Here is a 72,089-nt window from a genome sequence, read left to right as displayed (position 1 = left end):
ACTAGGAGCCAGTGCAGTTTTTTTAGGCTGGGTATAGAGGCAGACCTCGGTGGTAGTCCCAGTACCAACCGGGCTGCCGCATTCTGTAATATTTGGAGTTTAGTAAGCACACATTCATTGATTGACACAAACATGGCATTTCCATAATCTAGACGGCTGATAATAAGCCCCTGAACCAGAGGTTTTCTTGCCTCTAGAGGAAGCCATTTAATGATTTTACGCAGTTGTTTAAGTATACCATAACATATGCCTGATACTTGGTTAATATGTGCTTTCATCGAAAGAGTGCTGTCTAGCATAATGCCCAAGTCACGTACCACTTCTTTTGGCTCTGGGCAGGGTCCAAGTTCGTGAGGCCACCACTCCTGGGACCAAATAGTTTTGGCTGAGCCAAATAGCAAGATTTCGGTTTTGCTATAATTGAGCTGGAGCTTATTATCACTCATCCATCTGCTAATGTGAACCATGCACTGCTTGAACCTTATACATGTGTCCAGACACTGAGAATTGCAGGTGATTAATACCTGCGTATCATCGGCATAGGATACTGTGGAGAAGCCATAAGATTTTATGATATTGGCCAGTGGGGTCACATATAGATTGAACAGTAGGGGGCTAAGAATCGACCCCTGAGGTACCCCCACAGTGAGAGGCCTATTTCCAGACACATGGGTGTCCATTTTGAGATAGGTATAGCGGCCGGTGAGATAGTCTTCGAACCAGGCTAAGGCATTGCCCCTGACACCAATCTCCCACAGTCGATGTTTCAGAATGCTGTGGGAGATGGTGTCAAAGGCCGCCGATAGATCCAACAGGATCAGAATGGCTGACACCTCTATCCAGGGAGAGCCGAATGTTGTCCACTATCTCAATGACTGCGGTCTCCGTACCATGAGCGGCACGAAACCCTGACTGTGAAGGATCAAACAAAGCATGTGTCTCAATATAGGTGGTAAGTCGTTTATTCACCAGATGTTCCAGTACTTTCCCAAAGAATGGTAAGAGGGATATAGGCCTATAATTGGATAGGGTGGAGGGGTCACTGTTGGGCTTTTTGAGAATAGGCTTGACCTGGGCTAACTTCCAGCTGCTAGGAATGGAGGCACTTTCAAAGGAGTGGTTATAGATGTTAGTCAACGTGCCAGCCAAAAGCGGGAATATCCCACTACATCTAAGAGGAGGTAATAAATCGGCGGGGGAACCTGATTTAATTTTTTTTAGGGCTTCTAACACTTCATCCGAAGTGGTAGGCTCAAATTCAGTTAGAGACGGAGGGTAAGTGATGTCAGTGAAAGCCATGTTCTCTTGAGATACTGTGCCTGACATGGGCATATCCTGATTAGCTGCTGGGAAAGAGGAGTAGATTGACTTGATTTTGTTGTCAAAAGCACTTCAGCACCAATAACACTAGCGGAGATAGAAAAAGAAACCAAGGAAGAGGCCACGCTACAAATGGCCAAGGAAACAATGAGACAACAAAGGTGGAGACATGTCAACAACAACTGCACATGGAGAAGGGGAGTGAACAAAGAAGAGATGCTTGCACTGCAGAAGATAAGCGAAGAACTGTCAGAGACACATCAAGGAATAATAATGCGAGGCACCAGGATAGTGGTACCAAATTCACCACGGCGCCAAGTGGTCAACATTGCGCATGAATCACACAGAGGCATTGTTGCAACCAAAAAGTTGCTGAGAGAGAAAGTATGGTTCCCTGGGCTAGATCATCTAGTTGAAGACACTATCACGTCATGTCACCTCTGTCAAGTGACAGGACAGCCAGCAAGGCGAGAACCACTGCACATGTCGGAACTACCAAGAGCGGTGTGGACAACATTAGCAGCTGACTTCTTTGGACCGCTGGACACAGGAAACTATCTACTGGTGATTATTGATGAGTATTCCAGATTCCCCATCGTGAGGCCAGTCTCATCAACGTCAACGTCAGCAACAGCCACACTACCGATTTTGGATGACATATTTGCAGCCTGGGGTTGACCAGAAACTTTGAATACAGACAATGGTCCCCCGTTCTCGGGGATGAATTTCGCAGATTCATGGCCTACCTCGGAATACAACACAAGAAAATAACACCGCTGTGGCCACAGGCAAATGGCATTGTTGAACGATTCATGGGAAATATCAAGAAGACGGTTCACAGGGCGAAGATGTCACAGATCTCACTGGGCCAAGCAATGTGCCAGGTGCTACGAGACTACAGGAACACACCACACGGCTCCACAGGAAAATGCCCAGCAGAGCTAGTATTTGGGAGGACAAGCCGGACAAGACTCCCACAAGGAGAAGCAACAACACCGTCAGGGCATGGAAGCATAGCAGAAAAAGATAAGGAGGCCAAAGAGAGAATGAAAGAGTATGCGGACAGAAGACGACATGCCACCACGTCACAACTACAAGAAGGAGACACCGTGATAGTGCGACAGCGACAGCACCGGAAGTCTGACTGCATGTTCTCACAGGATCCGCTGACAATCACAAAGATGAAGGGAACAATGATCACTGCAGAGTCAGAACGCCAAAGTATCACACGAAACAGCTCACACTTCAAAGGACTGAAAGAGAAGGTTAAAGAAGAGCGAACACCAGGCACCAGGAAGGGACAGCCGAGCTGGAGCGAAATGAAAAGGAAACAGAAGATGACAAGGGGCCAGCCGTAGGCCAGGACACTGAGGCATGACCAAGAAGAGCGACAACGAGACCGAAAAGACGAATAGAAGAAATGTGATACCCCTCTCCATGTATCTATCTATTGTTCCATCTTTGCTTCTATCACTCCATCTCTGACTTCTGACTGTGTGTTTCTCATCACGTCTTTGTGACAAAGTGGGGGAAACAAACTTATTACTGCTGGTGCCAGCGCCTACCATTGGGCTCTTGTTTGCTGCGTGGGCAAGGGATTCTCCTGCTGGTCCTGGTCTGCGCCGCTGGGGTTGTCGTCGCTGCATCCGGTCTCTCCCTGCCGCCGCAGCCTTCCATCCAGAGCGTGGCTGCAGTGGGAGGAGGGGGAGGACCGAGGGCAGCCGGAAACTACATCTCCCAAGCTCCCTTACGGCCCTGCTTCCGGAGAATACGCGTCAGGAGGCGCTTTAAATTTCACGTCACCCCCGGTGGAGCAGGGGAAACAAATTTATTACTGCTGGTGCCAGGCACCTACCTTTGGGCTCTTGTTTGCTGCGTGGGCTAGGGATTCTCCTGCTGGTCCTGGTCTGCGCCCGCTGGGGTTGTCGTCGCTGCATCCGGTCTCTCCCTGCCGCCGCAGCCTTCCATCTAGAGCGCGGCCGCAGTGGGGGGGACTGAGGGGAGCCGGAAACTACATCTCCCAAGCTCCCTTGCGGCCCTGCTGCCGGAGAATACGCGCCAGGAGGCGCTTTAAATTCCACGTCACCCCCCGCGTCACGGGAGCGCGCGGGCAGCGGCGGGCGAAGCCCCGGCCCGTTTAAGCCCGTTCAAGACCGGGAAAGGACGGGACGGGCCACCCCTCTGACACCTGCCACAGCAATATTAAGGTCAGTGTCGCTCTGTAAAGATTCTTAAGCCATTCATTCACCATTCGTCACTGATACGAGTATCACGCAAGGTATAGAAAGGATGGCTACCTCACCAGATGCTGGTCCTAGCTGCAGGAAATCAACTGGTGGTTCACTATTGGGAACCCTTGATAATTTCCTTATAAGGGTATCAACTGCACTTGCCAAGGATATAGAACTTACCGAGGAAAGACTATCGTTGGACACATAGTTTGATAAAAGGTCGTCCCTGGGCCCTCTGTCACATGCCAGATCACCGACCCACTTACAACCTGACCCACAGGGTTCGCTTCCTCCAACAGGAGTGGTGACTACTTCTTCACCCCAATTAGTAACTATTATGAACATAAGTGACAATTCTCCAAGAGTAGGAGTGCCCAGTAGCGACACGGTCAGAAGCCCATCCCCTAAAATTAAGACTCGATCTGCTGGCCAAGTAAAAGCTATTATGGTCCAGCCTAAGGGGAGGGAGCAAGCAAAAAGGAAACGCCCTGGACCACAAACGAATGCTGGAGGGAAGAAAGCAAGATCTTGTAAAAGTAATGCTCCACCTGAAGATGCAGCAGCGATGCCATCAATCGCCCCCTTACAAGTGGATAGGGCAGATAGAAGTGGTCAGGGAAGCCATTTGGACAATAGGGGGGAGGATCCATACTTGGAGTTGGGTCCTTCTTTCTGGAAAAGACTGGAGGGTACCTTTAAGAAAATGTGTCACTCATTGCACGAACGGCTGGACTCCATTGAAAATAGACTGGTGTGCCTTGAACTTTCATTGGTATCAGTCCAGAAACAGGCAGGACCAAGTCGCAGTGCTCTTACTGCAAGGCCAATAAATTCTGAAGACAATGGCCCATCTAATTCTAATAGTGGTACCAGGCCAAGCCAGATAGCAAGGCCTATTCTGGCTGTTGACAAGGGGCAAATTACTAATTCACAACCTGCGGCTCAGATAGGAGTGGGAAATACACATCAAGCTAGTGGGACGCCACAAAGTACTCTGTCGCGGACAGATGCTCCCCCGGTACTTAATCATACAGGAGTGGGAGCAAACCCATTGAGTAAAGAGAGAAACCTGGGTGATGGAACTAAGTTGAATGATAAACAGCTAAGTCTACCCACATTAACCAGGGCTCATAGCGAGCCTCCCCTGCCTTACATTGACCTCCCTCCCCAATCAGCCCCCTTTGTTGTAGTCTTGATAGGGGTCCCCCCACTAGCTCGTGGGAAATGAGAATCATACCCAGACTTCAAGCATAAGTGTATCTTCTGGCTAAACAAGTACCGCCCATTGCCAGCTAATATGCGAGGTGAAATTATGGGTGCCAGGAGAGTCAGCTGGATAGGCAAGGGATGCAAGACGGTAGCAGGAGACTGTATCATTATTAATTTTAGAAACCAGTCATGTGTTAACTTTATCTGTAACTGTCCTCAAAATGATTTGTCCAATGGCATACAAGCTCTGCCCTTAGCTTACTTCTATGGCCCCCCAACTCCGTTTTCCTTTGAGAGGGATTTGTTTTCTCAGGGAACTGTATCTAACTTTTGCCCCTTAGGAAATATAAGGTTGTTCAACAGATTTCAGGCCCTATTGGAGTTGGGGGACTGCGATTGACAGTCTGAACTACAAAAGTCCATCCTGGGTAGTAGGGGATGGAAGAGAGGGGATGGAGACTGGGAAAAGGATTGTGCCCGTTCAGAGCAGTAATGACGAAGGGTTGGTTGAGGCTGGCCAAAGTAACTCACGTGATATCATTTTTGAGGTACCAGAGGTAGATCAGTCGTTGAATAGGCAGTATAACACACAGTATGTCCCAGGGGGATGTCCCGTGCCGGGCAAATTGGGCACAACATTAGATGGACCGCTATCTCAGACATCTCTGGTCTCTTGGAATGTGGCAGGTTTGGGGTTGAAACTTAAATTGCAGGCTTGGGCAGATTTCATTGACCACTTCGACATTTGTTTATTTCAAGAAGCTTGGGCGGTAGAACCAATGTTTAGAGTGGGCTATTTGAATTTTTTTTGTCCCTGCTGTAAAAAAACTAAAGGGCGACCTATGGGAGGTTTAGTGATATGGGTTAAGCAGCCCCTAAAATGTAACATCCAGTTGCTCCCTATTGTATGTGATGATATTCTTGGTGTTAGAATTAGATTCCATGCTAATTTAGAAATCGACATTTTTAATGTTTATGCTAGGGGGCTTCAAGGTGCTAAGAAATCGGAAGTAGTAGCTAAACTTGATACATTATTACAGGCTACCCCAAATAATATAATGTCATTGAGTGCCGGTGACTTTAACACCACTTTTGATCCCCTTGGTTTGGACGATATACATTTAACAGAGGAGGAGGACGCCAGGTGGGGAGTTCCTCAGCTCGGTACTAAACCCATAAGAAAATGGACTGAGGCTGTTATCCAGTTAAAGGGCTTCTGTATGGAAAACGAGCTGAGGGCTGCCAACGGGCGCACATTGTCAGATAAAATGGGGAAGGAAACTTTTGACAATGGTGCTAGGGCAAGCAACATTGATTACCTACTCGTCCCTCTCAAGATGTGGTCTACTCTCCTTGACATGGAGGTTGTGACTCGCATTAAAAGTGACCATAACCCTTTGAGTGCAAAGTTTAATCTGGGTATTCACATAGAGGCTGATCCTCATGTAGGGCATACTCATCGGATTTGGTCATGGCAAATGATGAGCGCCACCTTAAATGGTGTCAAGTCGCAGAGCATCAGGAAATAATTAGCAATATTGAGGGAGACCTGGAAGGGGCCCTAAAGGCTATGGAAGAAGTCACCCGGAACGGATCTCCCCCTTATCTTTTACTAGAGGCACACAATAGGCTCTTTGTAAAACTGAAAACTTACTTCTGTAAACCTAGCTTAGGAAAAAGAAGAACTCAAATTAAAAAACCAGAGAGCTGGTATGATGGCTCCTGTCGCCAAGCTAGGAGAGAGTTGGGTTTAGCCCTAAAGTCCAAAGATATGGGCACAATAAGACTGGCTCGTGCGAACTATAGGCTCAAGCAACATACTGCTAAAAGGGATTGGGAAGAGGGCCTGTGGCAGGACTTGAAAATGGCGTGCTCCGCTAAGAATCCCAAACTTTTCTGGGACATTTTTAAATGGGATAGGGGAGGACATCGAGAGAGCCCCCATGATAATGTTGACCGTAATTCCTGGGTTGACTACTTTAAGCCCCAATATGCTGCTATTGCTACTGGTGTTAGCGAAGGAGTTTCTGTTCATACTGTGTATATGGATCTTCTCTCTGAGTATCTTCTCTCTGAGTGAAGTGGATAGGGCATTGGACCACGTTACGGAGGGTCGTGCTACCGGCATGGATTGTGTCCCCGCAGATTTATTTCTGAACAACAGAGAGCATTGGGAATTATATATTTTGTATGTGGCAAATGCCATAGCCCAAGGGATGGAAGTACCCACCTCATGGAAAGGGGCAGAAATAGTGCCAGTGTATAAAAAGGGTGACAAGTCGCTTGCAGCCAATTATAGACCAATAAGTCTAATTGACTGCTTACAAAAAATCATGGGACGGCTGGTTTTGGGCAGAATCCAGACCTGGATCGACAATGACAATATTTTGAGTCACCTACAGGCTGGTTTCCGCCCAAAAACAAGTACCATAGACCAGGTTTTCCGGTTTATTATGTTATACTGGCGTACCGTGGTCCTGGAAAAGGGTACTTTGTATGCCGTTTTTGTTGACTTAAAAGTGGCTTTCGACCTGGTCCCTCGCAATATACTATGGAAAGTCCTAGCGAAGCTGGGGATGGCACCTGAACTGCTGAGCTTGATTGTCCGCCTGTATGAGGACACCTTCGCTCGGGTCCGGTGGGGTTGCCAGGGGGAGGTTACGGAGCCCTTTCCGGTGGAGCGAGGCAAGGTTGCGTCATGGCGCCAACCTTATTCTCGCTCTTCGTGAATGGGATTGCGGATTTCCTCTCCCTGGTCCCGACTGATGCCCTTGCGATGTCTGGCGAGCGGGTCCCGATCCTCATGTTCGCGGACGACACCCTAATCATTTAAAAGACTCCGAGTGGACTCCAGCAAGCATTGAAGCGGTTTGAAGATTTTTTTTTTGATTAGGGGCCTAGAAATAAATACGACAAAAAACAAGTATATGGTCCTGACCGGCCGTAAAACGTGCGGGTCAAATAGACCCTTCAGAGGACTGATCAATATGAATGGTTCCCCGCTGGAGCGGGTAGACGCCTTCACCTACCTGGGTGTTACCCTTCAGAGAGACTTGGGGTGGTCTAGTCAATTGGACATTGCGGTGCTAAAACTCCTCCAGCAGGCAGGTATCCTTTTGAAAAAATTCACCTCTTCAACAACCAAGCCTATTAGCTCCTTATTGGAAGTATACGGGATGGAGGTCCTAGGCTCGGCCCTTTATGGAGCCGCACTTTGGAGTTTTGAAGATTTAAGAAAGCTAACGCTAGCAGAAAAATGAATTTCTGCGAAAAGCTACTAGCGTTCCCATAAGTACCCCGTTAATACCGCTAATGTGGGACCTTGGAAAAAAGGTGGTCCAGGATCTTGCCTTTTTGCGGCCATTACTTTATTGGCGCCGTTTATGGACCACAGAAGAATTACAGCACTATGCCCAGGGACTAAGGGAGATAATGGCTAAGGACCCGTGCCATAGAATACATTGGCTGAAGGCAATTAGATCGATACTCTTCAAACTGGGAATGAGGGAACTATAGGAGGACCCGGAAAATGCCCAATTCCCCTCTAAAAAATCACTAAAAGAAAAGTATTGGGAGATGGTGATTGCAGAAGAGAGGCCAGAGGGTCTCTCCTCGCACTTAACTGGTCGTTTCATGGATATTAAAGCCCAACCACAACTGGAACAATATTGGGACATTATTGGTAAACAACAGGACCGGAAGCTTTATTTCCAGCTTAGGGTAGGATCACTACCAGTAAGATCTTTTACAGCAAAATTGGCAGACAAAAATGGTAACGACATATGTCCAAAGTGTGGGGAGGAACAAGAGTCATTAAGCCACTTTTTATTCTTTTGTCCTCTGTATATTGCCCCCAAAACGATGTGGATCAAGCCTATATAAACTGCTTGGGATACATAGGTATGGTGAGGCCCTGAGAATTTTATCTACAGACCCGACGCCTAGAATTGCTGTTGCCGTGGCTAAATTCTTGAGATGGGCTTGGGTAATCCGCACAAAACATACAGCGGTAAGTATATGAAGATTAAGCTGTTTTTGCCTATGTATACTAGGGTTAACTCTCGTGAATTTCTGTGCAATTCTCCTCTAGACAAATGTATATTGATGAAATGATTTGAAGACCTTTTTAAATTGAAATTCGGTAATAGTCTATTGTAGTTTAATACTCTTTTAAATATTTATTGTATGGCTTTTTAAATGATTTTTTTAACTAACATTTGTGTATTTTATGTATACTTTTATGACTTAATTGTCGAATAAAGTTTATGAAACGACAAAGTGGGGAGATGTAGTGTCCTGGAGTGGGCACTAGGACCCCGAGCTCGACAAGGGGCAAGGAGGTCACCGGACACCACATCCGGTCAGGGTGTGGGCAGAACGAAGGAAGTGGGCAGCAGGAGCAGACGTGTATCCAAGCACAGCGAGCAGAATAAATATTATTTGCACCCTACCTGTGTGGCGGCGTTATTCGTGGCAGCACGACACGACATATCCCAACCTGTGGGAGAAATGTGCCCCTCTTATGGCACTTCCATAGAGGCTTGCCTACTCCTTCGGGCAGAGTGCATGGTGCAGGCTGGTGTCCATACTCCGGTGGTCCCTAACAGTAGTGACATCCTGGGCTGAAGGATAAATGTGCACATGATATGACACTTCCTTAGAGCCCCGCCTACACCTCTTGGTAAAGTGCTCAGAGCAGGCTGGTAGACAAGATTATTATTTCATCAAATGGGTAATAGGCCAAAGGCTTCAGTCAGGAGAAGTTCAAATGATACCTTCGGTTTAAAACATCAACAATATTTCAGGGTTGTACCACGAATATTGGGAATGAAGATCTAAAAATCATATTGAACTTTGCCTGTTTGCTATTGTTTTGACACCCATGGATGCATATGCGTCTCTGGCTATATAAATCTCACGTTCACCATATTTAATCACTCCACTGTCTGCGCTATTGTCTAGTAATCATTGTATAATGGAGATTGAACAATACTGAACCCTTTCATTAACACAAAGAGGGTCTTGGGAGCATCTACACACTTTATTTAAATTGAAGATTAATTCCCACAAGGGAGATTTATGCATTACACCTGTGTGAAGAACTCCCCCCCGAACCACTGCGATTTGCTCCTGATATAAAAATCTGCCTTTTCTTTTCCTTGCAGTGCAGACTCCGCATCGAAATTATAGCACCAGCACGCAAAATAGTGCCATACATTAAACAAGCAAGGGGCCTTTTTGCTGTCAAAAAGCTGTAATACGTAGTAGTTCATTAGGTGGGCCATAGATGTAAGTGATGTAGGGAATAATAATGTATTTATTAGAACAGCTTAATGGATCAGAAACCGGCATAGACAGAACAACCTATTTACTGGGTTTTCTGCAGGAGACTAGTGGTAGCATCTGGAGATCATACCCGTGGTAATTTGCAGCAGTATATGTGTAAGAAGGTGCACCTACAACCGACCGTCTTATTAATAAGAGCAGAAATTATGTTTTGCTGTGGGAGAGAGCTGTGCCGCTGCAATAAAATTACATATGACATCTTAGAGTTTTAACTTGGGATTTCTAAAATAATTTTCTTTAGGAATGCTTTCCAAATATTGAATCTTTTCTCCTTTTATCTCGACTTCTTTGCTATTTAGATGCAGTGGAACAGCAACGCATCTAATGTGTCCCTTGCTCCTGATCTGGGAATTGAAAAGAAAATCAAGTGGCACTTTAAAGCATTCCACCACGTTGTCAATCTGCAGTAGAATTATTTTTCTTTTGTCTTTAAACCGCAATAGCTTTAGGGCCCCATTTGAACAAGAAATCTGCTTCACTTGCTGAGAATTTCTATTGCTTTTACTAAGAAAAAAAAACGAGACAGCATATAAAATGAGTGCCATCTGCAGTTTTCTTTCATCAAAGCACTCTTTACCTTCTTAACAAACAGCAACCATAGCATGCCTCAAAGCCCAAGGGATGTGAATTTCCAGCCGAACACAGACGCATCCTGGCCTTAATTCTGCAAAGTAATTCTTTTTCATGTGCATAAATACCTACTCTTTTGTCTAGGAGAGCAAGTGCTTTACGTAATTGCGCACGCACACGTTTTAATTTCGTACTTAAAATTAATATACTTTAGACCAAAACTTTTGGAATTGATTATCCTACAAACAAGGTAGCGTTTTGCCTTCAAGTGGAAATTACACAGACTGTTGCGAATCAACAACACAGCTTGAGAAAATAACAATGGATATTGACATTTTTTATCAATAATCAGAGACGTATTATGACATGGGCTATTGACCTGGGCCCCCACCTTCTAACATTCCTCTAAGAAAGATGTTTTTCTCTGCCTCACATCTGTCCATTTCATTGTGTCAATCTTTAACATATGTCAACATTGTTCGCATCGCGGGTTTGAATTAAAAAACTGGTGATAAAATAAAAAAAATTTTGCGCACGGGGGCTCCAAAATGTTTCTTGCCCGGGGCCCAGTAAATCTTTAAGAAAACACTCCATCAATGGCCAATGATGCTGGCATACGCATGATATCTATTCTGGTTTGACCTCGAGAGCCAGTACTACCCCTGGCTTCTTTTTCGGTACCCAGTACAGTGCCATTCCTATTCTGCTTTCAGGGGTCATAAAGGCAGTCTGAGGAAAATAAAGAAAGCAGTGCTCAACAACTATTTTTACTTTCTGTGTAGTCACAAGCTGTTGTGACGTTTTCTCAGACCCTCAGCCTGCTGGGAGTAAAAGGCAGGCCAGATAAAGAGTCAGCGAGCCGGGGTGCAGCTCAGCAGTGGAATATATGGCTGAACAGAGGTCTCACTCTCAATTAAAGATCCGCTCCTTGCAGAGTTGCCAGGCGTTTTCCAGTTCCTGGAGATGTTTTCTAACCCTCCAATTTTCCGACCTCAGTAATGTGGAGTTAGGGACTCTGTTCCTCTCCCCCTTGTAAGGAACTTTCTCTCTCAGTGGCCTGTGTCTTCCGCCATTTTTGTCTTTCTATGGCCCCCAGGAAAACAGGGCAGGGTTGCGATTGTGTTTTGAAAAGCTGCAGTAGAGTCCAGAGACCTAAGGCCATATCAGGAACGTGGGAATTTGTATGCATGAGAGAGACCGGAGTGGCCTTGCCCTGCAAAACAAATCTGCCTCCCTGTCGAGGACTGGACATTCGGAAGGTCTGCTAAGTTTTTCCATTGACTGCCCGAGGATATGGCAACCTCTACAAGTAGCCATGGTGCTACCCTGTACAGAATAGTTCATGTGAAAAATGTTGCATCTCCTTAAGAGGGCCAAGTAATGAGGAAAACAACACTAATGAGAAAAAGCCTCCTTGGCAATGCTGTACATCTAGATTGAAAATGAAGTTTAATGCAGAAGTCAGTAGAAAGAAACTAATCTCTCTCTAACATCGAAGAAAGAGCGAAGCAAAGACAACCAGTAGACGATAAAAAGTAAATTCCAAATGTAGTGAGCAAAAATACCAGGAACAGTGTTGGACTTGAACCTTTTTGCATCGTCATCCCTAAACTTTATGTCTTCCTCCTAGTTATTTTTTCTAACATGATGTTAGTGGTTTTAGGACTCTGGGCAATTTAGCACTGTTTAACAGTGTAAAGTGTGTGTGCTCTCTGCCCTCCATAAGCTAACATTAGGAAACCCCCCCTCATGGGATAACTCCTAAATGTACCAAGAAAAGTATGTCATGTTTGGTATGTTTGAAATTGGAAATATAGATGCTGCGCAATGGTGTGCGAGGATTTACTATCACTATTTTAGGAATGCAACTTTTAGAAGTGAGACTTTTTGTGTGCTATGTGTCTGCCTGCCTGATGTGTATTGCATGTCTGGTTCTAGCAGTGACCGGGGCTGGTGAGGTGTGGGTTCCTCCAGGGAGGGCAGAGTGAGTCAGCAATAGGCTGAATAGAAGAGCTGCCATTAGACTAGTGGGAGGAGAAGTCCCCTGTCCCTGAATAGATCTGTGCCTGCCCTGTACAGATCTGTGCCTGCCCTGTACAATGCTGGCTCCGCCCCCCTGTGGTGTGTCTGAGGACCCAGCTAAAGTTCACAAAGGAGGAGGGAAGCCTGCTAAACAAAGTGATTGACACCGCTCCCAGAGCCAGTTGGGACTGGAACCTCCAAGACCCTTCCAGAGGCTTCTAGAAGGGGCCGACAGAGAAGAAATGTAATATAAATAGAGGGGCTGTGACCCCATGTTGTCTTTGTGCTTGTGCTTACTTGGAGGGGACACTTTGCCAGGAGTAACCGCCGTGGGACCCAACTGCTGGCTCCTGGGGGTCCCTGCGTGCTGGCCTGTCTGTGCCCAACTCTGCCCCTCAGCCTTTTTACTGGACTTGGAAGAAGCTACGCTAGAGCAAGGTCTGCTGCACTACAGGATCGCCACCTCGCTATGTCTGACTGTCCCAAGGGACTGCTGCTCTGCCTGGAAGAAGTTGCCCTGTGTTCTGCTGACCTTTGCCCAGCCTGGCCTCTGCATCTTGGGACTTAGCGCCTTGTGTGCCCACCCCGCATTCAGCCGTCGCACCGAGGAACACCAGAAGTCAGGCTACCTGCCTGGTTGGAGGTGGGACCCAGAGGAGCCTATCGCGGGGAGAAGGGGAGGCCCCAGGAGGGGAAGTCCGGCATAGTCAGCCTGTTGGAAGGCGGGGCTCCCGTGCGGCTGAGGAGAGCCCCGTGTACTGCAGGAGGACGAAGGAGGCTTCCCCCCCACTCCACAAAGGAGTGGGAAGCCGACGCCTGGAGGAGCTGAGACCACGAGGAAGTCCTCGGTGAGTTGGGCTTTACTTCACATTGCCGGTGCCTGTTCTTCCTGAGCGTCCCCGCAGGAGAACGGGTCGCTCCAACGTTGGGGGCAATTTTGATTAAGAGAGCCCCAGAGCAGGGCCCCGGAGCCCAGCGTCCAGCACCTGTTTCCCTGTTGGCCATATTTGTTTTGTGAGCCCCAGAGCGTGGCCCCCAGAAGTGCCAGTGTCTAGTGTTTTTGACACAGCTGTACCGCACCAGAGCGGGCAGCTGCAACGTTGAGGCAACTTTGTTTGGACGTCCCGGAGTGGGACTTAAAAGGCACGGTCAGTGCCAGTACTTTTTCTGCTGTATCTTCACAGCTGCACGCGAGAGCGTGGGCAGCTGCAATGAGGCTGTGCATGTTTCTTTGGAATGCCAGGTTGTGTCTCTGCCATATGGTGGTAATCTACTGGGTGCACTCTATAGGTAGTTAGCCTCCATTCACTACTGATTATGTTTTATGCCTAATGAGATGCCTTGTGTTTATGCCTAATGTCATGCTATGATTATGCCTCATGCTAATTTGTATGCCTAATATCATGCTATGGTGTTTTAGGTTCATACCTGATCTAATGGGTTTATGCCTCATGTTAATGTGATGATGCTAAGTTCATGATCTTGTCAGTACGTACTGGTTCCTTTGCATTCCTTGGTTGTGTTAGTGATGATTCTGGCAGCGACCTGATTGGTGCAGTCTTGTACATAGTCCCCTGTAAAATTTGACCTGTTGCAAGTTGGCACAGTGTATATAACTGTGATGGTGATCCTAATGTGTTTTACATAATACAAAGGCTATTTTTTTATATAACTTTGTGTGGAATCTCTTTTGTAGTGTGCCTAGTGTGTCGCTGCTGTTTGTGTGTTGCGCAAATGCTTTACACGTTGCTTCTGGGATAAGCCTAACTATCAGCTATTATATTTAGTTCACTCTTCGTTTGGGTAAGGCGATTTTTTGTATCACGCACTGTTAGAACTGGGATTTCTGGTAGGCTAAGGCTGATGCCAAAGCCAGGCAGAAACCACCATTCTAGTCAGGGCAAGGGAGTCACACGCCAAGATAACCCCTGCTCACCCCATTGGTAGCTTGGCAAAAGCAGACAGGCTTATCCCGGAGGCAATGTGTAAAGCATTTGCGCACGCACACAACAGCAACAATATCCTAGGCACACCACAAAAGGAACTCCACACAAGGTTATATAAAAATAACTTCTGTATTGTCAAAACACATCAGATAGAAATCACACATGTACATTGTGCCAACTGGCACGGGCAATATGCACAAGGGCCACCTGGACCACTGTCAGGAATCAACACTTTTAGAACTAGAAATACTGTTAGAATTAGCACTTTGTAGATCATAGAATAATAAGAAGTTTCACACATGATGCATAGAACATTCAGAGGTGTAAGGGAAGGAAACACATGATGCATAAACATACATTCAGCGGTGTAAGAACAAGGCACATGATGCATCCAAACACATTCAGAGGTGCAGCACAGGAAAACACATGATGCATAAAAACATTCAGAGGTGTCACAGGCATAATGGCATAGCCCATTACGCAGAACTCACATTTGGGCCTAACCGGTAAAAATACAGTAGGCAATCTCCTCACTAGTCTAAACACACATAGGTAAAATAAACTCATAATCATATTGCGCAAACATCACCTTAGGCAATTACTATCATAAACATAGCAAAATCACATTGCGCCAAAAATCACATTAGGGCCTTACGCCCAACCCACATACCAGCCAACTGGCCATCCAACAAGGGGACTCAAGAAGCCCTGTGTCCAAAATGTCAGGGAGCGCTGCCACGCAGCGCCAGTCAGGGGTGCGCCACTGGCACAAACCTAAACGTTGCAGCTGCCCACTAATTGCTGGGCAGCTGGGAACAACAACAGGGCCTAAACGTTGCAGCTGGCACTAAGTGCTGCGCAGCTGTAGCAGGCCTGGCACCACTGTGCCATCTCTGTCCCACACAGGGACTCTCTCTCCCTTGGCGCCTAAACGGTGCAGCTGCCCACTAATTGCTGCCCACTAATTTCTGGGCAGCTGAGAAAGTCACAAGTATGCAATGGGCTCTCAGTAGCCCTTTAGAACATTGCGCCCAACATTGGAGCCCTCTGGCTCTAAGAACAACCATGTTGCGCTAAAATGGGGGGAACACGAACCCCTCTGGGCCCTTAAAACACATGTGGCCCGGTCAGAGCCACACAGGCTCTCTAAACAATTACAAGTGCCCCCTAGGAGCACACTGGCCCCTGAAACAATTAGGCGCCTTGGAGCCCTCTAAGGCTCCCAAAACACTCATGCCCCTCGGAGCACTCATGACGCTGTGCCAGCACTGGCACCACAACAATCTATCTGTTCCCTCGTGGAACAAAAACAGAACTGCCCCCGCGTTACCCGGCCCATCCCTGACTCACCGGGGCAACATGCGGGACTCTTGCACGAGACTGCTCCTTTACCCGGGCTTCAGTCGTGCAGCGGGCGGGGCTCTCCCTCATGCTGGGGAGCCTCGCTGGTTGCTGCAGCACCTCTGTCCCTCTCAGGGACTCCTCACACACAGGGCTCTCACCGGACACGGGAGCCCTGCTTCGCCGACACAGACCTCCTCTCTCCTCTACCGGGGCTCCCGCTTGGTCATGGGAGCCCCGCAACCCTCGCGAACTCCTTTCAGCGCGGGCTTCCCACGGCGGCAATACGCGGCATCACCCGGGCCCCCTCCTGGGACCCGGGACTCTCCTGGACAACGCGGGATAAATCCCTCCATGCCGCAGCCGCCATGCTTCGTCTGCCTTTCGGGCTGCGGGACTTCTGGCCCTTCTCCCGGGGCCGCGCTGTGATTGGCCGGCCTGCAAGCTGCTTCCGGGTTGCCGCGGGCAGCGCGGCAGCCCTGTTTTCGCCATCACCAGCGGCGCTGCGGCAAGATGAGGGGTGGGCACCCTCGAGGCAGCAAATAAAGCGCTCCCAGGGGCTAGCGGGCATAAAAGTGCTTCCAGGTGCTTCAAGGGGAACACAGCGCTCCCAAGCGCTACAACTGCAAAATAAAGCGCTCCCAGCGCTAAAGGCAGAAATAAAGCGTCACCAGGCGCTAGGGGTGAAAGCAAAGCGCTCCCAGTGCTAGGGACAAGGCAGAGCGCTACCAAGCGCCTCAGGGAACAAAAAGTCCAGCAAAGTCCTTCAGGAGTCCAGGGGCTGGGCAGGGCCCAGGGAGGAAAGCCTTCCCCTGGGCCCAAGCAGCAGCACACCCCTGGCAGGATTCAAGTTAAGAACAAGAACATTTGACAAGAGGTCACAGCCTCCTTTTATACAGTGAATTATTTTGTCTAAAGGTGCAGGGTGGGGGGAAAAACCAGGCGCAGCTGGTTTGGGAGCCCCCTTGATGAGCTCAGCCACCCCTCCCATTCACTTGTCAGGCTAGGGTCATCAGTCGCACCACAGGGGGCGGAGCCAGCATTGTGTGGGGACAACCCAGCCCCATTCACTCCCAGGTGCTATCTCCTCCCACCACTCTAGTTGCAGATGCAGTCATTCAACCAAGGGCTGACTCAGACAACCTCCTGGGGGCTCCCCAGCCCCTGTCACCCTCAAACCAGACAGTTAATCCACAAGCAGGCCCAGGCACACTCCTGGAGCCAGGCTCCAGCCAATCACGTGCCAGCAGACTCACTACACACGCAGACCCATGTCTAGAAGTGGCACTTCCACACTAGACACATTCCCCACACATCAGGAACTACCATGGTCACACATTTTCCCCATGCATTCCTATGGGAGGGCAGGTCACTCACCACACATACACAGAGAGCTCACGCACTTTACACTGTACCACAGTGAAAAAGTGCGCAAAGGCCTAAAATCACCAACACCAGGTTCCAGCAACAGGCTAGGAAAAAGCAAAAAGTTTCGGGGTGAACCTGTCAAAAAGGGCCAGTTCCAACACGCACCTTGTGGGAAAGATCTCCTTTTTCATCCAGACGCTCATCAATCTTTCGTTCATATTGGCTCTGGGTGGTCTTCAATACATGACATAGTGTCTGTGCCTCTCGTAGCTGAATCAACAAGCTTTCTTTTTTTTACTTGAAGTTCCTCCAGTTCAGCTGGTTCTTGCTGGTCTGCCTGATTCTCACACAGACTAGTCAATCATTGAATCTGCTGTTGCAGCAATAAAATCAGAGATTCTTTCTCGGTGAGGCACTTTACATTCTCGGACAACTCGAGCTACAGCTCATCGCTAAGCGCTCTCATCTGTTAGCTGCTTCTTGAGACGGTTCAACTGCTGGTTTTGAAAACCTTCATTCATGTGATGGGAGCTAAGATTTGGTCTGCCATTACGGAATGGATTTAGGGGTAAACAGGTATTTTTTTTGATAAGCTATTGCTTGTAATTACATGTGATCTTATGTTTTTTTCTTGTGATGAAATGTAGCTTGACTTTACTTATCTTTATATATTATCTATAAAGTATGTTTGTGTTGTGTAAATTTCGCTTTAATCCAACCCTTGTAATAATTTTTTTTGTTTTTTGTCTCTGATCCTATGTTTATTATGTATATCCCTGTTGCCGTTTGGAACATGCTTTTATTTCTGTTTTGTTATGCTGTGCTAATCCTTGCATAAAAGAGGGAAAAACTAATAAAATATTTATTTATTTATTTTTAAATGAAAACTTTCATTCACGGGCAAGGAGGGTGATTTTACAAATGAAGCCATGAAGCGGACCTTCAGCTCTCCTCTCCCAATTACTGTATAGTGTCTACAGTGCGGCAGCAGGACAATGGGGCACGTAAACGTCTTTACCACGCGTATGCCTTCCTTGATCTTCTTTACCACGAAAGCTGCACTGGAACTTCTTCATCCGGTCTCATGATGTCTTTACACGTAACTCAAGGGTTTCCTATTGTTGTTGGTGGCAATTTTAACAGTAGGACATATACAGCAGAATAAAGTTTTTTTCATGTTTGAAGAGGTTAACCCAGGTTATGTACCCCAAAGCTAGGATCTGAGGGCCAAGGCTCTTTCTCACTTATTAATATGTTTTACCTTGTCAATGATAATCAAACTGCTAGATCCTCTTGTTTCTCAAATGACAACGTTGTTGGGGGGGGTATATGGTTCTATTATTGATTTATATTTTTGTATCTCGAGGTTTGATGTGCTGGGTGAACAGGGGCGGAACAGAGAAAATCTTAAGTGACCAAAACCCTCTATGGCTTGGTATAAATATTCTTAAGGAAGAGAGATGCTAAGGATATGTCTACTGCTACCTTGGCAGTCAAATCACAAAGGCTTTGTCTGGTTTGGAGGAATGCAAATGCCAACCTACTGGGCCTTATGGCAAGGCTATGAGTCAACCACCTTAACTTGCTGTTTAACTGCCTCTCTTCTCATGGTGATCTGCGGGCTGTGGTCAATCAATTTGCCCCACTGGGTTGAATTGTAAATGGGCTGCTAACGAAGCCAGTCAGGCCTGATAATCGCTAGGCAGAATGGTTTGATTCATCTCGTAGAAAGGCCTTGTCTGACTTGCATACAACCTTGAAGCAGACACCAAGGGGCAGCAGTAAGGTCCAACTGTGTGGAGCGGAGTACAAGATGGCCCAATGCCAGAGGCACAAGTGGCTTCCTGGGGGAAGCTCGTTCAAGCTTGCTGGCAGAAAGACCTCAGGGCTTTCTAACAGGTGGTGAATGAAATTAGTTCTACGGGGATTAAAAATAACAACTCTGTCATTACCTGTATCCGCCTGGGTTAACCACTTTATTGCAATATATGACTCTGTTATTTCCCATGAGAGTCCTGAGACAGAGGCGCGTTTTCCTTTATCCATTTTACAAGACCCCGCGTCCGGATGGGGTTCCCATGGCTTTGTATAAATCCTTACCTGTGTATTGGGCTCCCCTGCTCTGGAATTATTTTAACGTCTTTTCCCAAACGGGCCTTCCTGAATCATACCATACTGCCCTTATTGTTCCAATATTTTAAAAGGGTGACCCACAGTCTCCTTGTTTCTATTGGCCAATTATCCTGCTGCACTCCGCTGTGAAGACTGCTGTGGGAATTGTGCTGGAGTGCCTCTTGTTATGGGTTGGGGAGTCAGACACACTGTCGGAGGTGCAGTATGGTTTCCGGGAGGTGAAGGGCACAGTGGAGCAATGCCTGAATTTGCACCTTCTAATAAACAAGCATACCATCGCTAGGCAGGTCTTAATGATGGCATTACTCCACCACCTGGCCATCCCTGAACAGAGGGAACAAAAGATCTCGGCAAAGAGTCCTTAAGAGGGGCCTGATGGACATTGCAACACCCGCCCAGCTAGTAGCATGGTCCAATGATGAAGCATGCTACTTTGATGGTTGAGGGCCAGTGTATCCTATAAATCATGCCGTCTTTTGTCTAACCTTTACAATTCTCATTGACACCAGTAGAGTGTGGATGGATTAAAGGAACATCACATGAGAAGTGTATTGCTGAGATAGAAGGGTAAAAAGAACAATTGATGGACAGAATGCAGAACAGCGTCATACATTCACCCCAGAACAGAGATCAAGGCCTAAATCTATCGTTTTTTGGCTCTCCTTGCCATTCCAGTTTGGACCTAGCCATAGGCAAATCAGTCTTGACCCTGCGCCCAATGGGAACAGTCCAGCCCGAACTGGCAGGCTAGGTCCTCCCTGGACTGGTAACAAGCATCCTAGGACCGGTTTCGGGCTTTCAGCCCTCATCAGCCAGGATAGCTTGACTCCAGTGGCATAGAGAGCATTGGACCCACAGAAGGAGGCTGGGAAAATCAGGCACTAAAGTGAGGAAAAAGGAGACAGGTTACCTCTTCCAAGTTGTTTAGGTCATTTGTAAATCAGATTGCTATTAACTAGTCTTCCTGTAACTGCCATTTGGTGGGTAGCAGGGGGTGAAGATCTCTTTCAGAAATGGTCGTAAACAGCCAGGATTTAGCCCGCTTACACCTCTCTTGTAGCTCTTTGGTGTGTGCTCCACATGGAGATTGCCCTTGTTTGAAGAACATTGCTCAAGATAAAGGCTGGGTCAGGAAGGTAGCCTGAACAGGACAAATGAAAAAGCAAGCGACCCAAACCGGTTCGGTGAACACAGCTTTGCAATTTCCATTCTTTGTCTGTGAAGATCATATAAAAGTGAAAGCTGCAGACCCACTTGTTGTTTCAGTACCAAGGAGAAACAAGGAGACACTACTCTGCAGAGTACTCAGAGGACTACTGCCCAACCAAGGATTAGTATCCATCTGACAACTAACTCCCCAGAGGTGAGGGCAATTACTAGAAGTCGGTTCTGAAAGTGGAATTGCTGAAATTGTCCTGGGAACTAAGGAATCCTGACTCTGCAAAATGAAGAAAACATCAACACTGATGGAGGAGCTAACCGAGGAAGAGAATGCTGTAATTTACCCTGACATAGGGATTCGTCCAACAGAGATTCATGACCAATGGGATTTAAAGCCCAAATCTGTCCGCGCAGATTCTTCGAAGGAGCTGCTGCTTTGCTGAAGAGTGTTCTTCAGTTTCCTTGCCTTATCTCAGTTGTCGCCGCCAAGAAACCAGGAGGCTTGTTTTTGGCTGGATGGCCAACTGAAGGCGGGGTAACTGCCTCGACATGGTACCCCGTGTGTGTGTGTGTGCTAGTGTGTGTCTGAGAACATAGATGGTTTGACCACGGCACCATCCCACCTGGTCTCAAGAAGGAATGACAATCAAACCTGAGGTGCCCTTTAATGAGTAGAGAACCCTGTACTGCCACAACGAATTGCTTTTGGCCAACCTTCTTAGAAGATTCAAGGCCTTTGCCAGCTGCCTGTGCCCAGGGAGGCCCCAGCATGACTGATTCCCAAGAGACTCACAAGGATACCAGGACTAGTCCTGCAGAAGCCTCCGGGCCTGACTGCATCAAATAACTTTGATGCCCCAAAGAGGGCCACCACTAGAAGCAACTGCTCCTGCTCTTGCAGAGAGCCTGCTGCTCGCAGACAGCTGTTCACATGCAGCTGGACCTCAGCGTAATGGTCTGGGGAATGATCTAGCCATTCTCTGTGAACCAACAACCGCGGGATTAAACAACGTGGCCCCAGTGGCAGTGCAGCCAAGCACGGCTGAGAGACTTTATTGCTTCAATGGGCTTTGTGCCCTAGAAACATGGATGTATGAGAACTGGGAGGGAGCATGCTGCACGTTATTATAAGCTATATAACAAACCCTGTGGACTCTAAGACAGAGAGAGAGAGAAGGGGTTCATAGTACCTAGAGGAAGAGGACCCACTTTGAATCAGGTTTTCCCATGTGATAGTAGTAGTATTTCTGCTTTCTGTGTAATAAAGTATTTGTCTTTTAGAAAGAAAATCACTACCTTGGACATTGGTCTTATTGCAGTGCTGGAGGTGGTGCTGACTGCTGAGTCCAAGTAGTCCCATGGCCTACTGAATGGCCTTCGAAAGTGGTGTCAAGTGGTGTAAGATCCTAGGAACCAGATGCAATCTACCACAGCAGACAATAAGTTCAACATTATTACCTCAAACCATACACAACAAGAATGTTGATACAAGATTGAGAGGAGTAGACCTTGGCACCAGAGATCAGCAGAGGGATCTGCGTACAGATAAAGGGTGGAGGGCTCCCAGAAGCAAGGTTAGATCAAAGTGAGTCATGTGAAAAAACAGTTAGGGTCTACTGAAAGTTAAGGTCAGGGAAGAGGAGAAGGCCAGGGAGTTGGAGAGGAAGAAGCTGAGATTTACTTGCCAGGGATAAGAGGAAAGGAGGAGGGAGGGATGTGAAGAATGGGCCCATGAGGAGAGAAAATGGGAGCATAAAGTGCTGGAACAGGAAATATTTACACAAGACATGAGAAGCAAAAGCTTAGAATGGTGGTGGAGACAGCTACTGGAAAAACTGATTCCACTCCAATCTCTTTGAGTGTTCTTGCCAAGGTTCCAGAATTGATTGTGCACATGCATGTGGAGGGACACAGTATTTTGTAATGTTTTGGGAACTTTGAGATTGCTTGTAAGGGTCAGATTTTGAATGCTGTTTCTAAAGCAGCAGCGTTCCTGAGTCAGTTGACTATGGAGGGGACAGCAGTCATTGGAAGGATGCCTGTGCAAATGTTGTCCACAATGAAAGAAGCTATAATCACAAGATTTGGATTGAAGCCAAAAGGAATAGATGCTAGGGATTTTCATGTCTTGAAACAGTTGATGGTTAGAGAGTGACTCATGAAGTGGTGTTCTTCCCCTATCTTGAGCAATACCAGTCTGATCTGACACAGAAGGGTCCAGGAAAACATGTGATTCCGGCTGACAAGTGATTAGCTAACAGAGTTAACAAATAGCTTGAGCAGTGTGGTTCTAAGTCAAAAGGGGGAGAGGAATTCTTCATGGACTGGTCCCAAATTGGAGGATAAGGGTCAGGGCAATTCCCAAGGTACGAGACAACTGAAATAGAAAGGAAATATGATTCATAGTAAGAAGCAAGGGGGGGAAAGGGGGAATACAAATGTCCCAATCCTAAAGTGATAACTTGCTTTAGGTGTCCCAATAAGGGGCATAAAAAAAGACACTGCCCGGTGAGAGACCTTGCATCAGTCACACTCATCATAGCTAAAGTGTTAAAAATGGGGGAAGGGACTGAAAAGGGCTCTGTTGTAGTTAACTTAGTTGCTGTGTACATTGGGGAGAGGAACCCAGTTGCTCTGAAGCACATGTACCCATACACAATTGGGTTGGGACTGGTGGCTAGTATCAATGAGAGGAGGCAACTGCCATGAGGGATACAGGAGCTCATAGAAATAAGATTGAGAGTAAGCATCTCAAACCCAAGGAGATTTTCCCTGATGCTAATGGCACAGACGTTGTACTCAGTGAGGGGATATGGAGTTTTCAATTGCTTCAGTTGAGATGGAATTCAATGTCACTTCAGCCATCATAGATGTTGGGATGAGATCAAAACGGAAATCTAGATATCATTTGGGCAATGATTTCAATACCACTGGTTTAGTGCCAGGAACAGAAACCTATATGACTTGGACCACATCAATTGTGTTGACCAGAGCACCGGCTGCATGTCAGTCTCTGGGAAAGACTGGAGCCATTCCCAATTTGCAGACATCGGAAAAGGTAGTTAGTGGATCGCAGAAGACTCTGGGAGGGCACTGCCACAGCTACAGTAGTTAGTTGCTGGAGGATCTACTCGGCAAAAACTCCACAAGGCACAGGCTGAGTGCTCAATGCTTTTGGGTCATCAGAAGAAATACTAAGAGCAGGTCAGCAAGAGAGTGGTCGGAAGACACTGCTTTAGCTGGGAGGGTGACCTACTGAATAGTTAACTGTTTAGTCCTGAGCGAGTGACTACTAAGTGGATAGTTGTCAGACTTGTTGTCACTGGCACACAAAGTGCACATAGAATGGCATTTGGAAATTAGCGAGACCCAGGAAAGGTTAGGTCCTCTGTTCCACAGACCAAGAAAGTGCAGTTCCAGCAGATTATGTCGTACTTTCCAACTGAACTGCAAGTCTGAAGGTAAGACCAAGGTATCATTAGTGCCTCTACCAGTTGCAGGTGTTCCCTTGCGCTTTGGTGGGAATAGACATTGTTAGGCCATTTGACTAACCCTCTGCATAAGGCAGCAAGTGTATTTTGGTTATGGCGGATCATACCACCAGGTATACAAAAGCAGTATCCTTGTAGAGCGCGACTGCAAAGGTAGAAGGTAGTAATGCAAAACAGTGAGCCAACACACCAATCACACCTCCCTCCTTATCACAAAGTCATTTGGATGTATAATGTAGAAAGAAACGTTGCGTGCACATCCGTTGCACCTGTTGTTTCAAAAGGTACAATCCCAAAAGGTCAGAAAAAGTTGAAAGGATTTGTAAAGCGCTCTGCTACCAAGCGGTTTCCTGGCGCTAAGGGATTGACAAGCGGGGGAGGGGGGAACACCAGGAAATTACTATAGGGAGAAGGCATGGGTGAACAGGTGGGTTTTGAGTGCTTTACGAAAATGCAGATATCCAGTCAAGGACCTGATAGTCAGAGGAAGACTATTCCAGAAGCGGTGGGCCAGAACAGAGAACATTGTGCCGCCCACTCTGGACCTTCGAAAGCGAGGGACACTAAGGAGAGCTTGGGTGGACGAGCGGAGGTTGCGGCAGGGAAGATAGGGGGTGATCATAGTGTTGATGTAAACTGGAGCCGTGCCGGCGCGGGCCATGAAGACCATGCTACGTCATAAACAGGGGTTCTGCCCAAATAACCCTCCCAAACCTGGGCAAGGAGCATCACGAGGATGAAAAAGTAGAAAGAACGGTACAGAGGGAAAAATTAAAGCAAATGCTATTTCAAAACAGGAAACAATTTATTAACCTGTTTTCTCCAATATTTTTATCTGCAGTAAATGATATGATTTTTAAGAAGGACAAGGAAATGAATCACAGAAGGGGAGATGACCAAACTATATACAGTAATCAAACATGGTAATTACAATATATACAGAATATACAATTATGTACCCTAAACAAAAAAGAAAAACAAGAAAATAAAACAAACACAATCAATTATCTGTCAAGACCATGCAGCCCATCTTGAAGAGAGTTCTCTGCAGGATGGGGAGCCAATGAAGAGACTTGAGTAGGGGGGTGGTATGATGGAACTTAGGGAGCCGATGAATAGGACGGGCGGCCTGATTCTGGATGGATTGAAGGCGCCGCAGTTTGTAGGCAGGAATGCCCAGGTACAGGCAGTTCCCGTAGTCCAAACGGGAGAGAATCATGGCCAAAACAATACGTTTGAGGGCTTTGAGAGAGAAGAAGCGGGAGATCTTACGAATAGTTCTGAGGGACAGAAAACAGGATGAGACTACAGAGCTAATCTGAGGGCGCATGGAGAGATCCTGGCAGATTTTGATTCCCAAAGTTTTAACTGAAACAGAAGGAACCGGGGGGAGGCCAAGAATGGAGGGCCAAAAGGCAGGGGTCCAAGGGCTGGTGGGGCCACCGGTCAGAACCAGCTCCGTTTTGTCCGGATTAAGTTTTAGATGATTTTGATTCATCCAATCAGAAATAAAAAAATAAGTGTGGTTTGAAATTTTAGGATGGGATCCGGGGAGGAAGAGAGATCAAAAACAAGCTGGAGATCATCCGCATAGTTGAATACAGAGCATGTTGAGCAGAGAAACAATGAGGGGATGGATATAGAGGTTGAAAAGAAGAGGGGAAAGGGAAGAGCCTTGGGAGACCCCACAAGGCACATGGCGGGTAGGGGCGGTAAAGCACGAAAGTTGAACTGCCTGCGTCCTGCCTTGGAGGAATGAGGCGAGCCAGGTGAGGGCGGTCCCCCGGATGCCTGCTGCTCCGACACGGCCGAGAAGGATGGAATGGTCGACCGTGTCGAAAGCAGCAGACAGATCAAGGAATACCAAGACTTGGGGGGAGTTAGAATCTGCCTTCCTCTTCAGCTCGTCCAGGACGGAAAGGACCGCAGATTCCGTTGCATGGACCGTGCGCAAGCCCGCCTGGTTGGAGGCCAGGAGATGGTTGTCCTCGATGTAAGCCGAGAGACATGAAGTGATATGGCTCTCCAAAATCTTGCATACATTGAGGGGCAGCACACCTATTGTTTATCCAGTTTTAGTTTTGCAGTTTTAATTTTCACTGTCCTTTTAATCCGTCGCGTGCACACTTGTAACGTGCTCAGCCCATACTACACGTAATAATCTGAACAACATTAATGTGGAACACCTTTCTGTTTCATCTGTTTACTCTTCTTTATAATCCTGAATCTTTCTTACATTCATCCTTCTTTCCAACCTCAAACCAGGAAACGCAATTTTCCAAATTTTCTCATGTTAGTGTTGGGCCATCCGAACCTCTTGACAATAACACGTACTGACGCCAAAATCCATTTAAAAAGCAGTTTATTTTAACCCAATGCATTTCAGGCCTCTGCGGGCCTTTCTTCAAGGGTAACTGAAAGTACAAAATACATCCATTAAGATTCTGTCCACCCGTGGTGAAACCACAGTATCATATACATCAATTATTATTTAGGCTAACATTATATTGTTGTGTTAAAAAGCTTCAGGCAAATTACACACACAAATTCACTCTTGCATAACCCCGAGTTTACACATTTCTCCCTTCGTGAGTTGCACGCCCTTTGTTTATGAAACCAGCTGCTTGCTCTCTAAATAATTAGCTGTCCCTCTATAAATCTAATCTTTTTCCGGGTTTCCGTTACGCAACACTTTTAAACATTTCCTGGCTTACCTGCTGTTGATAAAACAGCGTGCTCCCTCCCGCTCAGAACACAATAATCTCTCTTGCATCCTCTCGGTTTAAAAACATAGCTTTCACTCCTCCCTCCGTGAATTCCCTACTTAGTGCAACTCTGATTATCACCTGTAGCATACTAAACCTCGCCCATTCTCCTTGAACTCCTCATATTCCCATGATGCATCATAAAACTTTATGAACTGAAACAATGGAATATTTTTCTATGCAAAACTAATTGATCATGATTACGTGAAGTTGTTTAGCACTACTGCAATATAGCAATGTTCATAAAGTACTTTCAAGTCTACTTTAAAAATAACGCATGCGGGGAGGAGCTTGGCGGGCATCCGTGATGGCCGCGTGAGCACAGCGCTCTCCGGACCCCCGCCACTCCCGGCATGATATCCTGAACATATCCTGATTCTTCCCGAGGATTTGTATAGAGGACACCGGGCTGATCTTCCTGTGGTTTTTGGAATTTGATTTGGACCAGGGGCACCGAAGATACGACGACTCAAACGTTCGGGGTCCGCCCTCGAGGTGCGCCCGGGTCTGGGTGAGGCACTGTGGCCGACTCTGAGTTGAACAACAGCGGCAGGGGGATTCGACTCGTGGGTCCCCCTCTTAAGTTTCGGTTTCGTTTCTGCCTCAGACTGCGACATCTGGCAGAGGAGTCTGGCCCTTGCTGGGTCCAGCGCACGAGACTGCTGTTGTGCCTTTGGCTAGCTTATTGTCCTTCCGGGCTGGTTCACACCTAGTGGTACCCTCGTCGCTGCCCTTTTGGTCTCGGCGCCCAACTCTCCTGCGGCCATTCCCATCGGGTCGAGTGTGTCCCTGGTGACGCTGTCTCCAACATGGCGGGCAGAGGGGACCGAGAGACACGAAAGACCAAAACGCCCCTGCGTGGGGGCCCGGTCCAGTCTAACGTTATGGACCGGTACACCCATTCGAAGGGGTCCCCTGGAGCCGCCTTGCCTGGCCCGAGTGCAGTTGACCACCCTGTGGACTCGTCGACGGAGCCGTCCTTGCAGGACATCATGGGCGCCATTTCTGGCATGAAGGAAACAATAGGCCAACAGTATGAAGCTTTGGCCCACAAAATCGACACCGTGGCCATTGATGTGAACTTGATTCGGGCCGACCTATCTAAAACCAATGAGAAGGTGAAGTCATTGGATATCAAGTCATCCAGCCTCACGGACGACGTCTCGGAGATACAGACGGAGATTGGCAATCTCCGAAGGGTGAACGATTTCATGACCCGGCGCTTGGAGGACTTTGAAAACAGGGCACGTCGTTGTAACGTGCGTGTGGTTGGCGTTCCGGAAAATCCGGACCCGCATTCTGTTGATCTCCTGGTCGAGGACCTGATACAGAACTACCTCTCTCCGTCTGGGTTGAGTAAATTCTTCGCAGTGGAACGTGCCCATCGTGTTCCGGGAGGCCAGGGCAAGCCGGGCGCCCCGCCGAGGCCTATTGTTGCGAAACTCTTTCAATATAGGGACCGGGACGCTATCCTGCAGGCATCGCGTGTGAAGGGCCCGGTGGCCTTTGAGAATGCCACGGTGAACTTCTACCCGGACTTTTCTCAATTGGTGCAGAAACAGCGTATGGGCTTCCGTGGAGTCAAGAAGCGTCTCCGGGACATGGGACTGCGCTACGCTATGCTTTTTCCGACCAGGCTGCGAGTTGAGTACAATGACCGGACCTTTTTCTTTGATCGGCCTGAGTCAGTGAATGACTGGCTAGACTCTCTGCCGGACCGACCTCCTGGGACTGAGCCTGTTGAACACCCGGGTGGTGCCGAGGGTGGTATAGAGAGCTGAACTACTTGTCTATGCCCGGGTTTCCTTGCAGCGTAACTTCTTCTGGGATTTTATGCCTAAGTGCCTCTATTTTCTGTGTGTTCTCCTCGTTATTTGTCTTGATCGGGGTGGCGGTGGGACAGGGCCTTTCCTCCTCTGGGGTCTTTTTGTAGAATGGGGGTTCTTGGGCGACAGGCACACTGCATGTTGGGGTGGCTCTTTAGCTTCTTGCAGGGGTGCAGGGTGGGGGGTGTTTTCTTGTTCGTTGGGGGGTGGGTTGCTGGGAAGTTTGAAGTTTATGTTTTGTTTTCACAAGGCGATTTTATTTTGCTAATGATGTTTTCTGTGTCATGCTCATTGGGGGGGGGTTTCGGCATTACCGTGTGGGATGGGGGGTAGCGGGTTGAGGTTTATTTCGTGGAATGTCAATGGTCTGGGGGATCGTATAAAGCGGGGTGTGGTGTTGCGATGTCTACGACGTTTGTCTCCTGATATTGTTTTTCTACAGGAGACCCATCTGGTGGGCAATACATGTCGTGCAATGAATAGGTGGGGCTATCGCCTCGTCGCACATTCGGGGTTTACCGCCGGTTCCAGGGGGGTGGGTATCCTTGTTCGGGCTTTCCTCCCCCTCGCAATTGATGATGTGATCCTTGATGATCGAGGGCATTACGTCGTCCTCGTGGGACGCTATGAGGGTCGGACCCTTTCCCTGTTTGCCGTTTATGTGCCCCCCGGTCTACAGACCTCTACCTTTTCCGATTTGGGTCGAGTGTTGTTGAGCCTCCCTGATAGTACTCTCTTCATAGCAGGGGACTTTAATTCTGTGTTCTCCGGTCTACATGATCGTCACCCCCCTAGGGACACTGCTTCGGCCCAACGATGGCTGGGTGGGTTTCTGGATACTTTTGGTTTGGTGGATTGTTGGAGACTCATGCACCCTACTCAGCTTCAATACACTTTCCATTCCGGGGCCCATGGGAGTCTGTCTAGACTGGATTATTTCCTGATGCCTGCGGCGCAGTCGCCGGCTGTTCAGGAGATTAGACACCTCCCCCGGGGCATCTCGGACCATTCTCCGCTCTGGCTTTGTTTTGAGATGGGGGTGGAGGCGGCGGGCCGGGTGGCTCCTATCAATCCATGGTACCTCACCTCCCCCGAGACCCGTGGTCTCTTGATCAAGTCGTTGGACAATTACTTTCTAGACAACGAGGGGTCTGTCTCCTCTGCCGTGTCCCTATGGGAGGCATTTAAGACAGTGATCCGTGGGCAGGCCCTTTCCCTTATTGCTGAATCCAAGAAGGTGAGGAATCGGGAGGTGGTGGACCTTGAGAGGGAAATTGTTGAGATAGAGGCTGACCTGGAGTCGAATGTTACTCCTGGTAAACTCCACGCCCTGGGTCTGAAACAATTTGCTTATAGGTCTCTGGTTACGGACGCGGCTAAAATGATGTTTCGGGAACAAGAGGGTCGTTTGTATGATGTGGGGGACAAAGTGGGTAAATTGCTGGCGTGGTTGGACAAGAAGGAGAGGGCGAATCGTGTGGTACCAGTGATTAAGACTTTGAATGGTGTGAGAGTGACTGACCCGGTTGGGATTGTGGAATGTTTTGCGGACTATTTTCGTGTGGTTTATTCCCCTGTGTCTGAACGTGATGTTGATGACTCTCGCCTCTTGTTGCGCGATATAGCTCTGCCCTGTGTCTCCGATTTAGACCGAGTCTCTTTGGAGTCCCCTTTCTCTACGGACGAGATAGCGACTGCCATTCGCTCACTCCGTTCGGGCAAGGCTTTGGGCCCGAATGGATTGCCAATTGAGTTGTACAAGCTACGTCCTGATAAGATGGCGCCCTATCTTCGTACCATGTTTTTGGAGTCCCGGGATCGGGGTATTCTCCCATATGATCAGCGTCTGGCTACGATCGTTGTTATTTCCAAAGAAGGTAAGCCCCGGGACCTCTGTTCGTCTTATAGGCCCATTTCCCTGTCTGGTAGGCTAAGGCTGATGCCAAAGCCAGGCAGAAACCACCATTCTAGTCAGGGCAAGGGAGTCACACGCCAAGATAACCCCTGCTCACCCCATTGGTAGCTTGGCAAAAGCAGACAGGCTTATCCCGGAGGCAATGTGTAAAGCATTTGCGCACGCACACAACAGCAACAATATCCTAGGCACACCACAAAAGGAACTCCACACAAGGTTATATAACAATAACTTCTGTATTGTCAAAACACATCAGATAGAAATCACACATGTACATTGTGCCAACTGGCACGGGCAATATGCACAAGGGCCACCTGGACCACTGTCAGGAATCAACACTTTTAGAACTAGAAATACTGTTAGAATTAGCACTTTGTAGATCATAGAATAATAAGAAGTTTCACACATGATGCATAGAACATTCAGAGGTGTAAGGGAAGGAAACACATGATGCATAAACATACATTCAGCGGTGTAAGAACAAGGCACATGATGCATCCAAACACATTCAGAGGTGCAGCACAGGAAAACACATGATGCATAAAAACATTCAGAGGTGTCACAGGCATAATGGCATAGCCCATTACGCAGAACTCACATTTGGGCCTAACCGGTAAAAATACAGTAGGCAATCTCCTCACTAGTCTAAACACACATAGGTAAAATAAACTCATAATCATATTGCGCAAACATCACCTTAGGCAATTACTATCATAAACATAGCAAAATCACATTGCGCCAAAAATCACATTAGGGCCTTACGCCCAACCCACATACCAGCCAACTGGCCATCCAACAAGGGGACTCAAGAAGCCCTGTGTCCAAAATGTCAGGGAGCGCTGCCACGCAGCGCCAGTCAGGGGTGCGCCACTGGCACAAACCTAAACGTTGCAGCTGCCCACTAATTGCTGGGCAGCTGGGAACAACAACAGGGCCTAAACGTTGCAGCTGGCACTAAGTGCTGCGCAGCTGTAGCAGGCCTGGCACCACTGTGCCATCTCTGTCCCACACAGGGACTCTCTCTCCCTTGGCGCCTAAACGGTGCAGCTGCCCACTAATTGCTGCCCACTAATTTCTGGGCAGCTGAGAAAGTCACAAGTATGCAATGGGCTCTCAGTAGCCCTTTAGAACATTGCGCCCAACATTGGAGCCCTCTGGCTCTAAGAACAACCATGTTGCGCTAAAATGGGGGGAACACGAACCCCTCTGGGCCCTTAAAACACATGTGGCCCGGTCAGAGCCACACAGGCTCTCTAAACAATTACAAGTGCCCCCTAGGAGCACACTGGCCCCTGAAACAATTAGGCGCCTTGGAGCCCTCTAAGGCTCCCAAAACACTCATGCCCCTCGGAGCACTCATGACGCTGTGCCAGCACTGGCACCACAACAATCTATCTGTTCCCTCGTGGAACAAAAACAGAACTGCCCCCGCGTTACCCGGCCCATCCCTGACTCACCGGGGCAACATGCGGGACTCTTGCACGAGACTGCTCCTTTACCCGGGCTTCAGTCGTGCAGCGGGCGGGGCTCTCCCTCATGCTGGGGAGCCTCGCTGGTTGCTGCAGCACCTCTGTCCCTCTCAGGGACTCCTCACACACAGGGCTCTCACCGGACACGGGAGCCCTGCTTCGCCGACACAGACCTCCTCTCTCCTCTACCGGGGCTCCCGCTTGGTCATGGGAGCCCCGCAACCCTCGCGAACTCCTTTCAGCGCGGGCTTCCCACGGCGGCAATACGCGGCATCACCCGGGCCCCCTCCTGGGACCCGGGACTCTCCTGGACAACGCGGGATAAATCCCTCCATGCCGCAGCCGCCATGCTTCGTCTGCCTTTCGGGCTGCGGGACTTCTGGCCCTTCTCCCGGGGCCGCGCTGTGATTGGCCGGCCTGCAAGCTGCTTCCGGGTTGCCGCGGGCAGCGCGGCAGCCCTGTTTTCGCCATCACCAGCGGCGCTGCGGCAAGATGAGGGGTGGGCACCCTCGAGGCAGCAAATAAAGCGCTCCCAGGGGCTAGCGGGCATAAAAGTGCTTCCAGGTGCTTCAAGGGGAACACAGCGCTCCCAAGCGCTACAACTGCAAAATAAAGCGCTCCCAGCGCTAAAGGCAGAAATAAAGCGTCACCAGGCGCTAGGGGTGAAAGCAAAGCGCTCCCAGTGCTAGGGACAAGGCAGAGCGCTACCAAGCGCCTCAGGGAACAAAAAGTCCAGCAAAGTCCTTCAGGAGTCCAGGGGCTGGGCAGGGCCCAGGGAGGAAAGCCTTCCCCTGGGCCCAAGCAGCAGCACACCCCTGGCAGGATTCAAGTTAAGAACAAGAACATTTGACAAGAGGTCACAGCCTCCTTTTATACAGTGAATTCTTTTGTCTAAAGGTGCAGGGTGAGGGTCCCCAGCCCCTGTCACCCTCAAACCAGACAGTTAATCCACAAGCAGGCCCAGGCACACTCCTGGAGCCAGGCTCCAGCCAATCACGTGCCAGCAGACTCACTACACACGCACACCCATGTCTAGAAGTGGCACTTCCACACTAGACACATTCCCCACACATCAGGAACTACCATGGTCACACATTTTCCCCATGCATTCCTATGGGAGGGCAGGTCACTCACCACACATACACAGAGAGCTCACGCACTTTACACTGTATCACAGTGAAAAAGTGCGCAAAGGCCTAAAATCACCAACACCAGGTTCCAGCAACAGGCTAGGAAAAAGCAAAAAGTTTCGGGGTGAACCTGTCAAAAAGGGCCAGTTCCAACACGCACCTTGTAGGAAAGATCTCCTTTTTCATCCAGAAGCTCATCAATCTTTCGTTCATATTGGCTCTGGGTGGTCTTCAATACATGACATAGTGTCTGTGCCTCTCGTAGCTGAATCAACAAGCTTTCTTTTTTTTACTTGAAGTTCCTCCAGTTCAGCTGGTTCTTGCTGGTCTGCCTGATTCTCACACAGACTAGTCAATCATTGAATCTGCTGTTGCAGCAATAAAATCAGAGATTCTTTCTCGGTGAGGCACTTTACATTCTCGGACAACTCGAGCTACAGCTCATCGCTAAGCGCTCTCATCTGTTAGCTGCTTCTTGAGACGGTTCAACTGCTGGTTTTGAAAACCTTCATTCATGTGATGGGAGCTAAGATTTGGTCTGCCATTACGGAATGGATTTAGGGGTAAACAGGTATTTTTTTTGATAAGCTATTGCTTGTAATTACATGTGATCTTATGTTTTTTTCTTGTGATGAAATGTAGCTTGACTTTACTTATCTTTATATATTATCTATAAAGTATGTTTGTGTTGTGTAAATTTCGCTTTAATCCAACCCTTGTAATTATTTTTTTTGTTTTTTGTCTCTGATCCTATGTTTATTATGTATATCCCTGTTGCCGTTTGGAACATGCTTTTATTTCTGTTTTGTTATGCTATGCTAATCCTTGCATAAAAGAGGGAAAAACTAATAAAATATTTATTTATTTATTTTTAAATGAAAACTTTCATTCACGGGCAAGGAGGGTGATTTTACAAATGAAGCCATGAAGCGGACCTTCAGCTCTCCTCTCCCAATTACTGTATAGTGTCTACAGTGCGGCAGCAGGACAATGGGGCACGTAAACGTCTTTACCACGCGTATGCCTTCCATGATCTTCTTTACCACGAAAGCTGCACTGGAACTTCTTCATCCGGTCTCATGATGTCTTTACACGTAACTCAAGGGTTTCCTATTGTTGTTGGTGGCAATTTTAACAGTAGGACATATACAGCAGAATAAAGTTTTTTTCATGTTTGAAGAGGTTAACCCAGGTTATGTACCCCAAAGCTAGGATCTGAGGGCCAAGGCTCTTTCTCACTTATTAATATGTTTTACCTTGTCAATGATAATCAAACTGCTAGATCCTCTTGTTTCTCAAATGACAACGTTGTTGGGGGGGGGTATATGGTTCTATTATTGATTTATATTTTTGTATCTCGAGGTTTGATGTGCTGGGTGAACAGGGGCGGAACAGAGAAAATCTTAAGTGACCAAAACCCTCTATGGCTTGGTATAAATATTCTTAAGGAAGAGAGATGCTAAGGATATGTCTACTGCTACCTTGGCAGTCAAATCACAAAGGCTTTGTCTGGTTTGGAGGAATGCAAATGCCAACCTACTGGGCCTTATGGCAAGGCTATGAGTCAACCACCTTAACTTGCTGTTTAACTGCCTCTCTTCTCATGGTGATCTGCGGGCTGTGGTCAATCAATTTGCCCCACTGGGTTGAATTGTAAATGGGCTGCTAACGAAGCCAGTCAGGCCTGATAATCGCTAGGCAGAATGGTTTGATTCATCTCGTAGAAAGGCCTTGTCTGACTTGCATACAACCTTGAAGCAGACACCAAGGGGCAGCAGTAAGGTCCAACTGTGTGGAGCGGAGTACAAGATGGCCCAATGCCAGAGGCACAAGTGGCTTCCTGGGGGAAGCTCGTTCAAGCTTGCTGGCAGAAAGACCTCAGGGCTTTCTAACAGGTGGTGAATGAAATTAGTTCTACGGGGATTAAAAATAACAACTCTGTCATTACCTGTATCAGCCTGGGTTAACCACTTTATTGCAATATATGACTCTGTTATTTCCCATGAGAGTCCTGAGACAGAGGCGCGTTTTCCTTTATCCATTTTACAAGACCCCGCGTCCGGATGGGGTTCCCATGGCTTTGTATAAATCCTTACCTGTGTATTGGGCTCCCCTGCTCTGGAATTATTTTAACGTCTTTTCCCAAACGGGCCTTCCTGAATCATACCATACTGCCCTTATTGTTCCAATATTTTAAAAGGGTGACCCACAGTCTCCTTGTTTCTATTGGCCAATTATCCTGCTGCACTCCGCTGTGAAGACTGCTGTGGGAATTGTGCTGGAGTGCCTCTTGTTATGGGTTGGGGAGTCAGACACACTGTCGGAGGTGCAGTATGGTTTCCGGGAGGTGAAGGGCACAGTGGAGCAATGCCTGAATTTGCACCTTCTAATAAACAAGCATACCATCGCTAGGCAGGTCTTAATGATGGCATTACTCCACCACCTGGCCATCCCTGAACAGAGGGAACAAAAGATCTCGGCAAAGAGTCCTTAAGAGGGGCCTGATGGACATTGCAACACCCGCCCAGCTAGTAGCATGGTCCAATGATGAAGCATGCTACTTTGATGGTTGAGGGCCAGTGTATCCTATAAATCATGCCGTCTTTTGTCTAACCTTTACAATTCTCATTGACACCAGTAGAGTGTGGATGGATTAAAGGAACATCACATGAGAAGTGTATTGCTGAGATAGAAGGGTAAAAAGAACAATTGATGGACAGAATGCAGAACAGCGTCATACATTCACCCCAGAACAGAGATCAAGGCCTAAATCTATCGTTTTTTGGCTCTCCTTGCCATTCCAGTTTGGACCTAGCCATAGGCAAATCAGTCTTGACCCTGCGCCCAATGGGAACAGTCCAGCCCGAACTGGCAGGCTAGGTCCTCCCTGGACTGGTAACAAGCATCCTAGGACCGGTTTCGGGCTTTCAGCCCTCATCAGCCAGGATAGCTTGACTCCAGTGGCATAGAGAGCATTGGACCCACAGAAGGAGGCTGGGAAAATCAGGCACTAAAGTGAGGAAAAAGGAGACAGGTTACCTCTTCCAAGTTGTTTAGGTCATTTGTAAATCAGATTGCTATTAACTAGTCTTCCTGTAACTGCCATTTGGTGGGTAGCAGGGGGTGAAGATCTCTTTCAGAAATGGTCGTAAACAGCCAGGATTTAGCCCGCTTACACCTCTCTTGTAGCTCTTTGGTGTGTGCTCCACATGGAGATTGCCCTTCTTTGAAGAACATTGCTCAAGATAAAGGCTGGGTCAGGAAGGTAGCCTGAACAGGACAAATGAAAAAGCAAGCGACCCAAACCGGTTCGGTGAACACAGCTTTGCAATTTCCATTCTTTGTCTGTGAAGATCATATAAAAGTGAAAGCTGCAGACCCACTTGTTGTTTCAGTACCAAGGAGAAACAAGGAGACACTACTCTGCAGAGTACTCAGAGGACTACTGCCCAACCAAGGATTAGTATCCATCTGACAACTAACTCCCCAGAGGTGAGGGCAATTACTAGAAGTCGGTTCTGAAAGTGGAATTGCTGAAATTGTCCTGGGAACTAAGGAATCCTGACTCTGCAAAATGAAGAAAACATCAACACTGATGGAGGAGCTAACCGAGGAAGAGAATGCTGTAATTTACCCTGACATAGGGATTCGTCCAACAGAGATTCATGACCAATGGGATTTAAAGCCCAAATCTGTCCGCGCAGATTCTTCGAAGGAGCTGCTGCTTTGCTGAAGAGTGTTCTTCAGTTTCCTTGCCTTATCTCAGTTGTCGCCGCCAAGAAACCAGGAGGCTTGTTTTTGGCTGGATGGCCAACTGAAGGCGGGGTAACTGCCTCGACATGGTACCCCGTGTGTGTGTGTGTGCTAGTGTGTGTCTGAGAACATAGATGGTTTGACCACGGCACCATCCCACCTGGTCTCAAGAAGGAATGACAATCAAACCTGAGGTGCCCTTTAATGAGTAGAGAACCCTGTACTGCCACAACGAATTGCTTTTGGCCAACCTTCTTAGAAGATTCAAGGCCTTTGCCAGCTGCCTGTGCCCAGGGAGGCCCCAGCATGACTGATTCCCAAGAGACTCACAAGGATACCAGGACTAGTCCTGCAGAAGCCTCCGGGCCTGACTGCATCAATTAACTTTGATGCCCCAAAGAGGGCCACCACTAGAAGCAACTGCTCCTGCTCTTGCAGAGAGCCTGCTGCTCGCAGACAGCTGTTCACATGCAGCTGGACCTCAGCGTAATGGTCTGGGGAATGATCTAGCCATTCTCTGTGAACCAACAACCGCGGGATTAAACAACGTGGCCCCAGTGGCAGTGCAGCCAAGCACGGCTGAGAGACTTTATTGCTTCAATGGGCTTTGTGCCCTAGAAACATGGATGTATGAGAACTGGGAGGGAGCATGCTGCACGTTATTATAAGCTATATAACAAACCCTGTGGACTCTAAGACAGAGAGAGAGAGAAGGGGTTCATAGTACCTAGAGGAAGAGGACCCACTTTGAATCAGGTTTTCCCATGTGATAGTAGTAGTATTTCTGCTTTCTGTGTAATAAAGTATTTGTCTTTTAGAAAGAAAATCACTACCTTGGACATTGGTCTTATTGCAGTGCTGGAGGTGGTGCTGACTGCTGAGTCCAAGTAGTCCCATGGCCTACTGAATGGCCTTCGAAAGTGGTGTCAAGTGGTGTAAGATCCTAGGAACCAGATGCAATCTACCACAGCAGACAATAAGTTCAACATTATTACCTCAAACCATACACAACAAGAATGTTGATACAAGATTGAGAGGAGTAGACCTTGGCACCAGAGATCAGCAGAGGGATCTGCGTACAGATAAAGGGTGGAGGGCTCCCAGAAGCAAGGTTAGATCAAAGTGAGTCATGTGAAAAAACAGTTAGGGTCTACTGAAAGTTAAGGTCAGGGAAGAGGAGAAGGCCAGGGAGTTGGAGAGGAAGAAGCTGAGATTTACTTGCCAGGGATAAGAGGAAAGGAGGAGGGAGGGATGTGAAGAATGGGCCCATGAGGAGAGAAAATGGGAGCATAAAGTGCTGGAACAGGAAATATTTACACAAGACATGAGAAGCAAAAGCTTAGAATGGTGGTGGAGACAGCTACTGGAAAAACTGATTCCACTCCAATCTCTTTGAGTGTTCTTGCCAAGGTTCCAGAATTGATTGTGCACATGCATGTGGAGGGACACAGTATTTTGTAATGTTTTGGGAACTTTGAGATTGCTTGTAAGGGTCAGATTTTGAATGCTGTTTCTAAAGCAGCAGCGTTCCTGAGTCAGTTGACTATGGAGGGGACAGCAGTCATTGGAAGGATGCCTGTGCAAATGTTGTCCACAATGAAAGAAGCTATAATCACAAGATTTGGATTGAAGCCAAAAGGAATAGATGCTAGGGATTTTCATGTCCTGAAACAGTTGATGGTTAGAGAGTGACTCATGAAGTGGTGTTCTTCCCCTATCTTGAGCAATACCAGTCTGATCTGACACAGAAGGGTCCAGGAAAACATGTGATTCCGGCTGACAAGTGATTAGCTAACAGAGTTAACAAATAGCTTGAGCAGTGTGGTTCTAAGTCAAAAGGGGGAGAGGAATTCTTCATGGACTGGTCCCAAATTGGAGGATAAGGGTCAGGGCAATTCCCAAGGTACGAGACAACTGAAATAGAAAGGAAATATGATTCATAGTAAGAAGCAAGGGGGGGAAAGGGGGAATACAAATGTCCCAATCCTAAAGTGATAACTTGCTTTAGGTGTCCCAATAAGGGGCATAAAAAAAGACACTGCCCGGTGAGAGACCTTGCATCAGTCACACTCATCATAGCTAAAGTGTTAAAAATGGGGGAAGGGACTGAAAAGGGCTCTGTTGTAGTTAACTTAGTTGCTGTGTACATTGGGGAGAGGAACCCAGTTGCTCTGAAGCACATGTACCCATACACAATTGGGTTGGGACTGGTGGCTAGTATCAATGAGAGGAGGCAACTGCCATGAGGGATACAGGAGCTCATAGAAATAAGATTGAGAGTAAGCATCTCAAACCCAAGGAGATTTTCCCTGATGCTAATGGCACAGACGTTGTACTCAGTGAGGGGATATGGAGTTTTCAATTGCTTCAGTTGAGATGGAATTCAATGTCACTTCAGCCCTCATAGATGTTGGGATGAGAGCAAAACGGAAATCTAGATATCATTTGGGCAATGATTTAAATACCACTGGTTTAGTGCCAGGAACAGAAACCTATATGACTTGGACCACATCAATTGTGTTGACCAGAGCACCGGCTGCATGTCAGTCTCTGGGAAAGACTGGAGCCATTCCCAATTTGCAGACATCGGAAAAGGTAGTTAGTGGATCGCAGAAGACTCTGGGAGGGCACTGCCACAGCTACAGTAGTTAGTTGCTGGAGGATCTACTCGGCAAAAACTCCACAAGGCACAGGCTGAGTGCTCAATGCTTTTGGGTCATCAGAAGAAATACTAAGAGCAGGTCAGCAAGAGAGTGGTCGGAAGACACTGCTTTAGCTGGGAGGGTGACCTACTGAATAGTTAACTGTTTAGTCCTGAGCGAGTGACTACTAAGTGGATAGTTGTCAGACTTGTTGTCACTGGCACACAAAGTGCACATAGAATGGCATTTGGAAATTAGCGAGACCCAGGAAAGGTTAGGTCCTCTGTTCCACAGACCAAGAAAGTGCAGTTCCAGCAGATTATGTCGTACTTTCCAACTGAACTGCAAGTCTGAAGGTAAGACCAAGGTATCATTAGTGCCTCTACCAGTTGCAGGTGTTCCCTTGCGCTTTGGTGGGAATAGACATTGTTAGGCCATTTGACTAACCCTCTGCATAAGGCAGCAAGTGTATTTTGGTTATGGCGGATCATACCACCAGGTATACAAAAGCAGTATCCTTGTAGAGCGCGACTGCAAAGGTAGAAGGTAGTAATGCAAAACAATGAAACAGTGAGCCAACACACCAATCACACCTCCCTCCTTATCACAAAGTCATTTGGATGTATAATGTAGAAAGAAACGTTGCGTGCACATCCGTTGCACCTGTTGTTTCAAAAGGTACAATCCCAAAAGGTCAGAAAAAGTTGAAAGGATTTGTAAAGCGCTCTGCTACCAAGCGGTTTCCTGGCGCTAAGGGATTGACAAGCGGGGGAGGGGGGAACACCAGGAAATTACTATAGGGAGAAGGCATGGGTGAACAGGTGGGTTTTGAGTGCTTTACGAAAATGCAGATATCCAGTCAAGGACCTGATAGTCAGAGAAAGACTATTCCAGAAGCGGTGGGCCAGAACAGAGAACATTGTGCCGCCCACTCTGGACCTTCGAAAGCGAGGGACACTAAGGAGAGCTTGGGTGGACGAGCGGAGGTTGCGGCAGGGAAGATAGGGGGTGATCATAGTGTTGATGTAAACTGGAGCCGTGCCGGCGCGGGCCATGAAGACCATGCTACGTCATAAACAGGGGTTCTGCCCAAATAACCCTCCCAAACCTGGGCAAGGAGCATCACGAGGATGAAAAAGTAGAAAGAACGGTACAGAGGGAAAAATTAAAGCAAATGCTATTTCAAAACAGGAAACAATTTATTAACCTGTTTTCTCCAATATTTTTATCTGCAGTAAATGATATGATTTTTAAGAAGGACAAGGAAATGAATCACAGAAGGGGAGATGACCAAACTATATACAGTAATCAAACATGGTAATTACAATATATACAGAATATACAATTATGTACCCTAAACAAAAAAGAAAAACAAGAAAATAAAACAAACACAATCAATTATCTGTCAAGACCATGCAGCCCATCTTGAAGAGAGTTCTCTGCAGGATGGGGAGCCAATGAAGAGACTTGAGTAGGGGGGTGGTATGATGGAACTTAGGGAGCCGATGAATAGGACGGGCGGCCTGATTCTGGATGGATTGAAGGCGCCGCAGTTTGTAGGCAGGAATGCCCAGGTACAGGCAGTTCCCGTAGTCCAAACGGGAGAGAATCATGGCCAAAACAATACGTTTGAGGGCTTTGAGAGAGAAGAAGCGGGAGATCTTACGAATAGTTCTGAGGGACAGAAAACAGGATGAGACTACAGAGCTAATCTGAGGGCGCATGGAGAGATCCTGGCAGATTTTGATTCCCAAAGTTTTAACTGAAACAGAAGGAACCGGGGGGAGGCCAAGAATGGAGGGCCAAAAGGCAGGGGTCCAAGGGCTGGTGGGGCCACCGGTCAGAACCAGCTCCGTTTTGTCCGGATTAAGTTTTAGATGATTTTGATTCATCCAATCAGAAATAAAAAAATAAGTGTGGTTTGAAATTTTAGGATGGGATCCGGGGAGGAAGAGAGATCAAAAACAAGCTGGAGATCATCCGCATAGTTGAATACAGAGCATGTTGAGCAGAGAAACAATGAGGGGATGGATATAGAGGTTGAAAAGAAGAGGGGAAAGGGAAGAGCCTTGGGAGACCCCACAAGGCACATGGCGGGTAGGGGCGGTAAAGCACGAAAGTTGAACTGCCTGCGTCCTGCCTTGGAGGAATGAGGCGAGCCAGGTGAGGGCGGTCCCCCGGATGCCTGCTGCTCCGACACGGCCGAGAAGGATGGAATGGTCGACCGTGTCGAAAGCAGCAGACAGATCAAGGAATACCAAGACTTGGGGGGAGTTAGAATCTGCCTTCCTCTTCAGCTCGTCCAGGACGGAAAGGACCGCAGATTCCGTTGCATGGACCGGGCGCAAGCCCGCCTGGTTGGAGGCCAGGAGATGGTTGTCCTCGATGTAAGCCGAGAGACAGGAAGTGATATGGCTCTCCAAAATCTTGCATACATTGAGGGGCAGCACACCTATTGTTTATCCAGTTTTAGTTTTGCAGTTTTAATTTTCACTGTCCTTTTAATCCGTCGCGTGCACACTTGTAACGTGCTCAGCCCATACTACACGTAATAATCTGAACAACATTAATGTGGAACACCTTTCTGTTTCATCTGTTTACTCTTCTTTATAATCCTGAATCTTTCTTACATTCATCCTTCTTTCCAACCTCAAACCAGGAAACGCAATTTTCCAAATTTTCTCATGTTAGTGTTGGGCCATCCGAACCTCTTGACAATAACACGTACTGACGCCAAAATCCATTTAAAAAGCAGTTTATTTTAACCCAATGCATTTCAGGCCTCTGCGGGCCTTTCTTCAAGGGTAACTGAAAGTACAAAATACATCCATTAAGATTCTGTCCACCCGTGGTGAAACCACAGTATCATATACATCAATTATTATTTAGGCTAACATTATATTGTTGTGTTAAAAAGCTTCAGGCAAATTACACACACAAATTCACTCTTGCATAACCCCGAGTTCACACATTTCTCCCTTCGTGAGTTGCACGCCCTTTGTTTATGAAACCAGCTGCTTGCTCTCTAAATAATTAGCTGTCCCTCTATAAATCTAATCTTTTTCCGGGTTTCCGTTACGCAACACTTTTAAACATTTCCTGGCTTACCTGCTGTTGATAAAACAGCGTGCTCCCTCCCGCTCAGAACACAATAATCTCTCTTGCATCCTTTCGGTTTAAAAACATAGCTTTCACTCCTCCCTCCGTGAATTCCCTACTTAGTGCAACTCTGATTATCACCTGTAGCATACTAAACCTCGCCCATTCTCCTTGAACTCCTCATATTCCCATGATGCATCATAAAACTTTATGAACTGAAACAATGGAATATTTTTCTATGCAAAACTAATTGATCATGATTACGTGAAGTTGTTTAGCACTACTGCAATATAGCAATGTTCATAAAGTACTTTCAAGTCTACTTTAAAAATAACGCATGCGGGGAGGAGCTTGGCGGGCATCCGTGATGGCCGCGTGAGCACAGCGCTCTCCGGACCCCCGCCACTCCCGGCATGATATCCTGAACATATCCTGATTCTTCCCGAGGATTTGTATAGAGGACACCGGGCTGATCTTCCTGTGGTTTTTGGAATTTGATTTGGACCAGGGGCACCGAAGATACGACGACTCAAACTTTCGGGGTCCGCCCTCGAGGTGCGCCCGGGTCTGGGTGAGGCACTGTGGCCGACTCTGAGTTGAACAACAGCGGCAGGGGGATTCGACTCGTGGGTCCCCCTCTTAAGTTTCGGTTTCGTTTCTGCCTCAGACTGCGACATCTGGCAGAGGAGTCTGGCCCTTGCTGGGTCCAGCGCACGAGACTGCTGTTGTGCCTTTGGCTAGCTTATTGTCCTTCCGGGCTGGTTCACACCTAGTGGTACCCTCGTCGCTGCCCTTTTGGTCTCGGCGCCCTACTCTCCTGCGGCCATTCCCATCGGGTCGAGTGTGTCCCTGGTGACGCTGTCTCCAACATGGCGGGCAGAGGGGACCGAGAGACACGAAAGACCAAAACGCCCCTGCGTGGGGGCCCGGTCCAGTCTAACGTTATGGACCGGTACACCCATTCGAAGGGGTCCCCTGGAGCCGCCTTGCCTGGCCCGAGTGCAGTTGACCACCCTGTATACTCGTCGACGGAGCCGTCCTTGCAGGACATCATGGGCGCCATTTCTGGCATGAAGGAAACAATAGGCCAACAGTATGAAGCTTTGGCCCACAAAATCGACACCGTGGCCATTGATGTGAACTTGATTCGGGCCGACCTATCTAAAACCAATGAGAAGGTGAAGTCATTGGATATCAAGTCATCCAGCCTCACGGACGACGTCTCGGAGATACAGACGGAGATTGGCAATCTCCGAAGGGTGAACGATTTCATGACCCGGCGCTTGGAGGACTTTGAAAACAGGGCACGTCGTTGTAACGTGCGTGTGGTTGGCGTTCCGGAAAATCCGGACCCGCATTCTGTTGATCTCCTGGTCGAGGACCTGATACAGAACTACCTCGCTCCGTCTGGGTTGAGTAAATTCTTCGCAGTGGAACGTGCCCATCGTGTTCCGGGAGGCCAGGGCAAGCCGGGCGCCCCGCCGAGGCCTATTGTTGCGAAACTCTTTCAATATAGGGACCGGGACGCTATCCTGCAGGCATCGCGTGTGAAGGGCCCGGTGGCCTTTGAGAATGCCACGGTGAACTTCTACCCGGACTTTTCTCAATTGGTGCAGAAACAGCGTATGGGCTTCCGTGGAGTCAAGAAGCGTCTCCGGGACATGGGACTGCGCTACGCTATGCTTTTTCCGACCAGGCTGCGAGTTGAGTACAATGACCGGACCTTTTTCTTTGATCGGCCTGAGTCAGTGAATGACTGGCTAGACTCTCTGCCGGACCGACCTCCTGGGACTGAGCCTGTTGAACACCCGGGTGGTGCCGAGGGTGGTATAGAGAGCTGAACTACTTGTCTATGCCCGGGTTTCCTTGCAGCGTAACTTCTTCTGGGATTTTATGCCTAAGTGCCTCTATTTTCTGTGTGTTCTCCTCGTTATTTGTCTTGATCGGGGTGGCGGTGGGACAGGGCCTTTCCTCCTCTGGGGTCTTTTTGTAGAATGGGGGTTCTTGGGCGACAGGCACACTGCATGTTGGGGTGGCTCTTTAGCTTCTTGCAGGGGTGCAGGGTGGGGGGTGTTTTCTTGTTCGTTGGGGGGTGGGTTGCTGGGAAGTTTGAAGTTTATGTTTTGTTTTCACAAGGCGATTTTATTTTGCTAATGATGTTTTCTGTGTCATGCTCATTGGGGGGGGGTTTCGGCATTACCGTGTGGGATGGGGGGTAGCGGGTTGAGGTTTATTTCGTGGAATGTCAATGGTCTGGGGGATCGTATAAAGCGGGGTGTGGTGTTGTGATGTCTACGACGTTTGTCTCCTGATATTGTTTTTCTACAGGAGACCCATCTGGTGGGCAATACATGTCGTGCAATGAATAGGTGGGGCTATCGCCTCGTCGCACATTCGGGGTTTACCGCCGGTTCCAGGGGGGTGGGTATCCTTGTTCGGGCTTTCCTCCCCCTCGCAATTGATGATGTGATCCTTGATGATCGAGGGCATTACGTCGTCCTCGTGGGACGCTATGAGGGTCGGACCCTTTCCCTGTTTGCCGTTTATGTGCCCCCCGGTCTACAGACCTCTACCTTTTCCGATTTGGGTCGAGTGTTGTTGAGCCTCCCTGATAGTACTCTCTTCATAGCAGGGGACTTTAATTCTGTGTTCTCCGGTCTACATGATCGTCACCCCCCTAGGGACACTCCTTCGGCCCAACGATGGCTGGGTGGGTTTCTGGATACTTTTGGTTTGGTGGATTGTTGGAGACTCATGCACCCTACTCAGCTTCAATACACTTTCCATTCCGGGGCCCATGGGAGTCTGTCTAGACTGGATTATTTCCTGATGCCTGCGGCGCAGTCGCCGGCTGTTCAGGAGATTAGACACCTCCCCCGGGGCATCTCGGACCATTCTCCGCTCTGGCTTTGTTTTGAGATGGGGGTGGAGGCGGCGGGCCGGGTGGCTCCTATCAATCCATGGTACCTCACCTCCCCCGAGACCCGTGGTCTCTTGATCAAGTCGTTGGACAATTACTTTCTAGACAACGAGGGGTCTGTCTCCTCTGCGGTGTCCCTATGGGAGGCATTTAAGACAGTGATCCGTGGGCAGGCCCTTTCCCTTATTGCTGAATCCAAGAAGGTGAGGAATCGGGAGGTGGTGGACCTTGAGAGGGAAATTGTTGAGATAGAGGCTGACCTGGAGTCGAATGTTACTCCTGGTAAACTCCACGCCCTGGGTCTGAAACAATTTGCTTATAGGTCTCTGGTTACGGACGCGGCTAAAATGATGTTTCGGGAACAAGAGGGTCGTTTGTATGATGTGGGGGACAAAGTGGGTAAATTGCTGGCGTGGTTGGACAAGAAGGAGAGGGCGAATCGTGTGGTACCAGTGATTAAGACTTTGAATGGTGTGAGAGTGACTGACCCGGTTGGGATTGTGGAATGTTTTGCGGACTATTTTCGTGAGGTTTATTCCCCTGTGTCTGAACGTGATGTTGATGACTCTCGCCTCTTGTTGCGCGATATAGCTCTGCCCTGTGTCTCCGATTTAGACCGAGTCTCTTTGGAGTCCCCTTTCTCTACGGACGAGATAGCGACTGCCATTCGCTCACTCCGTTCGGGCAAGGCTTTGGGCCCGAATGGATTGCCAATTGAGTTGTACAAGCTACGTCCTGATAAGATGGCGCCCTATCTTCGTACCATGTTTTTGGAGTCCCGGGATCGGGGTATTCTCCCATATGATCAGCGTCTGGCTACGATCGTTGTTATTTCCAAAGAAGGTAAGCCCCGGGACCTCTGTTCGTCTTATAGGCCCATTTCCCTGTTGAATGTCGAACCCAAGGTTCTGGCTAAGCTCCTGGCTACCCGCCTCCTGACGGTTATCAGCAGCTTGATTCATCCGGATCAATCCGGATTTATCCCGCATCGCAACACGGCTCTTAACCTACGTCGTCTCCACGGAGCCATTGCGAGGGCGGGGCTTCTGACGGAGCCAGCCATTTTGGCTTCGTTGGATGCCTCGATGGCCTTTGATACAGTAGAATGGCCCTATCTTTGGGCGGCTCTTGAGAAATTTGGTTTCGGCCCTGGGTTTATTGGTTGGGTGAAATTGTTATATGCCGAGCCCTTGGCACAGGTTGTGGTTAATGGTCGAGTTTCTGTCCCCTTTTGTCTTGGTAGGGGGACCCGACAGGGGTGCCCCTTGTCTCCGTTGCTTTTTGCGCTTGCCTTGAAACCGTTAGCTGCGTGGCTTCGATGGGAACCTTCCCTCAAAGGGATCCGTTGGTCACCAGATTTTGAGGACCGCGTCTCGCTTTACGCGGATGACATTCTTCTCTACCTTACTTCCCCACGCAAATCTTTAAACGTCTTATTTGACGTTCTCACTTCGTTTGGCGCTAACTCTGGTCTAGTTATTAATTGGGCTAAGTCCTGTGTGTATGTTCTCTCGGGTGTTCTGCCCCCATTGCCGGATAGATTTCCTATTCAGGTTGTCCAGTCTGGCTTCAAATATTTGGGGATTTTTATTACACTGGATTCTTCACTCCGGTTCGAGCGTAATCTCCTCCCCCAGCTTCATAGACTGCGACTGGATGTGGCCCGCTGGCGTAAGCTACCCCTGTCTCCTCTGGGCAGGGCGGCCCTTTTTAAAATGATGTCTTTGCCACGATTCTTATACGCCCTTCAGAATTCCTATGACGACATTCCCGCAACCTATTTTCGAGAGATTGAGAGTCTCCAAAGGCAACTGATTTGGGACGGGCGCCCGCATATTGCCCTTGCGAAACTTACCATCCCTTGGTATGACGGGGGCATGGCGCTCCCTGATATCAAAAGATATTATTGGGCTACCCAGCTGTCTGCCATTAATCATGCAATGTATTCCCCGGGTCGGGATCCGGCCTTCGAGATGGATAGACTCCAGCTGCCGGGAGGGGATTTTGATAGAGTGCTTTATTCCAGATCGGCCGGGCGCCATCTTACGGGCCCGTCCAGGATCGCAGTCAGTGTGTGGCGCACCGCGAATGTGAGTCTGGGATGGGAGAATCGACTGACAATGGCTACTCCGCTTTATGCTTCCGAACTTTTGGGATGTCTCTGGTCTACTAAGGGCTTTGACCGCTGGGATATGATTGGAATATGTAAAGTGGGTGATGTCTGTGTAAAAGGTGAAGTGAAGTCCTTCGAGGCCCTTCAGGCCGAATATGACTTGAGTGATAGAGAATACTTTCGATATCTGCAGGTCCGACATGCTCTGGCCTCTGTTCTGACTCCTGGTGTGACCCTGCCCGAGTCCTCCCCCCTCGAGGATCGCATACTGGATGGCCACCTTCCCGATAGCACTATCTCCCTGATTTACAAGAAACTGATTAATAATCGCGCTGACTTACTGGTCCGACTTAGTGAGGTTTGGGTCGGTGACGGGCTGGACTTGGATGACGAAGATTGGCAATCGGCACTCTCTTCTCCGAAAGAGGTCGCCATCCCCGCCCGTCTCCGCTTGGTTCAGCTTAAGATCCTCCACCGGGTGTATGTAACTGGTCCGCGTCTGGTAGTGATGGGTTTTTCCCCGGATGGTTTATGCAAACGTGGTTGTGGGATGAGTGCTACATTTCTGCATATTATTTGGGAGTGCCCTGCGGTGGCGGCCTACTGGACTGATGTGCTTGCGGTGATGACTGCTGTGACTGGAATTGCCCTGCGGCCTGAGGCCCGACGGTGTCTGTTGAACGTGTGGGAACCCACCGACTATTCTGTGGCCCAAACTAGATGGGCGACCTTGGGATACATGGTCGCAAAGCGGGACATTGCGCAACTCTGGGGCGCCTCTAAACTTCCCGATGCTTCGGTGTGGGAGGATAACATGGATTGGTCCATGTTCCGCGAGAAGACCGTCTATGTAGCTAGGGGCAGGCCCAGGGCGTGGACGAAGATTTGGGGTCAGTGGAACGACTATCGTGGGAATATTTGTACTCCTCCCTTTGTTGACGCACCCGATGTTACCCTGTCTCCCTAGGCTGATGTTCTCGAAATCTCTCGTGCTGTTCTGTGATTTTCCTATCCTCCCCGCGGTCCCCCCCCCCCCACCTTGCCAAGTCCCATTGATTGTGCTTTTGTGTTCCTGAGTGTTAGCTTCCCCTCCGCCTTCTGGGCTGACTTTGATTAGTATGCATTCGCCTTTTTGTAGTTCGTTGTTTTTATATGTATAAAAGGGGAAATTGTTGTGTCCTATCCGATAATTTGAGTGACAGTTGGAGTTTGACTTATGTCTGACCACGGGAGAGATCGTATGCTTCTTACGTTGTGCTTTGCTGTTAGCGGCCAGCCCGTGTGGTTGTAGGCCCATCTTTGTAACTCTTCTCTGATTGCTCAATAAAAGTTTTTAACCCAAAAAAAAAAAAAAAAAAAAATAACGCATGCTCCATGGATGAAAGATTTTCCGCCTGGCTTGCAGGTGGTCTCATGTGTTTTTTCGAAAGTTCACAGTTTTGTTCGGGTGCTGACCCCGGGGGCTAAATTTTATAAACATCACATACATTGAGGGGCAGCACACCTATTGTTTATCCAGTTTTAGTTTTGCAGTTTTAATTTTCACTGTCCTTTTAATCCGTCGCGTGCACACTTGTAACGTGCTCAGCCCATACTACACGTAATAATCTGAACAACATTAATGTGGAACACCTTTCTGTTCCACCTCGTAGCACAGCATTCTTCAATTGCATTTGCAGCCATTTATTTAATTCTTCAATGTTTCATCTGTTTACTCTTCTTTATAATCCTGAATCTTTCTTACATTCATCCTTCTTTCCAACCTCAAACCAGGAAACGCAATTTTCCAAATTTTCTCATGTTAGTGTTGGGCCATCCGAACCTCTTGACAATAACACGTACTGACGCCAAAATGTTATGTTATTTATGTTATGTTATGTTATTTATTGATTTCTATAGCGCACGGCTACTCAAAAAGAGTGTCCCGGCGCTTTAATGGAGAAAGAAACAATGCTGCCACACATAAAAAACATAACACCAAGATAAAAACTAACAGAAGAATAGGCCGGAAGTTAGCGGGAGACCGGCTACTGAGTAAACAGCCACGTTTTGAGGCCCTTCCTGAAAGCCAGTAGGCTGGTCGCTCCCCGTAGGGCCAGTGGTAAAGAGTTCCAGAGCTGAGATGCCAGCAGTCCGAAAGAGCGGCCTCCAAGGCGCGCTTTCTTTACCCGGGGAACAACTGCAAGGTGCAAGGCTTCCGACCTTAGAGACCTGGTCGGATGATAAAAGACCAGTCTCTTTTGGAGGTACTTGGCTCCCTCCTTGTGAAGGGCTTTATAGGCCAAGGTCAGCGCCTTAAAGGCAATCCTCTTGCGGATAGGAAGCCCGTGTAACGTTGCCAACAAACCCGAGGCCCTGGAACGCCTGCTAAGGCCAAAGACAGCCCTGGCAGCGGCATTCTGTGCCACTTGTAGCCGCTGCAACAAGTACTCTGGGAGGCCCAGGTAAAGAACGTTGGAATAATCCAACCTGGACCCGATCAGAGCCTGGACAGTCAGCGTCCTATGTTCCACGGATAACAGAGGAAGAAACCTCCGCAACATCCTGAGGATGCCAAAGCACATGCCCGACACCCCCAGGATCTGGGATTTTAAGGAAAGCCTGTTATCCATCTTCACCCCCAGATTCTTAGCGACCTGAGAGGAGCAGGACGGAGGGAACATATCCCGAGGCCACCAGGTCTGCCAGTCTGGTTCTGTATCGCACCCAAAGAAAAGAACTTCGGACTTGTCGGAATTGCACTTAAGGCTGTTTAGATGGAACCAGTGAAAAACAGCCCCAAGGCAATCCCGAATGCTCTCCCCATCAAAGTCGCCTCCTCTCTTACAAGAGAAGAGGAGCTGGGTGTCATCCGCATAGGATACGATCTGGGCACCATGCGACTCCACCAGCGCCGCCAATGGGGTCATAATGATGTTAAAGAGGGTCGGGCTCAAAATAGAACCCTGAGGGACCCCGACTCCCAGAGGCGGCATCGCGGCGGAATCCGGCGGGGCCCAGATCGACTGCCGGCGGCCGGCTAGGAAAGAAGAAAACCAGTCGAGCACCGTCCCCCGTAGGCCCCGTTTAAATCCATTTAAAAAGCAGTTTATTTTAACCCAATGCATTTCAGGCCTCTGCGGGCCTTTCTTCAGGGGTAACTGAAAGTACAAAATACATCCATTAAGATTCTGTCCACCCGTGGTGAAACCACAGTATCATATACATCAATTATTATTTAGGCTAACATTATATTATTGTGTTTAAAAGCTTCAGGCAAATTACACACACAAATTCACTCTTGCATAACCCCGAGTTTACACATTTCTCCCTTCGTGAGTTGCACGCCCTTTGTTTATGAAAACTTACATTTTACAGCTCAGTATAGCACTAGTCAGGTAGAGTTTTTGGACCTACTAATACGCGAAAATAATCATAAATTGGAGGTGGATCTTTTCGTGAAAGGTACAGCTCGTAACACGCTGTTACATTTCACGAGCTTTCATCCCAAAAACCAACGGGAGAGTATACCTTTCTCACAGTTCTTGCGGGTTCGCAGAAATTGTACGAATCTTGCAGACTATGATAAACAGGCCCACATTATGCGTAAGAAATTCCTCGAGCGAGGTTATCCCCATAGACTCATAAGATCCTCCTATAAAAGAGCACGGTTCTTTGACCGTGCTGCTTTGTTAACATCCAAAGAAATTAAACCTAAAGATCAATTGGTATGCGTCACGACCCATTCCACCCTGAATGAACGTGTCCGACAGGTAATCAATGCGAGTTGGCATTTGCTGAATTGCAACCCAACGTCAAATAAAAAATTACCAAAACCCCTGTTCGCATTTAAGAGGAATAAGAACCTCAAAGACAAGATAGTGCATTCCAGATTTAATTCCAATACTGGCAAAAATGGTTTTACACAGAGATCATTGTTGAATAACTTACCCGTTCGTGGAACAGTTAAATGCTCCTCGTGCAAATCATGCAATAACATTATTGAGGGTGAAGAATTCACACATAATGGATATACAGTGAAGGCAAATGATTTCTGGAACTGCAAGACTGCAAATGTAGTCTATTTCATTAAATGTAAATGCGGACTAGGTTATGTTGGCGAAACCTGCAGATCCATTCAAGTACGCATAACAGAACATAGGTCTGCCATCAGGACCCAAAAAGTGGTAGCACCGTTAGTCAAACATTTCATCGAGAAAAACCATAAACCCGAGGACTTCCAATGGCGCATCCTTGAAAAAATACGAACACCAGACAGTCAAGGAGGATGCGCCATTAGGAAAAAAAGAGAAGTCTTTTGGATTTTTGTTTTCAACACACATAGGATTGGGCTAAATTGCGATATCCCATGGGAAAACGCAATTTTATGATGACGTTAGCCCCTAAGAAATATGTGGATAAACAAAGATCAATGTGAGACCCCGTAGAACATATCTGTCTCCATTTGATTACCATCATCGGTATCTAGCCATATATACTCCAAGACATAGAAGGATTTTATTGTGGAGTGTATAAAAGTCTAGAAGTATGTATGTCTGAAATGAGGATGGGCTGATGCCTACATGTATAAGGTGCTGAATGCTGCTTTATAAATTATCGTAGAGACATGAATAGGTCACAATCCCTTTGTGATTGACGGAATACATTGCCACTGAGACATCAAACTAGCCTTTGTATAAACTTTTAAGCTAGAGACAAACAAGGTATGTTTGCAAATATCTACATAGATAAAATGAAATATATCAACACATATATGCGCGATAATTTTGTGAATTGCGTTGTTAGAAATATCAAGGACCTGCTACAGATGCGTTATGCGGTGTATACATCTTTAAATAACTCCCGCACTCGGGTTTGTTCACGTAACGTAACGTTTCTGACCTGACTGGGACACAGGTGTAAGGCATTAGCCTGACTTGTTTGCTACCAGTTAAAAAGCAGGTTTCCGCGGCTACTCGCGGTAACACGCATTCTAACGGTCGGGAGACGCCAGAGGCTACATCCAGCCTGTCCGTGACCTGTTGTTTTTTCGACTTATCTCGTCGTATCTTTTTCAGAAGGTAAGATGTGCTCCCTCTGAACGTCGTCCTTTCACTGTTAAGCACAAATCTAGATATAATCGAGCGTGCAAGATGACCTTTAAAACTGGATACAATCTTTTCTTTAGGAAATACCCGTTTTCCAGAATTCCGCTGGAAGCTTTGTGTCCCAAGAGTGCGAATTAATCTTTTGCAGCTCTCCGAATAAACAACAAATTGAGGAAATGAGCCGTGTAATCTAAGCAAAGTAAGTAGAAAGGCCTCTTTAGTAATTTATTTTTAGAACGCAGTTCCCCGTTTTTGCTGCCAAATAATAATTCAGGTTAACTTGAGCAACAACCTTTGCAAAAGTGGGATGCCTATTAAAACTTAAATATAATCTTTCCCTCAGGAACTACCGGCTTCCAGTAATACTCTGAAAAGGGAAAAAAACGGGCTCTGAGATGGTGATTTATTTTCTGTCTGCACTTTGAAAAAACGAAAACATTGCGATAACGAGCCTGCCTATCTATACCTAAGTAAGTACAAGGGATCTCTAGGAAACCAGTTTGAGTGCAGTAACGATTAAGTAGATTGGTTACCAATACATGCAGTTAATTTTGGCTTTCTCTGCGGACAGTTTTTGGCAATGCTGGGTTCCAGAATACGTTGAAACAATCGGGCTCTAGGAATGTGAATTATTTTCATTCTGCAATTAGAAAAACCAGAACAGTGAGGAAACGAGTCTTTCGCTCAAACTGAAGTAAGTAGAAGGGATATTGGTCTAACCTGCTTGAAGGCAGTAATGAGCATATGTATCAGATGTTAACATATGTAGCTATTTTGGGGTCTATTTTGTGACAGTTTGGTATCGTCTACCATGGGACAGAATGTAACGTAGGTGTCTGAGTGGAGAAATAGACAAGAGATTAATATATAAGATGCTACCATATGGGGTGCTTACATTAGTGCAATGTTGAAGGGTTATCCTTGAAGCCATAATATTAAAGATGATAATATATAAAGATACCTTGCCCCTTCTGCTAAATAGGGCGGATAGTGAACAAGCATTTTACCTCTCCTTTCGTAAGTGTGTAGACCCTTACATGTAAACTATCACTTGCATTGCATACTGAATGTTACCTTAATAAGGGATAGCCCTGTGTTTTCTTTCAATATTAAAACGAACGTGGCCTGTATTAGGGTATATCCCCTAACATTAGTAAGGTACCCCTTCGAAACTGCTCTAGAAACTTATCATGAACTAAAATACCATGTAAAAAATTATGTGATATAAGATGAATAATACAGCTGGTGTAAGCTAGGAATAGGTTGATTAATTGAGAATTGTGGTTCACGGCTTAAGATAGATATTCAATATGTAAATAGAAATCTGTGTAACAATTTTTTGAAGTATGAGGGAATGTGTACATATGTTTTTTGTATATAATGAAAATGTGCTGTCTTTTTTTATAAAATGGACAGAAGGTAAATGTAAATATATTTCTTTTTCTCTCCTTTGTTTTTAAAGATTATTACAGTTTAACCTTGTGGCTCCTGAAGAAGGCGTTTGTGGAAACGCCGAAACGCGCGTCGAACAGAAATTAGTTTTCTGGCCACTTTTTATGTTTTTTGTGAATATAGGTTTTCTTTATATGCTTTAAGATTTAGAAGGAACCTTAGCTATTCACATTTGAAAATCTGTTTTACTTTCTGACTATCTGTAATTTTTAAATATAAATTGATACAAAAAAGGTTTTATGAATTGGAGTTTTTGTTCATTTTTATTTTATCTGATTTTGCTTGATTTATTATGTTATAATAAAAATTCTGTTGTGTTATATACATGTGTATTTACTCCCTCTTTTTATAGTTGTGTATATCTTTGTCTGACAAAAGTCTACGCAATTAGTCAACAATAGACAAGTTGAATCTGTAATGTCGTAATTTTAATGGTGACCACATAGAATGTTGATAAATATATGCTGTAGATTATCTTAGGTCTTACCCAGCTGGTTTGTTTTGTTTTTTAAATATTTGACTTCACAAAGTGTTTATCCCTGTCGCTTGGTTTTCTTACTCCAAAACAGGGGGTCCTTGTTTTTTGCACCAATACTCCCACAGCTTGTCTGTGTAGGGCTTGTTCGATTTCTAGTAAGGATATATATCTAGTTGCTATTATTGTGAGATAGTTTCTGGAGCAGTTGACAATATTCCTTAGTAATTGATTTGGTCTCTTAGTCCCTTCTACCATACCCCCTATCTTACTTGAGTGGTAGGTATGGCCAATTTAAAAACTTTTGGCTTCACGGATGAAGAATTCGCTACCCTAGTGGGGATAACAGCTCCTACTAATAACACCAACCATAATTTTAGAGGGAATGATGACAGTAGAAAACTGATTGATCTAAAAAAGAGGTTGATCCGTATGGAGGCCCATGGGGAGTTTATGATATCTTATTTGAAGACAGGCATAATCCCCAACGGACTAAGGGTCCGTATTACTCCTGGTCTATTTGTACATCATAGACCTTTTTTAGAGAAATGGAGCCTCATAGCAAATAGATGCTCTCGCGATTTTATGATCCTAATCGTTGAGACCTCTAAATTACTAGCCTTAGACATCAAATCTGAAATAGAAGATTTGGAAGAGAAGTTAAAAATAAGTGAGGGAGTAGAGGAGGCTATGAAGAAGATAACAGAATGTAATAAAGAGCTGGAGTCCTTTATCTCCTACCTAAATAAACGAAAAACTGACAAACTGAATAAAGATAAAAGGTACTATTCTGAAGAAACAACATACCCATACCTAGGTAAAGATTTTTACCAACAAAATCATTACAGGGATGAATCCAGGAATATTCAGCAACGTGTGAATAATTTCACGGATACGTCAGATTCCGAAGGTGAATGCACCAATGGGAATCAATATGATTCTGATGGTGGTTTCAATTCTTACACTGGTTCCCGCCCTTACCAGCGCCCTTTTTTATCCAACAGGGGGCCTCGACGGGGCCGCCCCAGAGTGAGGTTCCAAGGTCAGGGTCAGAACAGGGGAAACTATCAGAACCACCAACAACAGATACAACATCATCAATACCCCCACCAACAGGCGCACCAACCACCTCCTCAGCAGGAACCCCATTTCATCAGGGAGACCCGGAACAGGCAGTACTGGGGCCAGGGAATGTAATACCAATCTTTAACCTGTCTAGTGTAGAACTTGATATACATAGTGAAACCTTGTTGTCCAAGGGTCTATCTTTTGTACCGCAGACCCATGCAAACATATTTGATTTATATAGGGACATTATTTCCTTCTTTAGGAAAATCAGGTTAAGGAAGTTTTTTCAGGACAGGGAAACTGTTGAAGATGATTACATTAGACATAGAGAAATTACACTACCGTCCACATTCAGTCCAGGCTTGGAGCAGTTAGGCCCGGAGGTGGCCACATTTGAACTGGTAGTTCTCCAGAAATTGGAGAAATCCCTAACATTTGTTCCTAAACCCATCTATAATTTGAGTAGGGAAGAATCTATGGCCTTGAAAAGAATAATGGATAATAAGGAATTGACCATAAAAGCGTGCGACAAAGGGGGTGGTATTGTCGTATTGGATTCCTGTCAATATGAATGCAATATGCTTACAATGTTGAATGATGGTTCCACCTATCAAAAAATTCAGATTAATCCCCTAAAGGATACTGTTAAGAAAATCCAATTCCTAACAAAGGAAGCACTGAACAAGGGGGACATCTCCAATCAGGAATATGACTTTTTAAACACCAACAGTAACAAAACAGCTTGCATCTATGGCCTCCCTAAGATACACAAGAGTGCCTCGAATCCGCCATATAGACCAATCGTGTCCACGATTGGAACACCAACTGAGGCCTTGTCCAAATTTACAGATTATTTTTTACGACCACATATACCTAAGATTAAATCATATGTCAAGGATACGGGACATATGATCAACATTGTTGAAGATCTAAAGTTTACCCCTTGTAAAGACATCTTGGTCACTATGGACATCACGTCCTTGTATAGCAACATCCCCATCGATGGAGCTATAAGGGCAACGGATCAGTTCATAGATAAGTACAACATAGAGTGTCCAAAGAGTTTTTTAATTGACTGTCTATACATTATTCTAACAGAGAACATCATTGAGTTTGGCGATTCCATCTATCGCCAAATTAGAGGAGTCAGTATGGGTGCCTCAGTTGCCCCATCAATAGCGAATATTTACATGTCAGCGTTCGAAGATCAATTTATTGACAATGAGGTGGCTCCCTTTTTTTAATCCATTTCCCATTGGTCCAGATACATAGATGATATCTTTTTTATCTGGACCAATGGGAAAGACTCCCTTTTGGAGTTTCTGGAATGGATTAACCTCACAGATGAAAACTTACATTTTACAGCTCAGTATAGCACTAGTCAGGTAGAGTTTTTGGACCTACTAATACGCGAAAATAATCATAAATTGGAGGTGGATCTTTTCGTGAAAGGTACAGCTCGTAACACGCTGTTACATTTCACGAGCTTTCATCCCAAAAACCAACGGGAGAGTATACCTTTCTCACAGTTCTTGCGGGTTCGCAGAAATTGTACGAATCTTGCAGACTATGATAAACAGGCCCACATTATGCGTAAGAAATTCCTCGAGCGAGGTTATCCCCATAGACTCATAAGATCCTCCTATAAAAGAGCACGGTTCTTTGACCGTGCTGCTTTGTTAACATCCAAAGAAATTAAACCTAAAGATCAATTGGTATGCGTCACGACCCATTCCACCCTGAATGAACGTGTCCGACAGGTAATCAATGCGAGTTGGCATTTGCTGAATTGCAACCCAACGTCAAATAAAAAATTACCAAAACCCCTGTTCGCATTTAAGAGGAATAAGAACCTCAAAGACAAGATAGTGCATTCCAGATTTAATTCCAATACTGGCAAAAATGGTTTTACACAGAGATCATTGTTGAATAACTTACCCGTTCGTGGAACAGTTAAATGCTCCTCGTGCAAATCATGCAATAACATTATTGAGGGTGAAGAATTCACACATAATGGATATACAGTGAAGGCAAATGATTTCTGGAACTGCAAGACTGCAAATGTAGTCTATTTCATTAAATGTAAATGCGGACTAGGTTATGTTGGCGAAACCTGCAGATCCATTCAAGTACGCATAACAGAACATAGGTCTGCCATCAGGACCCAAAAAGTGGTAGCACCGTTAGTCAAACATTTCATCGAGAAAAACCATAAACCCGAGGACTTCCAATGGCGCATCCTTGAAAAAATACGAACACCAGACAGTCAAGGAGGATGCGCCATTAGGAAAAAAAGAGAAGTCTTTTGGATTTTTGTTTTCAACACACATAGGATTGGGCTAAATTGCGATATCCCATGGGAAAACGCAATTTTATGATGACGTTAGCCCCTAAGAAATATGTGGATAAACAAAGATCAATGTGAGACCCCGTAGAACATATCTGTCTCCATTTGATTACCATCATCGGTATCTAGCCATATATACTCCAAGACATAGAAGGATTTTATTGTGGAGTGTATAAAAGTCTAGAAGTATGTATGTCTGAAATGAGGATGGGCTGATGCCTACATGTATAAGGTGCTGAATGCTGCTTTATAAATTATCGTAGAGACATGAATAGGTCACAATCCCTTTGTGATTGACGGAATACATTGCCACTGAGACATCAAACTAGCCTTTGTATAAACTTTTAAGCTAGAGACAAACAAGGTATGTTTGCAAATATCTACATAGATAAAATGAAATATATCAACACATATATGCGCGATAATTTTGTGAATTGCGTTGTTAGAAATATCAAGGACCTGCTACAGATGCGTTATGCGGTGTATACATCTTTAAATAACTCCCGCACTCGGGTTTGTTCACGTAACGTAACGTTTCTGACCTGACTGGGACACAGGTGTAAGGCATTAGCCTGACTTGTTTGCTACCAGTTAAAAAGCAGGTTTCCGCGGCTACTCGCGGTAACACGCATTCTAACGGTCGGGAGACGCCAGAGGCTACATCCAGCCTGTCCGTGACCTGTTGTTTTTTCGACTTATCTCGTCGTATCTTTTTCAGAAGGTAAGATGTGCTCCCTCTGAACGTCGTCCTTTCACTGTTAAGCACAAATCTAGATATAATCGAGCGTGCAAGATGACCTTTAAAACTGGATACAATCTTTTCTTTAGGAAGTACCCGTTTTCCAGAATTCCGCTGGAAGCTTTGTGTCCCAAGAGTGCGAATTAATCTTTTGCAGCTCTCCGAATAAACAACAAATTGAGGAAATGAGCCGTGTAATCTAAGCAAAGTAAGTAGAAAGGCCTCTTTAGTAATTTATTTTTAGAACGCAGTTCCCCGTTTTTGCTGCCAAATAATAATTCAGGTTAACTTGAGCAACAACCTTTGCAAAAGTGGGATGCCTATTAAAACTTAAATATAATCTTTCCCTCAGGAACTACCGGCTTCCAGTAATACTCTGAAAAGGGAAAAAAACGGGCTCTGAGATGGTGATTTATTTTCTGTCTGCACTTTGAAAAAACGAAAACATTGCGATAACGAGCCTGCCTATCTATACCTAAGTAAGTACAAGGGATCTCTAGGAAACCAGTTTGAGTGCAGTAACGATTAAGTAGATTGGTTACCAATACATGCAGTTAATTTTGGCTTTCTCTGCGGACAGTTTTTGGCAATGCTGGGTTCCAGAATACGTTGAAACAATCGGGCTCTAGGAATGTGAATTATTTTCATTCTGCAATTAGAAAAACCAGAACAGTGAGGAAACGAGTCTTTCGCTCAAACTGAAGTAAGTAGAAGGGATATTGGTCTAACCTGCTTGAAGGCAGTAATGAGCATATGTATCAGATGTTAACATATGTAGCTATTTTGGGGTCTATTTTGTGACAGTTTGGTATCGTCTACCATGGGACAGAATGTAACGTAGGTGTCTGAGTGGAGAAATAGACAAGAGATTAATATATAAGATGCTACCATATGGGGTGCTTACATTAGTGCAATGTTGAAGGGTTATCCTTGAAGCCATAATATTAAAGATGATAATATATAAAGATACCTTGCCCCTTCTGCTAAATAGGGCGGATAGTGAACAAGCATTTTACCTCTCCTTTCGTAAGTGTGTAGACCCTTACATGTAAACTATCACTTGCATTGCATACTGAATGTTACCTTAATAAGGGATAGCCCTGTGTTTTCTTTCAATATTAAAACGAACGTGGCCTGTATTAGGGTATATCCCCTAACATTAGTAAGGTACCCCTTCGAAACTGCTCTAGAAACTTATCATGAACTAAAATACCATGTAAAAAATTATGTGATATAAGATGAATAATACAGCTGGTGTAAGCTAGGAATAGGTTGATTAATTGAGAATTGTGGTTCACGGCTTAAGATAGATATTCAATATGTAAATAGAAATCTGTGTAACAATTTTTTGAAGTATGAGGGAATGTGTACATATGTTTTTTGTATATAATGAAAATGTGCTGTCTTTTTTTATAAAATGGACAGAAGGTAAATGTAAATATATTTCTTTTTCTCTCCTTTGTTTTTAAAGATTATTACAGATTAACCTTGTGGCTCCTGAAGAAGGCGTTTGTGGAAACGCCGAAACGCGCGTCGAACAGAAATTAGTTTTCTGGCCACTTTTTATGTTTTTTGTGAATATAGGTTTTCTTTATATGCTTTAAGATTTAGAAGGAACCTTAGCTATTCACATTTGAAAATCTGTTTTACTTTCTGACTATCTGTAATTTTTAAATATAAATTGATACAAAAAAGGTTTTATGAATTGGAGTTTTTGTTCATTTTTATTTTATCTGATTTTGCTTGATTTATTATGTTATAATAAAAATTCTGTTGTGTTATATACATGTGTATTTACTCCCTCTTTTTATAGTTGTGTATATCTTTGTCTGACAAAAGTCTACGCAATTAGTCAACAATAGACAAGTTGAATCTGTAATGTCGTAATTTTAATGGTGACCACATAGAATGTTGATAAATATATGCTGTAGATTATCTTAGGTCTTACCCAGCTGGTTTGTTTTGTTTTTTAAATATTTGACTTCACAAAGTGAATGTAAGAAAGATTCAGGATTTTAAAGAAGAGTAAACAGATGAAACATTGAAGAATTAAATAAATGGCTGCAAATGCAATTGAAGAATGCTGTGCTACGAGGTGGAACAGAAAGGTGTTCCACATTAATGTTCTCCAAAATCTTGCCCAGATAAGGGAGCAAGGAGATGGGCCTAAAGTGAGAGGGAAGAGAGGGGTCAGCACCAGATTTTTTTAGTATGGGGATGACTGTGGCCGATTTGAAAGGGGCCGGAACTATACCCTGAGAGATGGAAGCGTTGAGGAGGGACAAGGGAGGGTCAGGGCAACCGGAAAACAACTCAGTCGGCGGGGGAACCTGCCTTGACCTTTCTGAGCAGAGCAAGGAAGGACTCCTTGGAGATAGGTGGAAAAAGGTCAAGGGAAGGGGACGACGGGGGAGAGGAGGGAAAGGGAAGGGAGGAAAGTGACACCGGGATATTTCATTTGATATTAGCAATTTTGTCAAGGAAAACATCGTTGAGAGAATGACAAAGAGCTTGGGAAAGAACAGGATTGGGATTGACTCTATTAGATGGAGCTAAATTGTGAACGATGGAGAAAATCTCCTTAGGTTTATTAGCCGCAAGTAAGATCTTCCCAGTGAAGTATTCAGTTTTTGCTAAGAGAATAGCTTTCTTATAGTTACAGAGAAGAGACATCTATCGAGCTCTCAGTGAGGGACAGTACTTGCGCCTCCACTGACGCTCTGACTGTCTGAGAGCCAGTTTGAGAGTTTTAAGATCACTGGTAAACCATCTATTAGCTTCGTGGAGGCGGCAAGTCCTGACCCTCCTGAGGGGAGCGACCAAGTCGCAGGAGGTGGCCAGCCAGCTGTTAACGGTGTCCACTTGAAGGTCAAGGGAGAGGTCAGATAGGTCGGGAGAGGAGGTCACCAAAGAAGAGGAGAGGGTATTAAGGTCCAACCGATTCCAGTTCCGGACCAAGACATTCTTAGGCAGGGGGGGCTTGTCAATGGCTCCCAAATCAATGGAAAAGGAGATTAGAAAATGGTCTGACCAGGTTCAATGGAGAATAATAGGAGAAAGAATGGTCCGACTGGCTGACCAAATCTGGTCGAGAGTATGGCCATGCGTGTGGGTGGGGGCATGAATATGGGAAATGATATTGAAACAACGAAGGGTGTCAGAAAAGTCTTTGGATGTCTGATCTTCCCTGGGGTCTCCAGGCCAATAATTGAAGTCACCCAGTAGAAGAACTGAGGAGTTGTTAACCACAAGGGTGGCCAAGAGTTCCTGTAAAGCTAGTACAAAGTAAGACATAATTTGAGGGGGACGGTAAAGAAGGACAACAGTAAGAGGAACCAAGAGATTGGCCGAACGGGCAACTATGAAGTCCACATTCAAGATGGAAGAGTAAGAAAGGGGCTGGAACTGGAGATTCGACCGGATGATCATAGCCCCTCCTCCGCCGGCCTTCCCATCAGGGCGGTCGGCACGGAGGGCATAATAGTAGTCAGGGAGTGCTGATAGGACATCGGGCAATGAATCTGCAGAGAACCAGGTTTCAGTGAGAAACAGAAAATCATGTTCCTCAGTATCAAGAAGATTATAGAGTTCCAGCTGGTGCTTAACCGCCGAGCGGGTATTGAGGAGGTAGGCCGTAGCCACAGCAGGCGGGCGAGAGAGGGAAGAGGGATCAGAAACAGTGACCAACTGAGGGTTAGGGGGTAAGACCTCAGGGAGGGGGAGATTAGGGGCAGGAATGCCAAGGCCGTGGATAACTTCGAGCATAGGAGGGCAAAGGGACCAATCGCCCTGGAAAGCGAGGAGTTGCGCGGAGGAGTAGGTCAAAAAAGGAGCAGGGTCTGTGGCCCCAGCTCCCGACCGGTCACGGACGGGCGCAGACGGGCTTGCTGCGTGCCGCCGCTTCGCGGCTGGGAATGAGAAGTCATAATATGCTGGCCAGAGGTGGGACTGGCCGAGCAACTGCACCGGCAACCCCAGAGTACCCTCAAGATGGCATCGGAACTCACCGGTCCCCGCTACAGCGCCTAATCGGCTGTGCGGAGGAATGAGCAGCGAGGGCAAGGTAGTGACACAGAGTAGGTGCAAGACAATGGCAGTATTTAAAAACAGGTAATTTTGAAATTAAGCAAATGATCGGTGCTCCCGGCTTCCGCCTCAGGAGGTGTGTGAGCAGTTGTCAATGGTTAACATAAATATGTGAAGTGCACCGCACAATCATTATTCACAAATGTTAGTCCTGTTAACGCGGGATTTCTGGTCTATTGTTATAGATCTAGATCCCAACTCAGGTCGACTGAACCGTTGGTACCTGTCATAGAGTAAAAGGCAATCCACTACTAGGTCAATCAATTAATGACTTACACCACTCTAAAGAACCACTTACTCTTAATAAGTTTAAAAGTTTATTACAAAGCCAAACTTAACTGAAGATACAAACATCTCAATATAAGGTTCAAAAGATATACGGGTATCAATACAAACATAAATTTTCTAAATGCTCTTAGTCGGCAGAAGAATATTACCAAAACCAATTCAAAAATCATCAAAGTTGCAAGAATAGACACAAGCTGTACCTTATGAGTCATTTACAGAAAGGAAGAAAATGCTGGTTAGACTGTCCCTACACTAGACTAAGTGACATCCCTACTTAGCAAAATCTTAACCTAAAAAGGTGTCAGCAGTGGTGACTTCCAAAGAAGATCACTCACTTCCCTTAGTCTTCGTTGTAAATCGGTGTCTCGCAGTTAACCTATCTGCCTACCCATCCGCTCTCTTAGGTTCCTCAGACCATCTGCCCTAACTCCACCCAGGGGTGCTGTCCCTAATACAAAATCACATTTGCAATAGAAACGCCCTTTAGAGACGCCCCTCACGTGGTGTTGGTTCTGGTATTTTCCATGCTGATACTCCTCTGGGCCCATCGTTAGCGTTGACCTTGCTTCCCAGGCTCCTCTCCGGCAGGACGGTACCCCCCAGAAATTCCTGAAGCCTCCTCCAGGCCTGTGCCTGGCGCCCTGAACAAAAGTCTATTCATCACTCTCTTGATTGGAACCTCCTCGCACCTGCAAACAGACACTTGTACTGTGGGCCCCAAATTCCGGCCTCCACTGTATCTTCTAAGTCGTAAACCATCGAGCAAGCTCCACAAATTGTGCCTAGCACGACCTTTCTCTAACGAGCACATACAGATCAAAAGAAACGACTTTGTCTATTCAGGCCTATTAAAAATACATGAACGGGCCTGTGCACTCTGCAAACCTTTAATTTCTTAGTTTAAACAGTATTCTAACTTATTACACACAATGATTATATGAAACATCTATAAAACATATATTTCAGTTCTATGATCAAAAATACCTTGAATTATAACAACATCAAAATCCATCATCGTGTAAGAGTGTAACAGCATCTTGTACTCTATGTGAACTGCCATGTGGCCTACACATTTCTACATTAGCAGAATTACATTTTCCCCTACCACAGCCATACAACATGGGATTTCAACATCTTCTAACATCTCTACAAACATCTACATTAGTTCTTCACACTTGATATAAGTATTCTATTTTCAATTAAACACTCTTATATATTTTCTCTCTATAAATTCGACACTCTTATATAATGTTTACTAAACTAATACAACGTGCTTGTAAATATGGTGCACTTCTATATTTTCTTGATTTGCGCTCTCTCAATCCCCCCTTTGATGACTTTTAGTAGTCATCACCATCACAACACCATCCCTGAGGTATGGACTGAGTCAAACTGAAGTTGTTGCAGTACCCCCTCGTTTCATCATCTCTAGAGCCTTCAGACTCCTGTACTGATTATCCTGCATCGCAGTCAATCTCCTCTCCTGCTCTCTCATGGTTCTTTGCAACCTGTTTGATCTATACCATTGGTACAGCCGCACCAATCCCCACAAGGTGATTATACAAATCACTATTATGATGATAGGTTTCAGTATGTACCAAATGAAACTCTTTCCTAAGTTGGCAAACCAACCTCCAACTTTACCCATTCCTTGACCTACTTTCTCCCACACTGTTACCTTTGTCAAATCCTCAATTTCATGATGTATTTCAGTAATGTTCCGAATGTACTTTTCTAAAGGTTTTGAATTGTCTGGAATGTAAGTGCAACATTCTTGGACCTTCAAAGCCTTACAGACTCCTCCCTCTTTGGCTAACAGAACATCTAGAGCAAGTCGGTTCTGAAGAACCATTGCCCTTATCGATTGCATCTCTCCCTCCACCAGCATTAATGATCTAGCAGTACTGGCGGACAACCTATCTACAACTGTTGCCAATCTTCTAATCTTGACATCATTTAGTGCTATCCCTAAAATAGGAAACATAGCACCAAAGACGTCTCCAACTACTTCCTCACTGCTTACATCCCTTCTTCCTCTAGCTTGAGTACCTCCCTCTATAATTTCCAAATCCTTAGCATGGTATATTTTGGGGAAGACAATTGCCAAATAACATGATCCATACCAATTATCTGGTAGTTTCACGTATGCATTTCTTCCACACACAAAATATACATTTGGGATCACCTGCATTTCCTTCAAGAAGTCTTTTGAGTAGTACTCTAATTGGAAAGCATGTTCACAACTTACTTTTCCCACAAACACATTCTCGTAATAGGTTTCACCCCTATGTATACACAGTTTCCCCTTTTTCTCTCGGTCTAAAGCTATTGGACCATTGCTACCCTTTCTTTGGTGTGCCCTTTCTTCCTCGGTCCAATCTGTTTTCCATTGACCTGAAGCTTTTAAGATCTTCTGTCTCCGGTATCGATCATCCACTTGTCCTACAAACTTTTTCTCAATTTCTGACACTTTACAAGTTAAATTATTTCTTCGGGCGTGTGAAGTATCTAATGTTTTCCAAGGAAGGAAAAATTTCTGTAATCTGTCTTCACTCTTATAATAATCCCACTTATTTAAATGCTTGTAGTTCGGCACTTCTGGTAAAACAGCATCGAAGTTTGAAAAATAGTATTCAAACCCATCACGTTCATAGAATATACTAAGCAACAAACTACATGTGATTCCATAAGTCAATGGAAGATGATGATATCTGATACCTTCGTCTACAGAGGCTGGCAATTTCATGCAAACATAACAATTCTTGGCCTCCATAGCATCAATGTATTCATAAAGCAATTTAGCATATGCATTTGATTTAAAATTTCCCTGTGATTCATCTATATGTAACCTACGAGTCTCAGCTGCTAGTAAAGCTTTGTCTTTCTCTGTATTGTTCCCCTTTTGACCAGCAGTAGTAGGTTTCTGTATCGATGCAATCTTCGCTTCCTTTGATGTTTTCCCTTCATTTTCATGTCCCACTACATAAGATATAGTAACTACTAAAACTATAAGAAAAATCACTCCCACTAAAAGTGTGCCTACTATACATTTGGTCCTGCGGTTCGGGTCGCCAGCCTCCATGATCTCAAGTCAGTATAGCTCTGGTTTTCTTTCACAGCACAATGTCTCTTTCCTTTGTACAATGTCTCTTTTCGAACCACACCTGGAAGCTGATAATCTTCTCCGCAAGATCAGTCTTTGTTTTCTATAGCAACGGACAACCCTAGCCCTTCTCCGTCCACTAAATGGAAGTCCCTAGTTTCTTCTTCTTCCACTTGGCGCTAGGTTATCTCTCAATTTGTTTATTTACAAAGTCTTTCACACAGTCTTTTAGCAATCCGAAATTATACGTGTTCCAGCGACTCTAATCACGGCTTCTAATATTTCCAAACGAAGAAGGACCTCCTCAAGTATTGACCTCCTTGAACAACAAATCGGAAATTCTATTCTGTTTAAAACCAGGTCTCTTATTCCGCTCCGATAAGGAGGATAGGGGATATTGAGTGTCAGCAACCCTTCGACCTCCACTCCCGGTATCAGAAACACTATTTCCACTGTTATGATGGGGTCAGTACTGGTCAGGGTCACTTCCCTCACCCTCCCGGATCTCTGTACACTGGACATCTGCAGCGAGGTAGGTCCACTCAGGAGTAGCGTATCTTCTGCAAGGCACTCGCACCCTTCTCGATCTTCTCGGACCTTCCTGTTCCTGTCCTTGTGCACTTTCGTCCAAATCCGAGTCTTCAGATATAGGGGCAAAAGTTTTCTCTGGAGCTGGCTTCAAGCTTGGCCTCTTTCTTCTTTCACTTGGCCAACTAGCTTCTCCACGCCTCGCTCTCCTATATCTCGTCCTCACACTCGGTTCTTGATCACTCTGGACTTGATCTGTGTCTGAGCCGCATTCACAGCAACTTTCTCCTTCTGTGGCAACTTCAGTTTCACTGCCGTCCTGTCCTTCTTCTTCTTGTTCTGTAGCGCTCCCAACTTCTTCCGACACCCCCACAGCGTGACTGATCCCCTCTTGTGGTTCACCGTCTACAGCTGGATTTTCATCTGCGAGGGGAGCTGTTTCTTCCAGGGGTGCTGGAACTCTTCGAGTATGGGAAGCGTGAATCCAGTTTGGCAGTCCTCCACACTTCACAGCGGTATTCGTTGTCAGGATAACTTGATAGGGGCCCTTCCAACGCACATCTAGGCAGTTCTTCCGGACGTGCTTCTTCAGCAGAATCCAGTCACCTGGGCACAAGTCGTGACATAGATCTCTTGAAGATGGAACTTCAGCAGCCTGCACCTGAAGAGACACAGAATGAATGGCGTCAGACAGACCCTTGCAGTAATCCAGGATCAGGTCATCTGTAATATTCAACAAAGCTGTAGTTGGTACAGACTGAAGTCTCATTGCCCTCCCCATTAAAACTTCATGTGGAGAGAGACCTGTCCTCCTGTCTGGTGTGCTACGCATACTCATGAGTACCAAAGGCAGAGCATCAGGCCAGCTTAAGGACGTCGAAGAACATACTTTGGCTATTCGGGACTTGAGTGTGCCATTTATTTGCTCCACAATACCTGAAGCCTCTGGTCGATAGCTACAGTGCAACTTCTGATCAATGTTCAATGCAGAGCAAAGCATCTTCACAACTTCACTGTTGAAATGAGTTCCTCGATCTGATTCCAGGGAGGTCGGCACCCCGAAGCGCGGGATCAACTCTCTAAGCAACAACTTTGCTACTGTGAGTGTATCGCACCTGCGTGTAGGGTATGCTTCGACCCATCTGGAAAATATGCATACAACCACCAGAACATACCTGAGGCGGTTGCTTTTTGGCATCTCAATAAAATCTAATTGCATTCTGTTGAAAGGCCCCCCAGACCTCCCAATGTGACTCATGGTAACTGGTGTTCTTTTCCCTACATTCAATTGCTGACATGTAACACATCTCTTACACACTGCTTCTGCTGCAATCCTGAATTTAGGACAATACCAGGTCTGCCTGAATACCCTCAGCACAGCATCTCTTCCTAAATGTACTGGACCATGTATCTGTCGTGCCATTGGATTCACCAATTCCTCAGGTAACACTGCCCTTCCATCTGCTGAAACCCAAAAATCCATTTCACTTTTCACGCAACCTGCTGTTTCCCATGCCTTTTTCTCAGCATCAGGTGCGTTCTCTTGCATGTTTTTTAAATCCTCCCAAGTATCAACTGTTTCTAGCATCATGTTTAACTCGGTCCTTTCCTGAGCCCCACCCACTTCCACCTCCGTGAAAGAATATCCTTGCTCCGCACAGTAGCGGGCAACTTCGTCTGCATATCTATTACCTTGCGACACAAAATCTGTATTTTTGGTGTGGGCTACGCATTTGACAATTGCAATTGCTGCTGGACCTTTTAATGCTATTAACAGTCGCACAAATTCCCCATTTCGAATAGGCGAACCAGAGGAGGTCATGTAACCTCTCTGAGACCACAACTGCCCAAAATCATGAACTACACCGAAACCATATTGGCTATCGGTATAAATGGTGACTCTAATTTTGTTCCCTGCTAAACAAGCACTTGTCAATGCAATGATCTCTGCCACCTGAGCGGAGTGTACTCCTTCCAGGCAAGCGGCTTCCACAACTCCAGTAATGGTGCAAACAGCATAAGCTGCTCTCAACCGACCAGTATCGTCTCTTAAACATGAGCCATCAACAAAGAAAATTTCATAAGGGTCGATCAACGGCTCATCCACAATATCTGGTCTTGGCTTCGTGCATAGTTCAGTCACGTCAAGGCAATCGTGGTCTTCACATTCCTCGCCTTCTATATCATTAGGAAGTGGCATCAATGTAGCAGGATTCAAAACAGAGCACCTCTTAAGGGTCACGTTCTCCGCAGCAAGTATAACTTGCTCGTAGCGCGTGAGCCTACTACTAGTCAAGTGCTGTGTCTTGGTCCTGGTCATTAACAGTTCTACAGAATGAGGTACATACACCACTAACTGGTGTCCCATGACAATATTTTCACACTGCTCAATGCTGACACCTGTTGCAGCAACGGATTTGAGACATCCGGGCAACGCTGCGGCTACCGGATCTAAAGTAGCCGAAAAGTATGCAACTGGTCTACGGGCATTTCCATGAATCTGTACCAAAACTGACAAAGCACAACCCTCTCTCTCGCAGCAGAAAAGTGAAAATGGTTTTTCATAGTCAGGCATCCCCAAAGCCGGAGCGCGGCACAAGTCCTCTCTCAGCTGTAGAAACGCCATCAAACAGTCCTTGTCCGATGGTACCGGATCACTCACCTCCTTGTGCGTCAGTTTTTGTAAATGTTTTGCTTTCAGTGAAAAGTTAGCTATCCACTGTCGGCAATAACCAACCATTCCTAGGAACATCCTGACTTCTCTCTGTGTCGTAGGCGCGTTCATCTTCATTATCGCCTCTATCATATCTGGTGACACTTTGCGCTTTCCTTTCTCTATCCGGTGACCCAAGTACTGTACTTCTGTCAAACAGTACTGCAATTTGTTTGGAGATGCCTTGTGTCCATTTTCAGCTAAATGGTTCAGCAAGGCAATGGTATCTATCTTACAAGCCTCTTCCGTTTCTGATGCAACAAGTAGGTCGTCTATGTACTGGACCAGAACCGAGTTCTGCGGCAGTACCAGACTTTCAAGATTTTTCTTCAACAGCTGGTTGAAAATTGATGGGCTTTCTGTATACCCCTGTGGGATACGACACCATGTTAAAACGCGATTTTCCAGCTTAAAAGCAAAAAGGTACTGGCTCTCCTCATCTAATGGGATTGAAAAGAACGCCTGACAAAGGTCTATCACTGTGAACCACTCAGGTTGGAATGGTATCTGAAACAATATCACTGATGGATTCGGTACCACTGGACAACATGAAACAACTATGTTATTAATCTTTCGAAGATCTTGTACTATTCTGAATTTCCCACTAGGTTTCTGCAAACCCATAATCGGGGAGTTACATGGACTACCCACGATTTCCTTCAGTATTCCCTGTTGAATCATAGAGTCGATCACGGGTTTTATTCCCGCAATCGTCTCCGGGGTCAATTTGTATTGAGGCGTTCTCGGATATTCAGCATTTGGTTTTACCATGATCTTCACTGGTTCTACTCCTTTGATCAGTCCTATCTCTTCTCCAGTAAAATCCCATACTTCTGATGACACTGCATCTCGTAAATCACATGGGAGCTCCTCCACTGTCAGGGTAGGATACAGTTCTATGCATGTTCTCGAATTTGCAACTTTAAAGGTAGCATCATCGTCTGTAGTCTGTACCTCCACTCCCTGAGGTGTGCAGTATATTGTGCAGTTCAGTTTGCACAATAAGTCCCTTCCTAACAGACACACAGGACTAGAATCACATACCACAAACTGATGTTCATCGGTGTAGTTTCCTATTTTCACTGATACTGGTTCCGTCAAAGGGCTATTCATCCTTCTATTTGCAACCCCTACCACCTGAATCGTTTCCCCCGACATTGGTAGATCTGGAACCACTGCCGATCTCAAAGTTGATCGAGTAGCTCCAGTATCCACCAAGAATGTTGTAGGACACCCTGCCACTTCAGCCTCAACAAACGGTCCTCTTTGATCCACCTCTAGTACTGTCCCGAGGGTACAGTCCTCCTCTCTATTTACAGGTCGTCCCGTCAATGGATCAACGTAGTAACACTCTTCTTCACCTGTGAAAAAAGGCATTTGTCTATAGACCTTTCCCCCTGTCGTAATCTTTGGTGGCTGCGGGAACTGAGCTTGTGGAGCCGAAGTCCCCCCTTTGGCCACCTTACTCTTTGTCACTGTCACTCTTTGGGCTGGAACTTCCTGAACTTCCTCCTCTAGAACTTCTATTTCTCCGTTTTCAGGGTTATAGGGACACTCGTGTCTCCAATGTCCCACCTGGTGACACTGGTGGCACTTTGTCATTTTTTTCAATGTAGCAAAGTTTATTCTAGGTCTCAGATTTTCCTCGTTGTCCCTATTCTGACTATTTAATTTCCGTCCCATTGTCCCTGTTCCCTGTTGCTGCTGTCCTCCCTTTCCAGCTGACTGCATTTGCACCATCATCAGTTTCTCCTTTAGTTTCTTTGCTTTGGAATCTATTTCATCACTGCAATACCTTGCGTATCTCAAAATGTCATCCAATGGTTTGTTTTGCCAACAAATTAAATGTTGCTGAATCATCAAACAAATATCAGGTCTCAACCCCAAAAACGAATTTCGATACAAACTGTCCTATATCCTTGGGATCCATTACATCTAGTCCACTATATTGTTTGAATGTTTTCAGCAATCGTTCATAATACTCATGAACTGTCTCCTTGGGTTCCTGTCTTGTTCGGTCTATTTTTACCCAATCTATGTCTTGTGGTGGCACCTTCTCCTTCAACCATGTCATTACCCTATCATATTTTAACATTACCGTTTCTGACGGTCCATTAGTACGAGTATCCCTTTCTGGTTCTGCAGTTGGCCACTCGACACTAAACTTGCATGCGATCCACAAGTCTCCTGGGACCACAATGTCAAATAGGGTGTTCAAATCAATCCACAATACTTTTGAAATCTTGACAAACCTCTCTACCTGCTTGTACCACTCTACAGGATTCTCCCTTAACTTCGGAAATGAGTTTGTAAATGCAGCCAAATCTCCCCTACTCCAGGGCACGTGTACATAACTTCCATTTGCTATTTCTCGCAAAGGGAATGCCTCCATCTGCATTAGCCTTCCCTCCGGAGACATCAAATTCGCACTCC

Source organism: Lissotriton helveticus, chromosome 4_1 (genome assembly GCF_964261635.1).
Source record: "Lissotriton helveticus chromosome 4_1, aLisHel1.1, whole genome shotgun sequence".
NCBI lineage: Eukaryota > Metazoa > Chordata > Amphibia > Caudata > Salamandridae > Lissotriton > Lissotriton helveticus.
The sequence above is the reverse complement of the archived record's forward strand: the minus strand, read 5'-3'. Positions refer to the sequence as shown.